The sequence below is a fragment of the Myripristis murdjan genome, chromosome 18 (assembly GCF_902150065.1).
Source record: "Myripristis murdjan chromosome 18, fMyrMur1.1, whole genome shotgun sequence".
NCBI classification, from domain to species: Eukaryota; Metazoa; Chordata; class Actinopteri; order Holocentriformes; family Holocentridae; genus Myripristis; species Myripristis murdjan.
Genome location: NC_043997.1, coordinates 29,079,472 through 29,151,560, shown reverse-complemented (window position 1 = coordinate 29,151,560; position 72,089 = coordinate 29,079,472). Strand labels below are relative to the sequence as shown.

Below are 72,089 nucleotides of genomic sequence, written 5' to 3'. Positions count from 1 at the left end.
GGTATCCGACTGGCTAATGGTGGCAGGCTAACCGTAGCCTGGCCTGAAGACGAGGATGGTGCGGTGAAGAGTGATGTGGCGTGGACACGGTGGTGGCGTGCCAAAGAGCGGTGTGACGGACGGCCAGGGGGAAATCTTTCTCCCACGTTGCCAGAGGAGCTACCGGGCTTTCTCCTGGTCACCCGGAGCGCTATCTGGGCCGCTACGTCCCACGCGGGCAGTTAGCTGGGCTTGCTAACAAGCAGGCTAATACACAATATCGGCTACAGCGTAGCTACCAAACTTATCACAGTGCACGCGCCGACTCACACACTGGAACTTTACTGATGTGCCGTGTTAGGCTATATATTCTGAACAGCACTACAACTCACAAACACCCTTTTCACCTTACTTGTTACTATATTTCTCAGTCCTTTCTTCTCTGGTTTTCGCCACTGCTTTTGGCGTCTCCGTCACCGCTCCCTCACTCCCTCTTCCTCGACCACTCACTCCCGCACCTCCCGCCCCACAGCCAATCACAAACAAGAACAAGTGACATGAACCATAAACAACCAATTAAATGTGAGAAAACGAAACAACAGAGGTCTTCATGTCAATAACATACAGGCTTACTATATACCTGCCAATAATGTATACTGAGACAGTTTTAAACTCGAATTGGACATAATAATATCAACAAAAACATTAACCTTTACGTAACCCCAGGCAAATTAAATTGCCTGGGGTTACGAGAGAGAGAGAGAGAGAGAGAGAGAGAGAGTTTGTTACAAACAGCAGAGTTTCAGTTATGATACAGGATGCTGTCACACATTAAAAATACGTACTTTCATGCTGAAAGACGTTGTATTATAACAAAAACATATGGTATGGCATATAGATACATGTATAAATGAATTAATTTTATAATTTAAAAAAGAAACAAGTTTGATTGTTCATTTGAATTTATTTCTCTCTCTCTCTCTCACTCACACACACAGAGGACATCACTGACAGTCTGACCCGTCCTGTCAAAATCATCAGGCTTGAAGTGCTCAGTACAGAGCTTTGACAACTCGGTCGCAACAAAACCCTCCCGTCTTATAGCACTGCCACCCACTGCCTCCTCAAGCACGTATCACTGGGAAACCTTTAAAAAGAAAAAGAAAAAAAAAACAGCAAGAGTCAAAGAGAGAGAGAGAGAGAGAGAGAGAGAGAGAGAGAGAGAGAGGATGCTGATATTCATTTATACTCTATTACACAGGAATTTCCCACACAACATATATCTTATGTGAAAGGTGTTATGCTACACATTATTTTCTTGATGCAGTAACACGAGCGGCGCTTCTCCAGCAGATGGCGCCATCGGCTAGCCTTAACCGACTGTACAGCCTATACTCAGAGCCGGTCCTGTGCACAGACAAGGTAGACTCGACGCCTCATGGTGGAATCCCAGTAGACTGACATCCGACGGCGGCGGCCATCTTGCCGCGGTCAACCCCGCGATTCACTGTGCATTATTGTATAACCAATACAAGCTTTCAGAAATAAATATCTATTCCCCTTGAATATTTTGAAGTTGTAGTGGTATAGTTATCACACAAGACTTATTATTTATAGACCCGGGTTAAATTCTCGCCAGAAGCATGTTTTTTTCCCCTCAGATGCCCAGGCCTATGGAAGAAATATACACTACTCACAAAAAGTTAGGGATATTTGGGTTTCGGGTGAAATTTCAGGATGAACCTAAAATGCATTATAACCTTTACAGGTGAACTTAATGTGACCCTTTGTAAACTTTTGAATGCACATGTCCAACTGTTCAGTGTTTCAGTATTTTTTGCACAAGTTGCTGTTCTCTAACAAGGAGCTTAACGGCAAAATTCACAACAGGTGTTTGATCCATGAATCGACCAATAAATTTCCTGGTTCAATTAAAATTGGTATTTAAACAGTCCTCCTCATCATGCTGTTCACATTTTGACATCATGAGACCAAGACGACACCTAACAACTGATCAAAAGTACCTCGCCATTGCGAGGCTTCAAACAGGATGTTCTCAGACGGAAGTGGCCACTGAGCTTAGAGTGTCACAGAGTGTCATCAGCAGATTGCAACAGAGATAGAGAGAGACTGGAAGAGTCACAGAAAGGCATAGAAGTGGACGTCCTTTGGCCACATCCCACACTGATGACCGCTTCATTGTAAACAGTGCCCTGTGGAACCGGATGATGAATGCCATTCAACTCCAGGCACTTTTAAGGGAGGTGAGAGTCACCCAAGTGTCACGTCAGACCATTCAAAACCGTTTACATCAGCATGGTCTGCGTGCTAGACGACCTGCAAGGGTACCTGACCACACCACCAGGCACAGGTGTCATCGTCTTGCATGGGCCAGGGAGCATTTACGCTGGACGAGGGACCAGTGGGCCTCAGTGCTGTTCTCTGATGAAAACCGATTCATGTTGAGCAGAAATGATGGCCGCCAGCGATGTTGGGGACGTCAAGGAGAGCGCTATGCATCAGTCACTGTTGTCACCAGATGAGCCTTTGGTGGTGGTGGTGTTACTGTGTGGGCAGTTGTGTCTAGTCAGTACAGAACTGCCCTACACTTTGTGAATGGTACAGTGACAAGCCCATACTACCTGAATAACATCATTAATCCAGTCATTGTGCCCCTGCATGACCAACACAGGCCTAATTTCATCTTAATGGACGACAATGCTCCAGCTCATCGACGTCGCATCATTAGGGAACGGCTGCTGGAGACTGGGTTACCTCAGATGGAGTGGCCTGAACTTGCTTCAGACCTGAATCCCATAGAAAACCTATGGGATCAGCTGAGTCGCCATGTAGAGGCTCGTAACTCTGTACCCCGGAACCTCAATGTCCTGAGGGCCGCCCTTCAAGAAGAGTGGGATGCCATGCCTCAGCAGACAATAAGTCGACTTGTGAACAGCATGAGACGTTGCTGTCAAGCTGTAATTGATGCAGAAGGGCACATGACAAGTTATTGACACTGACATTTTTTGTTGTGGTATACCCACCACTGTTGTTGGCTTTTGTTTCAAGAAATTGCTTGAGATGAGGAAATCACCAGTGCATGCGTCTACTTAAATGCCCTACTTTCATGATATAATATCACTGTAGCGTGAACTTTTTCCATTTTCCATAAATTTCACCCGAAACCCAAATATCCCTAACTTTTTGTGAGTAGTGTATTTTGTCAGCAGAATAAGGACACGTTATCAATTTTCAAGGTAAATATATGCACATTAATGTGACAGGCATATTAGTCTAAATAGTGTAATGTTGATGATTATCTAAAATGTGAAAACATGCATATATGGTTCTTTGTCAGAGGGCCTCATTTCATCATTTTCTTTCTGATATAATCAAATTCTCAAGGTAAATATATACACATTAATGTGATAGTCTAAATAGTGTAATAGTGATGATTATCTAAAATGTGAAAAAATATGGTTCTTCATCTGAGGTTCTCATGTAGTTATTGTACCTGTGAACACTCTGCCAGACCACCAAGGATCACACACACATTCATTCATTCATTCATCTTCTAAACCGCTTATCCTCACAAGGGTCGCGTGGGGTTCCTGGAGCCTATCCCAGCGCACATAGGGCGGAAGGCAGTGAAACACCCTGGACAGGTCGCCAGTCCATCGCAGGGCAGACAGACAAACACTGACATCCACACACACAATCACACCTAGGGGCAATTTAGCTTCTCCAATTCACCTGACCTGCATGTCTTTGGACAGTGGGAGGAAACCAGAGTGCCCAGCGGAAACCCACGCAGACACAGGGACAACATGCAAACTCCACACACAAAGGACCCTGGGTGGGACACACACACATTAGTATTCAAATAGACTTACTTTCTTTATTGTCATTGCACAGAAAAAAGAAAAAAAAAAAAACACACAGCAGTGACTTTTTTGCAACAAAATGTAGTTGCTTGGCTTCCGGATTACAACAGAGATGGAATTGTGGGGCAGTTTAAATAATTAAAATATAATCTATATAACTAGTCTGTAAAAAAAACAAGAGCTAAATAATAATGAGTGCAATGGCTCAGTAGAAAGTCAAGCATTAACATTAGACCCAAAATATACATTAAACAGTCTATGCTGTGGGAATGGCTTGAGGGAATTTGTTTAAAATGCACACTGAGTAAAAGGTTTTCCCTGGCTTTTGGGGGGGGGCTCAGGTGGTCTCTGGTAGGCTAAGTAATAATGGGTAAGTTATAATGACCAAATTAAACTAAACATGTGTCTCACATGTGGAAGGCCATGAAAAAAGGGGGAGTGGCTAATCTAGCCTCTTTCTATGTCTATGATCCTGTGTGTGTGTGTGTGGGTGTGAGTGAGTGAGAGAGAGAGAGAGGCTGCTGATATTCATTTATTCTCTATTACACATGAATTTCCCACACAACATATATCTTACGTGAAAGGAGATATACTACACATTTTTTTCTTGATGCAGTAACACAAGCAGCGCTCCTCCAACAGATGGCGCCATTGTCTAGTCTTAACCGACTGTACAGCCTATGCCCAGAGCTGGTCCTGTGTGTCTGTGAGAGAGAGAGAGAGAGAGAGAGAGAGAGAGAGAGAGAGAGAGAGAGAGAGAGAGAGAGAGAGAGAGAGAGACTGCTGATATTCATTTATTCTCTATTACACAGGAACTTCTCACACAACAAACATCTTATGTGAAAGGAGTTCTACTACACATTTTCTTCTTGATGCAGTAACACCAGTGGCGCTCCTACTTCAGATGGTGCCGTAGGATAGCCTCTACAGCCTATTACAGTTTTTTTTCAATTGTTTACACACAATTTTGAAAACAGGGCCTCTTTTTTTCTAAACACCTCACACAATTAACCAAACACCACACCCAATTTGCACAACACCCCAGTTTGTTTGCAAAATGAAACATATCAGCCAAAACCATAAACAAATTGATAAAAAATCTTATTTTGTTCTCATGTCGCTAACACAGACTTTCACTGATCGTACACTGTTTCAGTCTATTACATACTACCGTAATGAATTCAAAACACATTTGTAAAAACCCTTTTTAAGAAATAGTGATGGAATTTATTCAGAAATATTTTTTGAGAGCATGGTTAGGGGATAATTTAGATGACAAACATACACTGACAAACCCAATACATTCTTCATGATTACTTAGTACACAAATACTATAAACATACCAAGCACCGCACAACACTGATGCTGCAGACTGAAAATATTTATTTCTTACCATATTCTCAGTTACAGTAACATGTCAATCAACAAGGAAAATCAGAACAAAATAGTAGTTTTCTTATCTGTAGACAAACAGGACACTGAGGGAAGCTGGACAGAGTTCTGCCAAATCTCAGCAGAAATACAGCAGCGACAGTAATTCTTCTTTGTTCAGGTGCTATCACTTCTTCAGGTCCCTCTCTACCTCTTCCGGCCCCTGGTTGATGCTGGGGCACGTTGAAGCAATAAACAGTAGGAGCCGCTTCACTCTGCACGAATATAATAAACGTAAGAGTACTCACAGTAGCAGAGTTCAAGTCCTGAGTCCCAATTCACCTCCCAACAGTGGTATCCGACAGGCTAATGGTGGCAGGCTAACCGTAGCCTGGCCTGAAGACGAGGATGGTGCGGTGAAGAGTGATGTGGCGTGGACACGGTGGTAGCGTGCCAAAGAGCGGTGTGACGGACGGCCAGGGGGAAATCTTTCTCCCACGTTGCCAGAGGAGCTACAGGGCTTTCTCCTGGTCACCCGGAGCGCTATATGGGCCGCTACGTCCCACGCGGGCAGTTAGCTGGGCTTGCTAACAAGCAGGCTAATACACAATATCGGCTACAGCGTAGCTACCAAACTTATCACAGTGCACTCGTCGACTCACACACTGGAACTTTACTGATGTGCCGTGTTAGGCTATATATTCTGAACAGCACTACAACTCACAAACACCCTTTTCACCTTACTTGTTACTATATTTCTCAGTCCTTTCTTCTCTGGTTTTCGACCTTGCTTTTGGCATCTCCGTCGCCGCTCCCTCACTCCCTCTTGTCTTGCTCGACCACTCACTCCCGCAGCTCCCGCCCCACAGCCCTATGCCACCATAGACATAATATACGTAGACGCCTCATATGCCCCTTTTCCACCAGAAAAAACCTGGTGCTAGTTCGGAGCTGGTGCTAGAGCCGGTGCTTAACTGGTGCCAACGAAGAACCGGTTTGCTTTTCCACCAGCCAAGAGCCAAGTGGAGCCAAGTCAGAACCACGTCATGACGTCTTCGGAAAACGTAATGACGGGTGCGCGAGACGCCCGCTCAGAATCACAATAACCATCATGAATGAATGAATGAATGATACTTTATTAATCCTTTGCAGGAAATTACATTGTCACGGCAGCTTCATCACTTCAACACACATAAAACTGCACACTCATACAATCCAGCGGCTGCAGCGTCTCTGTCTCTGTCCGCCCGTCCTGTCCTGAAGCCGGTGAGACTGATCAGTGAGTCGGGGATGATGTTCGTGAGCCGCGTCTCAGTCAAGCATATAACGCTGCTTTCCCGATACAGTTTCTGGCCCCGGGTGGAGCAGGATCTGGATTTATTAGCGATGCAAATACTGCTTGTGTCTTTACAAGCCTACATTTCAATACAGAGGCGAAAAACACAATTATTGCCGGCTACCTGTCGGATTCGTGGTCGGAACGAATGACAGCTATGTTTAGTTATAAAACGGGTGCTTCTCATCCTTAAATGTAATTTGCTGAGCCGCGTTCCATGCCACTGTAAAATCAGTATAACCCACGGCTTCTAGGGGATTATTGTTTATGTTTATAGCGTTCGCAGTTCCTGTTTTGTTTTGTAACCCCGCCCACCAATGACGCGGTGGGCCGCGTCATCGGTTCTTTCTCTGGCTCCTGTTTAGCCCCTGCTCGGAGTCGGTGCTTGCCTAGCACCAGTTTGGAACCAGTTTGGCACCAGTTTGGCCCCTGCTTGGGCGGTGGAAAACCAAAAAACTGGTGCTAAGTCAGGCACCGGCTCCGAACCAGCCCTGGTGGAAAAGGGGTAATAGGCTGCCGCTGCCTATTGGAGCTGACGTAGCAGCCGGCCGCCATCTTGGATGGGTCTCTAATGCGCTCCCAGTGCATTTATTTCTACTGTATCCCCAACTTTAATAATCCATAACTCCCCGAATTTTTACCCAATTTTCCCACGGTTTGGTTTGTTACAAACAGCAGAGTTTCAGTTATGATACAGGATGCTGTCACACATTAAAAATACGTACTTTCATGCTGAAAGACGTTGTATTATAACAAAAACATATGGTATGGCATATAGATACATGTATAAATGAATTAATTTTATAATTTAAAAAAGAAACAAGTTTGATTGTTCATTTGAATTTATTTCTCTCTCTTTCTCTCTCTCTCTCACTCACACACACACACAGAGGACATCACTGACAGTCTGACCCGTCCTGTCAAAATCATCAGGCTTGAAGTGCTCAGTACAGAGCTTTGACAACTCGGTCGCAACAAAACCCTCCCGTCTTATAGCAACTTCCCACTGCCTCCTCAAGCACGTATCACTGGGAAACCTTTAAAAAGAAAAAGAAAAAAAAAACAGCAAGAGTCAAAGAGAGAGAGAGAGAGAGAGAGAGAGAGAGAGAGAGAGAGAGAGAGAACCAGTTCCTGCTGTAATAACGTTACACGTAAGTAATGATGATATATTATAAATGGTAAAATAACCAAAATTATTGTTCAGTCTTACTTCTGAAAGGTAATCCCACGCGTTCTGGTTTAAATCCTGTGCCGGTTATTGCAATTATAAGCTGCACAAAATACCGGCATTTTTGCTAGCTCTCCATTGACTCTGGTGCTAGCCTAGAGTGAAGAGACCCATCCAATATGGCGGCGACGCTGCTCACGTTCCAGCACGTCATGAGGCGTCTATGTATGCCACAGCCAATCACTTCTTCTTCTTCTTCTTCTTCTTCTTCTTCTTCTTCTTCTTCTTCTTCTTCTTCTTCTTCTTCTTCTTCTTCTTCGGTTTTATTGGCGGTTGGCAAACATTGAATAGCAGCATTACCGCCACCTACTGGTTTGGAGTGTGGATCAGTATGACTACCTCCCCATACAATTAAATAAAAATAAATAAATAAATAAAATAAAGTAAATAAAGTTATATCCTCCTAATTAAATCACTTCTTCTCAAAAACTCAAACATAAACTCATAACTCTTATTCCCTGACTGTTGTTGTAATATTGTCCTGATGTCAAATGGCATTTTATTGTCTTTAAGCTGTTTAATCCATTTTTGCCTGTTTACTTCATAACCCTGACAATGTATCATTACATGTTCTATGGTTTCTTGTTGCCCACATTTCCCACATTCCCCTGTATTGTGTTTTCCCATTTTTGCTAATGTGTTATTAAGTGCAGTATGTCCAAACCTAAGTCTTGATATTATTGTTTCCTCTCTTCGGTTCCGTCTTGTAGCTCTCATTCCTCCCACTTCCCTTTGTATTGTGTAACACCAACGCCCTGTCCTGTCTTCCTCCCATTGCTTTTGCCATCTACTCCTCAATCTTTGTTTAATTATATTCTTGATTTCTGATTTACTAATATTAATTTCCAATTCAATATTTCTGCTTTTTGTTGCTTCTTTCGCAGCCTTATCTGCCTCCTCATTCCCTTTCACCCCAATGTGCGCCGGTACCCACAAAAATACCACTGTAATCCCCATCATTTGTATTCTGTATAGTGTTTGTTGTATCTCGATCAAAATGTCTGACCTGCTGTGTGACTGACTGTTTTGTAAACTGGTTAGTGCTGAACTTGAATCTGAACAAATCACTGTTCTCAGTGGCCTTATTTCTTCCACCCACTGCATTGCTAATAATATTGCCAACATTTCCCCTGTGTACACAGACACTTCCCCACTGATCCTTTTCCCTACTGTGACGTGAAACTCTGGGACAATAAACGCTACTCCTGTCTTGACTGAATTCTTTGATGCATCTGTGTATACCTTAACGTAATTACTATAACCTTCTATGTATATCTGAATGGTCTGAAAATTATAAACACCCTTTCTGTCCTTGCTTTGTGTTAGTAGAGTGAAATCCACTGTGGCATTTGGCAATATCCAAGGTGGTATAGCTGGCAATGGTACTGTCTGACTCACGTTTAAATGTGCTATTTCAATTTCTTTTGTTTTCTGATTCATTACCCAACCAAAGCTTTTACTGTCCCTTTTTTCCTTTTCCCAGCATGGTTCTAGAGTGAGTTTTGTCGGATGTTCTTTACTGTGACCCTTTAAGTTGACCCAATACACCAATGATATCTGCAACCTCCTCATATCTAATGGTAATTCTCCCATTTCTACCTGTAATGCTGCTGTTGGAGTTGTTTTAATTGCACCTGTACATAGTCTCAATGCTTGGTATTGAATATTATCCAGCTTTTTTAATGTTGTATTTGCTGCTGATCCATACACAACACATCCATAATCTAAAACAGATCTAATCAATCCACAATAAATGGCCTTTAGTGCGCTTCTATCTGCCCCCCATTCAGTTCCTACCAAGCACCTCATCACATTTAACACTTTTTTACATTTATCCACCACCTTTTGAATATGTACTGCCCATGTGATTCTCTCATCAAACCATATTCCTAAAAACTTAAATTGCTTCACTCTCTCCAGTTCTTGATTGTACAATTTTAGTTTTATTGCTTTATCAATTCTTTTCCTTGTAAAAAACATCGTCTTTGTTTTATCCACTGAAAATTTAAATCCCCATTTATATGACCACTCCTCTATTTTTGATTGCATTTTGCATATTTTTAACAATGAATTCTAAATTTCTTCCCCTTTTCCAAATTGCCCCATCATCCGCAAAAAGAGATACCCCCATTTCATTTTCTAAACTCATAAATACATCATTTATCATTATAGAAAACAATAATGGACTTATTATACTCCCTTGAGGCGTTCCGTTTTCAATATACATTTTCCCTGAGTACCTTTTCCCTATTCTTACTTGTATACATCTTTCAAATAAGAAATTCTTAATCCATCTATATATACGCCCTTTGATACCTAATTTCCACAGTTTTATTAATAATCCCTCTCCCCACATCATGTCATATGCCTTCTCTACATCGAAGAACACAGCCACTACACTTTCTCTATTTATCTGTGCCTTTCTCACCTCATATTCTAAACTTACAGCTGGATCCATAGTGTTTCTTCCTTTTCTAAAACCACTCTGATATTTGGTTATATACCCTTTACTTTCTACATAATATGTTAACCTGTCATTTATCATTTTCTCCATTACTTTACAGATGTTAGATGTTAAAGCAATAGGTCGATAATTCCCTGGATTTGTGCAGTCTTTCCCTGGTTTGCGTATTGGAACTACCACCGCCTCTTTCCAACTTTTTGGCAATTTCCCACCCTCCCACACTTTATTATATAATTCCAATAAAATTTCCTTGGATGATTCACTGAGATGTTCCAACATTATAAAACCAATCTGGTCTTTTCCTGGTGCTGACATCTTGGTTTTGTTGAGAGCGCGGTTTAGTTCTGTCTTTGAAAATGTCTCATTTAATAAATCATTGGGATCTTCTTCAAACTGTATCAACTCTTCATTCTCTACTATTGTGGTTTCCCTCCCTCTTCTCCCTTCCCCACTGATATTTTCTGAGCTATGAATTTTTGCAAACACCTTTACCAGCATCTCTGCTTTATCTTCATCTTTCACTGCTATTGTTTCACCTTCCTTTAATACTGGATATCCATATTCTCTTTTAATCCCATTCATTCTTTTTATCATTCCCCAAATTTTCCCAATTTCTGTCTCTCTTCCTACTGTGTTACAAAATGCCCTCCAATATTTCTTCTTTGCGTTCTTTATGACTCGCCTTACATTTGCCACCATTCTTTTGTATTCAATGAGATTCTGAAAACTGTGATTTCTTTTCAACATTTTAAAAGCTTTATTTCGCTGTTTAATTGCTTTGTCACACTCATTTGTCCACCACGGAACAATCTTTTTTATGTGCTTACCTCCCTTCTTCTGAATGGTTTTCCTTGCTGCCTCTAAAATAGCTTCACAAACAGAAAGATTCAATTTATCAACATCTTCATTAATATCAATCATTTCCATTTTTTTTGCACAAATATATTCAAATTTCTCCCAATCAGCCCTCCCAAAAGCCCACATCTCCACTCCTTCACTATCATATTTTTCTAATTCCACACCTAATACAGTGTTAATAGGATAGTGATCACTGCCAACAGTCGTTTCTTTTATCACTTTCCATGTACAAACACCTGCCAATGAATGTGACACAATTGTAAGATCTATCGCCGATTCCAAACCTGTTCTCATATTAATTCTTGTCCCACTCCCATCATTTAAACATACTAGATTTTTACTCTCCATTAACTCCTCTATCACCATACCATTCTCATCATTACAGCTACCCCATAATGTACTGTGGGCATTAAAATCCCCACACCATATCACTTTCCCCTCTAAATGCCCAGCTAGTTCATCCAATAACTCCACTGATAACCTTTTACATGGGTTGTAAAAGTTTACTATTTTAATATTACCTTCCTTTGTCCAAATTTAAACTATTATGTATTCTAACAGTGTTCCTTTCCTCAAAACTTGGTATTGTATTCCTTGTTTCACAAATATTGCACATCCTCCTCCACTGCCCTCTCCTCTATCTCTGCGAATATTATCATATCCTTTAATTACAAATTCTAATGATGGTTTAAGCCAGGTTTCCTGAACACATATTATTTCTGGTTTCTTTTCCAAATCTTTAATGAATCCTTTAAATTCTTGACCGTTTGCTAGGAGACTTCTTGCGTTCCACTGTATAATAATCAGTTTGCTTTCTCACTTGAGCCTCCTGGTTTTCCTTCTGTTTCAAGTCTTTTGTTAATTTGTTCCCAAGACATCCCTTTCATACCCAAAAACTTTTCAGCACCCCTCACAATTATTTTAACCTTCTCTGTTTTGTGTTTAACTTGATCTGTGCAATTAATAACATAGGCCATGAACAGAATTAATTTGTCGACTGGCAGTTCTATATTGGTCTTCTCTGTTCGATCTTCCTCTACTCTAGGACCTGGGTTCATTGTGTCACCCCTTCCCTTTTGTCCTTGTACCCTCTTCACTGCTTCTGCATAGCTTATGTTGTTAGTCACTTTGACTTGCTCAACTTCAACAGCCCTTTTCCTCACTTCACAGCCACCAAACGTAGCCCTGTGTTGCCCACCACAATTGCAACATTTATTTTGTGCATCCTCTTTGCACTCCTCCATTCTATGCTCACCTCCACATTTGGGACACCTCTGCTTCCCTCTACACACCACTGCAATATGTCCATATCTCTGGCATTTGTAGCATCGAAGTGGCGGCGGAACATATGGCCTAACTGGAAAGCTCATACACCCTATTTTGACTTTTCCTGGAAGCACTGATCCCTGAAACTCCAGAAGAACAGACAAACTGTCCACCCTTTCCCCATCAAGTGTTTTCTGCAGTCTCTTTGCTCTACTTACCTCGCCCCCCACAATACTCCTTTTAATCCTATCCAAATCTTCATCCACCGGAATCCCTGTTATTACTCCTCTTACCACTTTATTCTCTCCCAGAATCCTTCTTTCACTAATTACCTTCTTGCAAACACTTTCCATTGCCAAGGCCCTTTTCTTCTGATCCTCCGATCCACAAATAATCAACAGGTTTCCATCCCTGAGAGTCTTAGCCGTCTCCACCTCTCCTAATTTCTTTCTCAATTCCCTAGACAGCACTACCGGACTCAGATTAACACGCTTATCTTCCTCTCTGAATTTAAGGATTATTTTGAATTCCTCCCTTACCAGTTTTTTCCGAGCACCTCTCCTGTCTTCCTCTGAACTATTCCCGTCCCGGTTTCTTTTACTATTTTGGTTAATTCCCTCACGCCTGCCTCTTCCTCGCCTTCCTCCACTAGAAACTAGAGACCATTCATCAAACTCCATTTCATCATCATCATCATCCACTTCCACCCCCTGATTCGCCATCCTGATCCAGTCACAAACCAGTTTATGTCAACCGCCTCGTCCAGAATCCAGAAATCGTCGTCAGCAAAACAGTCCGTGTCCTTACAATCCGTACCAAACAATTTTTCGCAGTCTCACCAAACAATCTTCTTCTTCTTCTTCTTCTTCTTCTTCTTCTTCTTCTTCTTCTTCTGGTTTCCGGCAGACTAGACGCGTCAAAGGCGTATTGCTGCCCTCTACTGGTCGTTAATGCTGGTTAAACAGCGTCTCAAATTCTTTTATACATTCCAGTCATGTGAAGAAATTTTAAAACAGCTTTAGCCGTTTCGTGATGATCCCAGCTGAGAAGTGCCGCAGTTGAAGTGTCCTTGATTCCAGATGCAGTCAGGTCTGCTTGCATAATAATTCTCTCCTTGTTATATTTGGTGCATACTGTAAGGACATGATTTACACTCTCTTCCTCTCCACAGGAGCATTTTCCATCGGGATGTTTACCTACCATTGCCAGCCCATGATTTAGTGCACAATGCCCCAGCCTCAATCTTGTGATCACCACAGTGTCCCTCCTCCCCATTTTTAAACTCTGTGTTATTTTGATATTTGGTTGTATTGCAAAATAAAATCTGCCTTTGCTCCCCTGTTCCCACTCTTTCTGCCAAGTTCTTGCTATTTCTTGTTGGATTAAGCTCTTATACTCAGTTCTTCCATATTGTACTTGTATTGCTACTTTCTTTCTGCTGAGTGCTCTTCTTGCTGCCTCGTCGGCCTCCTCATTACCCTGAACTCCAACATGGGCTGGTACCCAGACAAATCCAACTGTGCAACCTAATTTTTCTATTTTGTTAAGAATAATCTTTATTTCAGTTATTAAGTCAGGCCTGGCCCCACTTTCCCCCTTCATTGCCATTAGTGCTGCTGCTGAGTCTGAACATATAACTGCATGCTCTGGTCTGATTTCCTCCACCCACCCAAGTGCCCATAATATTGCCACAAGCTCTGTAGTGAAAACTGAAACCCAGTCTGATACCCGCTTTCCATATTGTAATTGTAAATGTGGAATGCTCACTCCTATTGCTGCCCTTCCGTGGATCTGATTTCTGGAGCCATCAGTGTAGATCTGCATATACCCTGCCCATTTTTCCTTCAGATGTTTGCTTGTTAGAGCCACTGGGTTGCCTGCATTCTTACTCTTTATTTTATCTAAAATCAAGAGATCTACGTCTGGCTCTGGTAGGAGCCACGGTGGGACAGGTGGCCTAAATACCACAGGGCCAAAGGGTAAATTTGGTATTCCTAGCTCCACTGCTTTTCCTCTCAAGGAGTGCATTAGATTCCCTTTCCTCCCTTTTGCACTATTCCCTTGCAATTCCCAATGCTCTCCCAAGATTCTTGTGGCAGGATTGAGGGACCCCCAGCTCTGTAATTTTGCCCAGAAGTTCAGTGCTAGTTTGCGCCTTCTCAACTCTAATGGGGTTTCCCCCATTTCCACCAGAAGTGCTTGAATGGGGGTAGTTCTAAAAGCTCCTCCGCATATCCGTAGTGCCTTGGCCTGTATTACATCCAACTGCTTGAACACAGAAGGAGCTGCTGCCCCGTATACCAAACAACCATAATCTATGCTGGATCTTATAACTGCTCTGTATATTGTCATTAGGGTTTCTCTACTTCCTCCCCAGTCAGTTCCCACCAGGCATCTCAAAACATTGATAATCTTTTCACATTTGGTAACTGTTTTCTTTACATGCTCCTTCCATGTCATTCTTTCCTCAAACCAAACACCAAGGAATTTAAATGTTTTAACCCTTTCAATAGGGCTTTTATACAGTTTGAGGTCCAGTTTTGACATTTTCCTTTTATATCCAAAAACAACATACTTGGATTTTGTAGCTGAGATTTTAAAACCCCATTCCTCTGCCCAAGCCTCCACTCGCTCTAGCGCTTGCTGCAGTTCTCTATAGATATAGTCCAGATTTCGTCCTCTCTTCCATATGGCCCCGTCATCTGCGAACAGCGACAAGCCAAATCCATGGCCCACTCCACAAAAAATATTATTGATCATGATATTAAACAAGACTGGGCTGATCACACTTCCCTGTGGGGTTCCATTAGTTACAGCTTCTACAGATGATAAAGCCCCACCTACCCTTACTTGGATGGTGCGCTCCCTCAGAAAATTATTTATCCAGTTTAGCATTCTTCCTCTGATTCCAGCGTCGTATAGCTTTAAACCTAATCCCTCCTTCCACAGCATGTCGTACGCCTTCTCTATATCCAAAAACACCCCCACTACACATTCTTTATTTGCTAGAGCCTTCCTGATTTCTAAATCTAACATCAAGATTGAATCCATGGTGGATCGGCCTGCCCTAAAACCACTCTGATAAGGAACAAAATATCCCCACTTCTCAAGAATGTATACTAGTCTATCTGTAACCATACGTTCCATAATTTTACTCAACACTGCTGTCAATGCAATTGGACGATATGATGTAGGGTCATTAGCTGGTTTATCAGGTTTCCGAATGGGAACAATAATTGAGTGTTTCCATTCCATTGGCAACGTGCCATTTTGCCATATTGTATTGATTAATGCAAGAACTTCCTCTAGCACTATATCTTCCAGGTGACTAAAAATCTGATACCCCAGTCCATCCCTCCCAGGAGTTGTGTCCTTACCTCTCTGAATAGCTAGTTTTAATTCTTGCATTGAGAAAAAATTGTTTATCACATTCGTATTATCATGATTGTGCTCTAGCTTGAAGCTTTCATTTCTGAGTTTCTCTTCTCTTTTATTTTTGCTCATAGCACTTAAGTTTTCTGAGCTGTGTATCACTTGAAATGTCTTAACTAGCATATCTGCCTTGGTATTATTATCAACTGCTTCCTTCCCTTCCTTCAGCAGGACTGGCACTGCTGACACCCTGTACACTCCTGCCATTTTATGTACAACTGTCCATAATTTCCTTATTTCTGTATGCGGTCCTAGAGTATTACAGAATTTCTGCCAGCTCTCTTTTTTTGTATCTTTTATGACCCTTCTAGCTCTAGCTCTGAGCCTCTTATACTCTATTGCATTTCTTTCAGTAGGGCTTTTTTTAAATTTCCTATAGGCTTTATTTCGGGCACGAATGGCACAATTACAAGAATCATTCCACCATGGTACTACCTGACGCTCTTTTGGGCCTTTTGTTCTTGGGATACACTCATCAGCCACCTTTGTCAACATTTTGCATAAAGATCTATTCCAACTATCTATGTTAATATCACACACATTCCCAACCTCCTCCTGAGTCCTTCCTCTGAAATCCTCCCACCTAGCTCTAGAGTAGCTAAACCTCTCTGGCCTATTCTTTTGTTCCTTTATTAACTCCTTACCAAACCTGCTAATAATTGGAGCATGATCGCTTCCCATTGTGTTCCTATCCATTACTTCCCATTCTCCTACTAAGGCAAGCTCAGCTGATGCTAAGGTTAGATCTATACATGATTTTGCTCCCCGACTTACCTGAAACCATGTCGGTCTCCCATCATTTAGGACTACTAATCCTTGATTATCTATAAAATCCTCCAATACAGCACCATTTTTATCTTGTTTGTCACTCCCCCAGACCACACTATGTGCATTGAAATCACCCACCCAGATTACAGGTTTCTCTACTGTACCCATTAGATTTTCAAGTAGTCCACTTTCCAATTGTGCTCCAGGGTTATAGAAATTAATTACACTGATTCTCCCTTTGGTTGACCATATTTTTACAACTACACATTCAATCTCTGTATTAGTTTCTACTTTACTGAACTGTATGCCTTTCTTTATGAATGTGGCACACCCACCCCCCGGTCTGTTTGCTCTATCTGCTCTTACACTTTCATATCCAGGAATTACAAAATCTAAACATGGCTTCAGCCAGGTCTCCTGTACACAAACTAAATCCGGTTTATCTTTAACCATATCAACAAAGTGTTTTAACTCCTGCCCATTAGCTACCAGACTCCTGGCATTCCATTGTAGGATATAAAACATAAACCAGTATTTAATTATCCATTTCATTTCCATCTGAGAATATGTACTCCTCATCTGATATATCTCTGTCCTGACTCCTAGTTGATTTCTGACTTCCAGTCAGTCCTGAGTGAATGTACTTATAAAGGGTTTCAGGAGAAATGTCACCAACATCAAGAAATTTGTTTGCCGCTGATACTACTTCCCTTGCAACATCTGACCTATTTTTTGCCACCTCTTTAATGCGCCACACTGCCTCAGAGAAGAACGCAAGGAATGCACTCTTTTTGATCACTATAGAATCTTCTGGCTCTGCCACCGGGGGCGCTTGCTGTGTCAGAGGCCTTGCTGCCTGGCTGCAATGATTTGTTCCCTCAATTCTCTTCAGAGCCTCCGCATAAGAAATATTGTTCTCATCCCTAACTTTCTGTACCAATTCAGCCCTTTCACGATGCGGGCATCCCCGATATCCCACCATGTGACTTCCACCACAGTTACAACACTTGACAGGACCTTTACACTCTTTAATGTCGTGATCCTCCCCACACTTCCCACATCTGCGTTTTCCCCTGCACACTGCTGCTACATGACCAAAACGCTGACATTTGAAACATCTTAGTGGTGGTCTTTCATACACTTTAACTGTGAAGCACAGATAGCCCAGCATAACCTTCTCTGGTAATTCTTTCCCCTGAAACGTCAGCAACACAGGGGAGCTTCCTCGTCCTTCCCTGATACTTTTCCCCATGCGATTTGCTTTTATCACTTTTCCTCCCTTTAAATTGGCCTTAAGTTCTTCTTCTGAGATGTCTTTTGCCACATTGTAAATCACTCCTTTTACACCTCTGACTCCGGGTATAAAGCTCTCCACATTCTTCCCACCGATGATGTTCATTTTACTTGCTTTAGCTTGCTGCTCAGCAGATTTACAAATCACAAGCAACATCCCATTTGCTAACGTTTTAGCATGACGGACCTCCCCAAGCTCCCGTTTTATCACACTGGTTAGTTTTAGGGGGTTTACAGCTCCAAATCCAGCTCCTGCATCTTTGATCTTAAACATCACTTTAAATCCCTCCTCGTCGTTACCGACGTCAACCTTTCTGCTCTTTGCCTGCATGTCTATGTCACTATCAGCTGATACTTCAGCCTCTTGAGTTGCTTTACGCTCTCTCTTTTTCCTTCTGCTTTCCACCACTTTCCACTCCCCTCCACCCTTCCATTTCCCTTCACCCTCCCCAGTCATGGGCTGGCTTCTGGTGAAACAACCAAAGGGTACCTGTGTGCACCGACCGATTGACAAAAGATCTCAGTTTGTCTCTCGTTTAATTTGTTGATACAAACAATTGAAATCTGCCGCCGCGTGTCTCCGTCATCCACTCCGTCCGTCTCCAAGCTCCTTCCCCCTCTTCTTCTTCTTCTTCTTCTTCTTCTTCTTCTTTGATGTTTATTGGCGGTTAGCAAACCAGCTTAAGTGCATTACCGCCACCAACTGGACTGGAGTGTGGACGAGAGATTATGCAGTAAAAAAAAAAAAAAACAACAACAACAACAACAACTAGATTCTGCTGTCTAACTTTGTGTCCTTAGTGAATTTGACAATGTCGTAATGTATTTTCCTTGCTGAATTTCCCAAAAGCCCTGCTATTGTAAAAGTGTAATGTTTCCTTTTCTTTAATTCCTATCTAAGAGTCCTCCTCTGTATTTCATATTTCTTGCAGTGAATTATTACATGTTCAACTGTTTCCGGTTGGTTACAGTGTGTGCACTTTCCGGTAGAGTGTTTTCCTTTTTTGTATAATGTATGATTGAGACCTGTATGACGTGTGATGATGTTTTCTTCCCTGCGTTTGTAGCTCACTTTCCTCCCATCACCCACGTGTCTTTGTATGCTATATAAGTGTCTTCCAGTTTCACTGTTGTCCCGATATTCCTGCCATGTAGATTGTGTATATTTCCTAATAACTGATTTAACTTCTGCTTTACTTAGTAGAATGTGAATGTTTATCTGTGTATTTTGAAGTGTTTGCTTGGCCAGAATGTCTACCTGCTCATTTCCTTCCACACCCACATGAGCAGGGACCCAGATGAATTGTGTGAATATGCCCTTAACATGCATTCTGTACATGACTAGGAATATTTCATTGATTATATCCATTCTGAATGTTGATCTGCCTGACAGCTGAAAAACTGTCTGATGCAATAACTGTTGTTTGCATTTCCTTCTCCTCTATCCACTGCAATGCCAATAGTATAGCCAACAGCTCTGTGGTGTATACTGAGAGATGATCTGTTACCCTTTTCTTAATGTATGTGTCACTCACCGGGATATACACTGCTGCACCTGCACATCCAGTATCTGGATCTTTGGATCCATCTGTAAAAATAAACACTGATTCTGGGAAATGCCGATCAAAATAATTCTGAACTGAACGCCAAACCGGAAGTTTTCCTGACTTTTCCTTCAATTCTTGTTTGATTTGGTGAAGGGAATAACCAAGCAGGAATGGAAGATATTGAGACTGTGGGGCTGTACTGTAAATTTCCTAATCCTACATTTTGTGCTTTTGTGTCACCAATCCAACCAAAACTCCTGAAATTTGTCTCATTGTGTTCCCAGCAATCTGCTACAATCTTCTTGGCAGGATGTTCATCACAGTGCCCCTGGAGATTGACCCAGTATGCCAACATGAGTTTAATTCTCCTGATTCGCAGAGGCAACTCTCCCATTTCCACCTGCATTGCTGTCACTGGAGATGTTTTAAATGCCCCGCTACAGATTCTAAGGGCCTGAGCTTGCAAAACATCCAGCTTCTTAAGGTTTGTTTCTGCTGCTGACATATAAGCTATACACCCATAATCCAATACTGATCTCATGAGTGCCCAGTATATATTTTGTAGAGATGATCTACTTGCTCCCCACTCTTGTCCTGCCAAACACCTCATTACATTCAACACCTTTTTACTTTTACTTATTACTTTACCTAAGTGAGTGCTCCATGTAAGTTTCTCATCAAAGCAGACCCCAAGAAATTTGATGACTTTAACCTGTTCAAGATGCTGTCCACAAAGTTTCAATGATACTGGTGTAATTTTCCGTCGCCTTGAGAAGCAAATCACTTGAGTTTTTGCCACCGACAATCTAAACCCCCACTTATTTGCCCACTCCTCCACCTCAAGTATTGCGTCTTGCATTTTCTTACTCACATGAACTACATTACGGCCCCTTGCCCACAGAGCTCCGTCATCCGCATACAAAGACTTCCCTACATTTCGCTCTACCTTGTATGTCATTAATCATTATACTGAATAATAACGGACTACACACACTTCCTTGTGGGGTACCATTCTCTACCTCATATATACTGGAGCATTCTGCCCAAACTCACTTGGATTTTCCTATTGATTAAAAAATCCAACACCCAGTTATATGCCCTTCCACCAATTCCCAGTGATTTTAATTTAATGAGTAGACCTTCTTTCCAGAGCATGTCATATGCTTTTTCAACATCAAAGAAGACAGCTATCACCACTTCTTTATCGGTCTGTGCTTTTCTAATGTCTGACTCTAAACACAATATAGAGTCCATTGTGTTCCGACCCCTACGGAAACCACTTTGATATGGAGTCAAAAGATTTTTACTCTCTAGGAAATATACTAACCTTTCTGTGACCATTCTCTCCATGATTTTACATAGGTGTGACGTTAAAGCAATAGGTCTGTAGCTAGATGGATCTGATGGGTCCTTTCCTGGTTTTTGCACAGGTATTATTATTGCTTGTTTCCACACTGAGGGAAGTTGGCCACCCTCCCAAACCCTATTAAACAATCTTAACACTATGGCTAGCGCCTCCTCTGTTAGATGTTCCAACATTTTATAACACACACCATCTTTCCCAGGGGTAGTTTGCCGTGCATTAATGATTGCTCTCCTCAGTTCAAACATACTAAAAGGCAGGTCTAACTGATCTCCTGTCATCTCCATTTTCTCCAGTATATTGGGGTTCCTTACTAAGGTTCTACTTCTATTCTGCCTGGCGGCCTCTGTGAGATTATCTGAACTGTGCACTTTCCTAAATGTTTGAGTTTATAGTTCAGCCTTTTCTAAATTGTTGACAGCCATTTTGTCTCCGCTATTTAATACTGGTAATTCATAATTTCTTCTGATCCCCCCCATTCTCCTAATCATGCCCCAGATATCTGAAAGCTGTACCTCACTACCAATACTACTGCAATATTGCCTCCATAATGAGCGTTTTTGAGTTCTTATAGTTCTCCTTACTATTGCCTGGGCCCTTTTATACTGCAACAGAGCATCCTGAGAATGAAATTTTTTGAGTTGCCTAAATGCTTTATTTCTGACTTTAATTGCTTTGTCACAATCACTATTCCACCAGGGTACATTCTTGGTACGTCCACCTCCTGTACTTTTCGGGATTGCTTCCTCAGCAGATTGAATTATTTCATGAACTAAGTCCTCATTAAATATGTTAAGATCCACCTGGTTTTCCTCTTTAAATTTTTCAAACCTGTCTGTACTGATCTTTTGGAAAGCATCCCAAATAGCCTTTTCCAATTTCCATCTAGGAATCTGCTTTTCCTTTTCAAAGCTTATCATCATGCCTACAATAGTCCTCACAGGATAGTGATCGCTACCCACTGTTGTATTATTTAGCACTTCCCATGTGCTTATTCCTGCTATTGCACTGGTTCCAAACGTCAGGTCAATTGCTGATTCTGTATTTTGTGTGCTATTATATCTTGTTCCTTTTCCTGTGTTAAGACACACCAGACCATTATCCTCTAAAAATTCCTCTACAACTACACCATTAGCATCTGTGTTATTGCTTCCCCATAAAGAATTATGTGAGTTGAAATCCCCACACCACATTACATTTCCTTGCACTGATCCCCCAACATTACTTAATATATCTAGACTTAATTTCTCACATGGATTATAGTAATTAACTATATCTATATAACATTTATCTGTCCATATCCTACTCATAACTGCTTCATGATCTGTGTTTATTTGTATAATTTTGTATCTCATTCCATTCTGTATGAATGTTGCAACTCCTCCCCCTCTACCAGATTCTCGATCTCTTCTAATTGCAGTATATCCCTTTATAACAAAATCCAACTGTGGTTTCAGCCATGTCTCCTGAATACAAATTACATTAGGTCTTTTTCTCAAATTATTAATATATTTTTTAAACTCTTGACCATTTGCAATTAAGCTTCTTGCATTCCACTGCAGTAATATCAAGACCATTAAGATGATCCAGTCCATGCCTGAGATGGTTGGGCATCTTCATTAAGAATATCTCTAACATCATCACAACTCATCCCCTTCACTTCAAGGTACTTTTCAGCTGATTTGACAATTATTTTGATCCTTTCAGTCTTGCTCTTTGTCTGTGCTGAACAGTTAATTATATCTGCCATAAACAGTACAAAGTCATTTTTATTCACTAACAGAGTTTCCTCCTTTAACTTATCACATCTTTTGCAATTTCCTACACCTTTGTTCTTAGTGTCATTTTGTTTTGTTACCTGTATGTTTCCTGACACCACTTTTGCTGCTTCTGCATAGCTCATTCCCTGGGAAACCCTGATTCTCTGCACCTCTGCTGCTTTTTTGCTAACCTCGCATCCACGGTACGCGGAGCTATGTTCCCCTCCACAGTTGCAACATTTCAGTTTTGCCCCTTCATCACATCTGCCATATTCATGTTCTCCTCCACACCCGCCACATCTTTACTTTCCCTTGCAAACCGCCGCTACATGCCCAAATCTCTGACACTTAAAGCATCTTAAGGGTGGGGGAACATATGGTCTCACATCATAGCACATATACCCAATAAATATCTTTTCTGGGAGTTTTTCTTCATCAAAAATGATCAGAACCGATAGACTGTCACTTTTAATGCCATTTCTACTTGTTTTCAGATGTTTGACCTCACTCACTTTTGCATTTGATATATTTTCTTTCACATCATCATTAGATACTCTTACTGGAATCCCTGTCACAACTCCCCTGACTAGTTTCCTGCTTCTTGCCAATGTACATTGCACTTCCTTGCCATTTATTTTATACATTTTAAGTGCTCTCCTTTGTTGTCCACCATCCCGACATACAATCAGCAACAAGCCATTTCTCAATATCTTAGCACTCCTTACCTCCCCGATCTCTCTGTTTATGCTTTTAGTAAGCCGAATTGGATTCCAGTCCCTGAGCGAAGCTCCCTCTTGTGCAAGATTAGCGATTACCTTAAACTCCTCTCTCCTTTCCTCTGTAACCGCTGCTCTCTCTTCAAAATCACTTTCCTCCGACCGATTTCCATTTTTTCCTCTTTTAATTCCTGACTATATTCCATTCTCCTTCATACCTCCCGCCACCTTCTTCCATCTCACTTCCCGCACCGTCACTTCCTTCTGCCATCTCTCTCATCCAGTCACAGCCCAGTGTTGCCACCGCCAATCCAACCAACCACCATCAGCTGATCCTCTCAACAGCCACAGCCAATCACAAACAAGAACAAGTGACATGAACCATAAACAACCAATTAAATGTGATAAAACGAAACAACAGAGGTCTTCACGCCAATAACATACAGGCTTACTATATACGTGCCAATAATGTATATCGAATAAAAGATAGTTTTAAACTCGAATTGGACATATTAATATCAACAAAAACATTTACTTTTAACAAAACATATGTATGTCGAGCACTATAACCATCACATTAATGATAATGATTATTAAAGGCAAATTAAATTGCCTGGGGTTACGTGTGAGAGAGAGAGAGACAGAGAGAGAGACACAGAGAGAGAGGGAGAGAGAGAGAGAGAGAGAGAGAGAGAGACACAGAGAGAGAGAGAGAGAGAGAGAGAGAGAGAGAGAGAGAGAGAGAGAGAGGATGCTGATATTCATTTATTCTTTATTACACAGGAATTTCCCACACAACATATATCTTATGTGAAAGGTGTTATGCTACACATTATTTTCTTGATGTAGTAACACGAGCGGCGCTCCTCCAGCAGATGGCGCCATCGGCTAGCCTTAACCGACTGTACAGCCTATACTCAGAGCCGGTCCTGTGCACAGACAAGGTAGACTGGACGCCTCATGGTGGAATCCCAGTAGACTGACGTCCGACGGCGGCGGCCATCTTGCCGCGGTCAACCCCGCGATTCACTGTGCATTATTGTATAACCAATACAAGCTTTCAGAAATAAATATCTATTCCCCTTGATTATTTTGAAGTTGTTTTGGTATAGTTATCACACAAGACTTATTATTTATAGACCCGGGTTAAATTCTCGCTAGAAGCATGTTTTTTTCCCCTCAGATGCCCAGGCCTATGGAAGAAATATATTTTGGCAGCAGAATAAGGACACGTTATCAATTTTCAAGGTAAATATATGCACATTAATGTGACAGGCATATTAGTCTAAATAGTGTAATGTTGATGATTATCTAAAATGTGAAAACATATGGTTCTTTGTCAGAGGGCCTCATTTGATCATTTTCTTTCTGATATAATCAAATTCTCAAGGTAAATATATACATATTAATGTGATAGTCTAAATAGTGTAATAGTGATGATTATCTAAAATGTGAAAAAATATGGTTCTTCATCTGAGGTTCTCGTGTAGTTATTGTACCTGTGAACACTCTGCCAGACCACCAAGGATCACACACACATTCATTCATTCATTCATTCATTCATCTTCTAAACTGCTTATCCTCACAAGGGTTGCGTGGGGTTCCTGGAGCCTATCCCAGCACACATAGGGCGGAAGGCAGTGAAACACCCTGGACAGGTCGCCAGTCCATCGCAGGGCAGACAGACAATCACTGATATCCACACATACAATCACACCTGGAGGCAATTTAGCTTCTCCAATTCACCTGACCTGCATGTCTTTGGACGGTGGGAGGAAACCGGAGTGCCTGGCGGAAACCCACGCAGACACGGGGACAACATGCAAACTCCACACACAAAGGACCCTGGGTGGGACACACACATTAGTATTCAAATAGACTTAGACTTTCTTTATTATCATTGCACAAAAAAAAAAAAAAAAAAAACACAGCAGTGAGTTTTTTGCAACAAAATGTAGTTGCTTGGCTTCCGGATTACAACAGAGATGGAATTGTGGGGCAGTTTAAATAATTAAAATATAATCTATATAACTGGTCCGTAAAAAAAAAACAAGAGCTAAATAATAGTGAGTGCAATGGCTCAGTAGAAAGTCAAGCATTAACATTAGACCCAAAATATACATTAAACAGTCTATGCTGTGGGAATGGCTTGAGGGAATTTGTTTAAAATGCACACTGAGTACAGGGTTTTCCCTGGCTTTTGGGGGGGCTCAGGTGGTCCCTGGTAAGTAATAATGGGTAAGTTATAATGACCAAATTAAACTAAACATGTGTCTTACATGTGGAAGGTGATTGCCTGTTGTCTGCATTGTGCAGTACGTCAGTTTTTACAATCGTAGGCTGCACAATGTTGAGGCATTTTCCATCCATTTTCCATTTTCCATATTCATTTATTCTCTATTACACAGGAATTTCCCACACAACATATATCTTATGTGAAAGGAGTTATACTACACATTTTTTTCTTGATGCAGTAACACCAGCGGCGCTCCTCCAGCAGATGGCGCCATTGGCTAGCCTTAACCAACTGTACAGCCTATGCCCACAGCTGGTCCAGTGTGTGTGTGTGTGTGTGTGTGTGTGTGTGTGAGAGAGAGAGAGAGAGAGAGAGAGAGAGAGAGAGAGAGAGGCTGCTGATATTCATTTATTCTCTATTACACATGAATTTCCCACACAACATATATCTTACGTGAAAGGAGATATACTACACATTTTTTTCTTGATGTAGTAACACAAGCGGCGCTCCTCCAGCAGATGGTGCCGTAGGATAGCCTCTACAGCCTATTACAGTTTTTTTCAATTGTTTACACACAATTTTGAAAACAGGGCCTCTTTTTTCTAAACACCTCACACAATTAACCAAACACCACACCCAATTTGCACAACACCCCAGTTTGTTTGCAAAATGAAACATATCAGCCAAAACCATAAACAAATTGATAAAAATCTTATTTTGTTCTCATGTCACTAACACAGACTTTCACCGATCGTGCACTGTTTCAGTCTATTACATACTACCGTAATGAATTCAAAACACATTTGTAAAAACCCTTTTTAAGAAATAGTGATGGAATTTATTCAGAAATATTTTTTGAGAGCATGGTTAGGGGATAATTTAGATGACAAAAACATATTGACAAACCCAATACATTCTTCATGATTACTTAGTATAAGTACACAAATACTATAAACATACCAAGCACTGCACAACACTGATGCTGCAGACTGAAAATATTTATTTCTTACCATATTCTCAGTTATAGTAACATGTCAATCAACAAGGAAAATCAGAACCAAATAGTAGTTTTCTTAACTGTAGACAAACAGGACACTGAGGGAAGCTGAACTGAGAGTTCTGCCAAATCTCAGCAGAAATACAGCAGCAACAGTAATTCTTCTTCTTTGTTCAGGTGCTATCACTTCAGGTCCCTCTCTACCTCTTCCTCTACCTCGGCCTCTTCCTCTACCTCCTTCTTCTCCTCTTTGAGCTCCTCCTCTCATTCTCACTCTTCTTCTTCTAACTTCTTCCATTTTTGTTGAATACAGGTGAACTTACCTGCTGGCTATTATACCTACCTGAGTGCTGTATTTTCAATTTAGCACGTGTGTTTCCACACCAGGTCGATGTGCTTATCCAGTTTGTTCATTAGTGTGGTCACTGGCAAGCCAGGGCTTTGTAATGAGAAGGAAATAGCCTCACAATCCTTATCTGTGTCTAAGGTGTGAAAATGCATGTAGAGTTTTGCAAATCACTTTCTGTAATGTTTTGCAAAAAGTGTGAAGCTGAGTCTGTGCTTATTGTTGTGCAACTCTGCACAGGTGTTTTGCTTCTTGTGTGTAAAGATTTGTTAATTGTGTGAAAATGTTCATTTTCACACAATTAACAGACACACTGTAACAAATCCAGTGTGTCTTTCCTCCATGGTTAATTTTACAATGACTTTTATCAACTTGTGTAGTGCCCTGCTTAAAATGTTAATGTTATCTTGATCTAAATATGTGTTCACTTAACAAATATGCAGTACATTTTGAATTATTGTTGGTTAAAGTACTGTTGTTGTGAAATAAGATATCTTTAATGTAGAGAAATTTATATTTGTTACTCTATTTTGGGGAGATACTGATATGTCCTATGCTCTCAATGGTTCTTGAATGTCTCATGTTGTTTCCTTTGTTTATTTGGGTTACGAGATGTCAATCTTCCATTAGCCAATTAGTTTCAGTCAGAGGTGAGCGTCAACTACCTACCGGATTCTGAGAAGGGGGTGGGACTAAAAGAGTTGGAGACGAAGCTCAGACTGATGTCGGAAGAGAAAACCGAGGGAAAGAAAAACGGCAAATATAAGAGCTAGTTGTAATCTGTTAAAACTGTTAAAAGTTGATATTTTTACTGAAACTGAAAGCCGGAGGGTTTTATCTGTTTGTTATTGTGTACCACATGTAAGAGTGAGCCGTGTTGGAGCTATTTTCAGACGGGAATTATCCCAAGTGTCGTCGACGCCATTTTCTGTTGCGCAGTAGTGCTAGTTAGCCTCGTCCGCGCTAGCCGGGATAAAAAGGACACCGTGCGTGTGTGGGAGAGAATATTTTGCGCCGGAATTCCTGAGTGAGTATGGACATTATGAACTGGTGACAATACGAACATTTATGGAAATGAACAGTGGATTTATTAGTTTTGTGAATTTCTGCTTAGTGTGCCTACTTCGATGCCGCCTGCCTCGAGGCCTACATGCTAGTCTGCTGTTGCTGTAGAGGGTGCTCAGGACTTCACGCTAGCGCCAGGAAACCTGCTGTGCACACGGACATGTCTCCAGGATCCGGTTCTCCATCTCATCTCATCTTTTGCCACTGAATGGAAGGTTTGGCTGCTGCAAACCATTTCTGAATTTCCAAGGATCAGTGAGTACTGATAATATACGTTTCTTGTGGATTCTCATGAGCTCCAACATGCGCGCCAACGACATGGTACCATAACTAGGTTTTGAAAACCCCGGGTATTATTTTATTTCTTTTAAATGGTGAATGCTCACATTTTTTGTGTGTGTGGGTGTCAATAAATATTTCATGTGTTGCAAAGTATATCTTGAGCTGAAATGTGTCTGAATACTGTGGTTAATGTTGGGCTATGATGTGGAAAGTGAATGCATGGGAGTGTATAAGCTCATAAACAATATAGCTATGATATCAGCTAACCAGGCCTCTCTGCACCCTAGGCAGAGTCATATGCTCTAGTTAAGGTAAAGATACTAAGGTTTATATATTTTTGTAGACTCCCTTCAACTCGTCTCCCATGCAGGGGTTATTAGGTGTACAGGGGCAGTACAGGATAACTCTTTAACAAATTAGAGTTGAGCGGGAGGGGCTACACTTGTTTATTAATTTGTTTTAATATATAAACCTTTTTTTAAAAGGGTTTTTAGGGATTGATGATGGTTACGAGTGGGTTCATGTTTTTCTATTTAAATGTTGCATGTTTATTTATTCTATTTATGGCTTGTTCCTGCTTTTATGTATTTTACGTGTGTGAATGTTTTTTACTGCTTGTTTTAGCACTTATATTTTACAGCACTTACTATTCTTTTAACTGGAGCCAGCCCTCTCTCTCTCCATGTACCCCCTCTTTTTAAACAATTTTATAAATACAGGAATTACACGCCAACCACAAATGTGTCTTTGGAGACCCTGTGGAGCTGGAGTTCCTTGTTAAAAATAAATACCCCCGCCTTCTTATCTATCCGTTGGTCCAATTTACTTTACACCATTTTACATTATTTTATGGGGCTTTTAAGGACCCTTTTGGTCTTTTAAAAGGAGACTTTTAAAATTCATGGAATTCTTTTAGGACCCCTGAGAGCCTGTGCCTCCCGGAGTGCCCTCCTTTGGGACACTGCGACCCTAACCTAACCTAACCTCATAGAGTTGGAGTGGAATTTCATATAGGTCAGTGAAAGCTCTCTACATCAACACAGCCACGATTATTTCACACTGTTTGTCTTAAGTTATGTGTTCTTGTTTGCCTGTCTACTAAATTTGCTATATTTCACTTCAAAAATGTATGCTGTAGAACTACTATTTATGTTAACAAGAAAGGATCCTGTTCACTTGTCAGGAAAGGAGTACTCTTGTATAAGTTCATTTTGGTCAGTCAGCAGAATCTTGTCAGGCTCTCGGTTGTATTCTAAGAGCACTAAAAGCCTTCTCTTTATGTTTTAAGATACCTGTTTAAGTTACAGTTTTGTTTTGTTTTGTTTTCACATTAAAAACATATGCTTAAACCAATGTGGCAAAACTTTAACTCATTGTAACTAAACCTTATACACAGCGTGGCCATACCTTAGACACATGTGCTGCTTTGAACAGTGTTTGCTATTCTGCAGCACATTTCCTCCGGAACACCAAATGCTATTTCATACAGTGTTACAATTGGCCGTATAGTTCAATGTTTCTTGCATTATCCAATGTATTACATAGTTCAGGGCAGCTTGGCTGCTAAGCAGAGAATAGACACAGCAGGAGCCAGATGTACTTTCTCTATCTTGTTATTTAGGTCTGTTGCATTAGATACACGCCCAGTCAACATCCACACACTAGCATCACACATTCCGGGAACAAGGCATGGACAGTGGTTGGTCTGTCCATGTCCGGGTAACTGGCCAATTATTCTCGGTTGCGTTTAAGTCCAACCTATGTACGGGGCAGGCCCAGCCCAAGAACATAAATGTGCATCATTTCCTGATATCGGGGCTCATTCTGACTGAGATCCTGCGGGAGCTCTGTCACACTGAGACCAGCGTTGCCTTGCTTTATATGTGACCATAATAAATATTGCATCAGAAAATTGAAGACTGACTCCGGTCTGCTCTTGGGCTTTCAACAAAAGAATCGGGAGCTAACACAGAAGACACCTCGCTCAAACATGAAATCATGTGGTTACCATGGGAAAAACACTTATGTTCAAAATATAAAACACATCGGGTAATTACAAAACCTGAGACACACACCTGAAAGCTCTTACTTAGAAAACTGAACACCAGTCAGTCAGGGCCTCAGCACTGCAAACAGGCCCCAGGTCAGCCATATTGAGTACCATGCAGGCATGGAGGCGCTGAGAGAAAGAGGCAGAGGAAGACATCGTCTGCGATGTGGACGAGATTTTGTGGCCGGACCCTAACAGACGACAGGATCCGCAGCAGAACCTTCTGCTACTTACTGTGCATAGTTTGATTTTATTGTATTGTTTTATTTTTGCTTTACATACTATGTTTTATATTGTTTTTTTGCTATTGTTTTATGTTTCGTTTACTGTACCATAAAGTACAGTATATTGTATACAATTTTGAGTTGACACCTTATATATTTTTATTTTTTGTTATTTTGGAAACAGTTGTTACTATGAAAAAGATGCTTAATTTCTACTTTGAGCTTTGCAAAATTCTTTTTGAAGAAATATATGAAAAGCAGTGAAATGCAGTGTTTTGTGTTCAGTGTGTTATTGTGTTGCTGCTGATGTGAAAGTGTGTTCATATGGTGGAAATGTGTTTCCTTTTGTCATCAGAGTTACTTTTTGATAGAGGATTTTGAAGTTTTGATGACAGAGTTTCAGTTTGCCATAAATGTGAATGGTTTACAGTTTTTTTTTTTCCATTGCTTACACACTAAGAACATATGCTTAAACCACAGGTGTCAAACTCGTGCCATGGAAGGCCAAAAGGCTGCAGGTTTTCATTCCAACCAGCAACTCCACCAGGTGATTTCACTGATTAGTCCCGCCTCTCTGTTTGGAGGTAGGGTGATCAGTGAAATCACCTGGTGGAGTTTTTGGTTGGAATGAAAACCTGCAGCCTCTTGGCCCTCCATGGCACGAGTTTGACACCCCTGGCTTGAACCAATGTGACAAAACTTGAACTCCAGTTTGTTCCTGGATTTTAGCCAGCCTGTACCCCCCCCCCCCTCTAGAGAGGTCTACTGAAATTAAACTGTTTCTGTGCCTGTAGCTTTAAATGCTAATGAGCTGGTCTGTCCACGCCTGGTTCATGCCCCTCTCTGGAAGGGGCTGTGGCTTGCGCTCCGGTACCATGCGCTACTGTTTACAGAAAGTAGGTATGGCTCGTAGAAGCGATGTGATACAGTCATACCAATGTGATCCAGAATCTGACCCAGAAGGAGAGGCTCCTGAAGAAATTCAAACTCTGCGGCTGCAGCAGGACGTTTCTGAATGGTTAGTTACAAATATTATGTGTCTTTATATTTTACCTTTTACTTTGTTCGTGTGTGTTGTTACACTGTTACTTACATGGAGCTAGGTAACGTTAGCTCCTGCTAACGGTTACGTCTCCGCTGTCTCGTCGGAGTTCTTTTGGTGAATGTGCGATATTGTGAAAAGCGGAATAACGTTATAGTTATCTATATTCTTGCAGTCTACGGAAAAGGTTTTGTCGTCAGAGGACTGTTACTAGCCTCAACATATGCTCAGTTAGACTGCTTCAAGCATGTCATTTCAAGACTAGTAACATGTAATCGATGCTGACAAAGTAGGCCTAAGGTTTTGTGATGTTTTGCGCAGAGATGTTTATCATAACAGCGCCCTGTCATTTATTTTTCACAATATAATGTACTTACCTCGCTATAATTCAGCATAAATATGTCTGTCTGTATCAATAATGTTTTAGTCAGTTTAGTCAAAATTTGGGGCAGTGTTGTGTAAATGATACTGTTCTCCAGCTCCACATTAATCACATGACACAAATGACTTATGCACTTGAAAGGGTTAGGCCAAGCTTACTTCTTATCCACCTCTGCTTGTCCACTTACATTTTGGTGAAATGTTCACTTTTTTCCTTGGATAGGTGCTCCTGTGGAAACTGTGCTACCATGCCCACAGAAGCTGAGAATATCTGCTGTTTGGAGATACTACAGGTAGTATCGCCATACCCAACGAGAAAACTGGAACGGGGATGGCCAATACTGCATCTGTGTATGGTGCTGGGTCCACAAAGACTTTACGGCTGAGAGGAATACACCAGTATGTTATGCTTTGCAAAATGCTATAGTTCGTATCTAAATCAAAGATATTATGTAGCCTTGCTTTGCTTCAGTGGGCATAATCTTACAACTGTAATAACGTGACAAATGTGAGTACTGTACAGTTAAATAAATTGATTTAGCTATTTTTTTTTATTTGTATAGTTTTTCCATAAGCAGGTGGTGTGTAAATTATTTATGTATTCACAGGAGTCATTTCTGTAGACACTTTCAAGCATTTATTGACATCAAATAATTTACATATAAGTAATACCAGTGATAATCATACCATGGGGCCAGCCTAGCAGGCAATGCACATAAGAAGAAGAGAAAAAAAAGTGTGACATACACCATAAAAAAAATATTTGCAAGACTAAATGTCCTGTCAAATTGTTTGGAGTTGTTACAGGTATCCAGCATATCGCAGCTTCGTAAGCTGGTGCTGGGGCTTCCTGGGGCGCAGAATCCGGGTCGTCATTCCAGCTTGTGTGGTCCTTCGCATCCGCACGGAGTTTCCTGATGCTGAAGGCCACTGCGTGGGACTTAAACTGGCCCTCGATTGAACCGGGACACATAGCTGGCAATGACCTCCTCCTTGTCAGGCCGCTCGAACTGTGCAGTTAGGTCCTCTGGAACGGGAATGGCCAATACTGCATCTGTGTATGGTGCTGGGTCCACAAAGACAACATACCCTGTTTTATAAAATACATGCACAAACACTTTGTTTACCTTTTTTTCACAATGACTGAAAGTGTTCCTCTAAATACCTCCTGACATTTGACACTTTATCTAATTTATTGTTTTTATAAGGTTGTTTTTTGTGTGTTTTAGTTTTTACTGTTATTTTATGTTGAAATTCGTGTAACATGTAAGAGCAATACCCGACACATATGTTTTGGTTGAAAAATTAAAAAAAAGAATTTAACACTTACGGAATGTCGGGTCTGTCTTTAGTGGTTTAGCTCTGCATTCTCCCTTCACGGCCTTTGGAAAGTGGACCTTGAAGAGGGGTACATCTTCAAGTGTAGTCTGGCATGTAACATCTCTTGATGCAGGGAACTGTATGGATGCACTTGATGTGCTGGCCTGTATAAAGGAAACAGGGTTACACCAACATTTTCTCAAATATGTAGTTATAACAGCTCCAAGCAGTGCAAAAATTATGACAACAAATGCACACAATTATAAAAAGTAATGTGTTATACAGACTATTTCACTTCCAGTGTAAACTGTATTGTAACATAACCAAAGCTTGTAAATCCAATAAATGTTGCATGTGCAAAATGTATATTCTATCCCCTTTCACATATTACCTACTGTAACTCTGCGCTTATCTATATGTGAGACATTAAGACAACAATGTAACATGATATACTGAGTGGGGGAAGGGAGCGGTGGTAGCGAAAAACCATTGAATCCGAGAAATAAAACTTTATTTATGACAAGCCCAAACACCTACCCTTATCTCTGCAAAGCCTTTTTGTCTGAATGCAGCCTTATCAGCTTGATTTTGCAGACACAAACACCTCTTTTAAGTTCCTGGGAATCAACATAACAGAGAACCTGACCTGGACTTCACATATCTCTGCGCTGGTTTAAAAAGCTCAGAAACGGCTGTATTTCTTAAGGAAACTTCAGAAAGCAAAATTCCCACGACAAGTTCTTGTCAGCTTCTACAAAGCATCCTGACTGGAAACATCACAAACTGGCATGGGATGTGCACGGCCCAGGACAGGAAGACTCTGCAACGAGTGATTAAAACTGCCCAAAACATCATTGGCACCCATCTACCAAGCATCAGTGATATTGGGGAGGTGAGGTGCCTGCACAGAGCCAAAAGGATCCTAAAAGACAACACCCACCCCAGCCACAGCCTGTTCACCCTGCTGCCGTCAGGCAAAAGATACAGAAGTATTCGCTGCCGTACCACCAGACTACAGAGCAGCTTCTTCCCTCAGGCTGTGAGACTACTAAATGCACCATCTGAACTCCTCCAGGCTTAATAGTTCTATTTTAGAATTACTAGATTTCTATATCTTGTTAACTCTTGTATTGTGTTAGAAAGCTGACACTTTTGGTGCTAGTGGGTCAAATTTGACCCATGACTTAACTCCCAAAATAGTAAAAAAAAAAAAAAAAAAAAAACGATTATCATCCAAAAAAAAAAAAAAAATTAAAATAATAATAATAATAATAATAATTCTATTTTCTACACAATCAATCAATCAATCAAGAGGGAACCACACTTTAATTTCATTATTCAACCTGTTGTATAATGACAAATAAACTTCCTTGTACTTCCATTCATTCATTCATCTTCTAAACCGCTTATCCTCACTAGGGTCACGGGGGGTTGCTGGAGCCAATCCCAGCGCTCATAGGGCGAAGGCAGTGAAACACCCTGGACACGTGGCCAGTCCATCGCAGGGCCGGCTAACATCAGGTTACTGAAATTTACGTTAGCAGCTTGGTACTAACCAAAGTTACACGATCATACCGAGCAGAAGAACTGCGTACAACCAGGGCCATTAGTTTTTCGGAAAAGTACCACAGGAGATATCTATCAAGCACTGACATTTAAGCAATAAGCCCCTCGAAGCCTCGAAGTGGGTTACAGTGATTTTACAACGGCTGAGGGGCGCTGTAAAATCACTGTAACCCACGGCTTCGAGGGGCTTATTGCTTAAGCAACACACACTTTAGTGACGACTGCGGTCGTAGCGTCCATAACAACAACAGCTGAGAGTACGTTAGCTCCCCTGTGATACAACATTAGCTACACAGAAAGCACCATGAAAAGTGGCCACATGCATCCAAATTACAAATAACGCTGTGTGTATAGAGCTAGCTTCAAATTACATATATGTTCACACAGCTTCTCTTCAACGTCCTCTGGTATTATTTACTGTTGCGTATTACCCTAACTAGTATAAGGAAGCTATGTTACCAACAGTAACTTACGTTAGCTGCCATGCTAAAACCACATTCAACAGGCTATCACGCTAAATAGGCTTATACAGTAAAGCAACATAAAGTGGTAAAACTTACAGCTCCCACGTTTGTAGTTGGGTCACGGACAGTTGGTACCGATCCATGCTTTATCTTCAGATTCTTAGCGAATCCTGATTTGTCCTGGCCCTCGTTGAGAAAGCAGTCCGCAGTGAAATGGTGAGCACATACAACATTTTAGGAATTGTTGTGGGTACATTTCCATCGAAAATAAAATGAATCCACTGGGTCTTCAAAACCTCTGACGAAGGAGGTAGAAATAGACTTTTGTGCTCGCTTGTGCAGCCAACAACAGAGCAGCTTCCGTGCTTTGCTCGTATCTTTGACATGATTGTTTTACCGGACCGGCGTTTGCGAGGGGAGTTCTTCTTCTTCTTCTTCTTCTTCTTGTTTTACGGCGGTTGGCATCCAGCTTATCGGTGCATTACCGCCACCTACTGTTCCGGAGTGTGGATCAGACAATAGACTTACAGACTAACAATATTATACACTTGTGCCAAAAAAAAAAAAGAAAGAAAGAAAGAAAGAAAATTATAAAATTATATATATATATATATATATATATATATATATATATATATATATATTGTACCCTTTCCCTTCCTTTTCACCTCTAACAGGTACCAGTCCACCTCAGGCCACACAAGCTTCCATGGAGCCATCACTGGAAAAACTACTGTTGGGCTTATCTTCATCTCAAATATCCCATATTCTTTTGCTATATCATTCCCTATTCTGGCAAAGTTGTCCCTGTGGATCCTCCCATTCTCCCAACACTCCTGCAATACTCCTTTCGTGGGGTGAAAATTGTTGTGCCCCTGCAAATTTGCCCAATAATTATTCATCAACTGCATCCTTCTTAATTCTAGAGGCAATTCTCCCAATTCTACCTGTAAAGCAGGCACTGGTGAAGACTTGATAGCCCCACTACAGACTCTCAAAGCCTGCGCTTGAATCACATCCAGTCTCCGTAGAACAGATTTAGCTGCTGACCCATATGCTATACTGCCGTAATCCAGCACCGATCTTATCATAGCTACATACAGCTTCTTCAACGCTGAACTTCCTGCCCCCCATTCCCTTCCAGTCAAACATCTCATCACATTTATTACTTTTTTGCATTTTATTTCTATTTTCCTGATATGATCTGCCCATGTCAGTCGAGAATCAAATAGAACTCCCAAAAATTTGAACGTTCCAACCCTTTCTAATGCTTTCCCATACATACTCAGCTTCATTCTTTCCTCAGTTCTTTTCCTGGTAAAAAACACTGTTTGAGTTTTTTCCACTGAGAACCTGCACCCCCAATCAAAACCCCATTCCACCACCTCATCAATTGCACTTTGGACTTTCCTGATTGCATGTTCTACATTCCTTCCTCGTTTCCACAGGGCTCCATCATCTGCAAAAAGTGATCTCCCTATATCCATCGGCACTTTTAAAAATACATCATTTATCATGATGATAAAGAGCAACGGACTTATCACGCTCCCTTGAGGTGTACCATTTTCAACTGTATACTGGTTAGATAAATCTGGCCCAATGCGTACCTGGATCTTCCTATCATATAAAAAATCCTTTATCCAGTTAAATACTCTCCCCCCACCACCCATCTTGTGTAGTTTTATTAGCAATCCCTCCTTCCACATCATGTCATAAGCCTTTTCAATATCAAAAAACACTGCTATAACTGATTCCTTATTTGCCTGAGCCTTTCTTATTTCAGTTTCTAACCTTATCACAGAGTCCATGGTATTCCTCCCCCTCCTAAATCCACTCTGGCAACTATCCAACAATCCCTTCCTCTCAAGTTCATATGACAATCTTTCTGTTACCATCCTCTCCATTATCTTACATATATTTGACGTTAGTGCTATTGGTCTATAGCTAGTAGGTTTAGATGGATCCTTTCCCGGTTTCCTAATTGGAATCACTACTGCTTCTTTCCAAGCTCCTGGTAACCTCCCCTCCTCCCACACTCTGTTATAAAGCTTCAGCAACTTCAATAGCGCTCCTTCCCTAGATGTTTTAACATAATGTAACAAACCTGATCTTTCCCTGGAGAAGTTGGTCGTGATCTCTTTATAGCTCTCACCATCTCTGCCAAAGTAAATGGCTCATCAATTATTTCATCTGTACTCTCCCTCCTCTCTAACACACCTGGATACTGATTCATAGTTCTGTCTCTTCTCTTTCTTCCTTCTTCCGACAAATTTCCTGAGCTATGTATATTTACAAAAGCCTTGACCATGATCTCTGCCTTATCCCTGTTGGATATTGCTGTTTCTCTCTCTGATATTATGACTGGATAATCCCATTCCCTTCTGTCTCCCCCCATCCTCTTTACCATTCCCCAAACCTCTCCAACTGGTGTCGTTCTTCCTATTTTGTTGCAGAAATTCCTCCAACTTGCCTTCTTAGCTTGACGTACTGTTCTTCTCACCACTGCCTGCGCCTTTTTGTACTCTATTAAATTCTGCATGTTATGGGTTCTTTTAACTAGCCTGAAAGCTCTATTCCTGTTTCTTACAGCCTGACGGCATTCCTCTGTCCACCATGGTACCAGTTTTCTGTTCTTCTTGTTTTTACTCCTGGGTATAGCTCTTTCTGCCGCCATTATGATTGCTGACGTTACCTGATTATTTAGTTCATCAATATCTCCAAACATATCTATCCCATTCATCATTTCCTTACTCAGGCTCTTGAACTTATCCCACTCTGCCTTTCCAAAAACCCACTTTCTGATTCCCTCACTTCCTCTCACTTCCACTCTTTCTCCCACCATACACAAAACTGGGTAATGATCACTGCCTATTGTTGATGCTGACCAAACTTCCCAGTTACCTATTCCAGCCAGGGTGTTAGATACTAGAGTTATATCCAATACTGACTCTGTACCAGTTGTTACATTTATCCTTGTTCCTCTGCCATCATTCATACATACCAACTCCCTTTCATCCATCAGATCTTCAATTACCTGTCCATTTAAGTCTGTTTGTGTCTGATTCTGATTTCTATCTTTCCTTATCGCTGTGTATCCAAGTATCACAAAGTCCAGATTTGGTTTTAGCCATGTTTCCTGCACACAAATTACATCTGGTTTCTCATCCATCTCTTTGATGAAATGCTTGAATTCCTGGCCATTACCCAGCAAGCATTTTTTAGTTTAAAAGAGGTCTAATAAACGTCTATACGTAGACCTGACGTCTGGGCTAAAACACGGCAAAATTTGGGCTGTCAGTGAAAATTTAGTAGACGTCTAGCCATTGCCCAAGTATAGCCTAGTCATCAATTAGACGTCCAATGAACGACTATATATGTACGTCTAATAGAGGCCAAAATAACATCTAGGCTAAAACACGGCAAAATTTGGGCTGTCAGTGAAAATTTAGTAGACGTCTAACCGTCGCCCAAATGCAGCTTAGCCATCAGTTAGATACAGCTACTGAACTACTACTATATACATCTAACAGACTGAAAAATAATGGATTGAGGATTCTATTTATTCAAATACAAGGAAAACCATCCAGACAGATTAAATGTAAAGAATTTATTAATGGAACTTGTAAAACATTAAACAAAAACAATGATAGAAGATATAAATTATAACATTTCAAATTAGGATAATTTTAAAATACAAAAAAAATATAAGGAAATAATACAATATTTAACACGAAAACAAGAACAATATTTACAATAATTAAAATTTTAAAAAATTAAAAACTTAAAGATACCTTAAATAACAACAGCAACAGCAACAACAAAAAACAAAATAAGGGGAAGCCACCCTATTTGTTTCTGTAACCCCCCCCCCCCCTGCTCTCCCTGGCGCCTGTTTGAAATGATGCCCAGCTGCATTTTTTATTTCCACCTCTGTTGAGGTGAAGCTGGTCATCACGGCATCTGGCAAGAAAGAAATTGCATGAGAAGAAAAGCAATTGTGATTTTTTTAAATGACAGTTATTGTGACTGGGAGTTATACACTTGTTATAGTCTGTGTGTGTCTCCCAGGAAAACATACCCTCCTACCTCTAATAACTGTGAATAATCTCGTTTTCTCGAAAGGCAGCTTCTCAACTGGTCCACCACCCTTCATGTTGAATTTGGCCATCAGGCCATTGGTTAAAACCCTAAAACAAGATACATATTAAGGAAGTTATTAATTGTGGACAAAGGTACATTTCAAAATGACAGGTAAAGTTTTTTTTAAAGACTCGTGGCCACATGAAAGACTTTTAGTGTATTGACATAGGGTTTCACCTGTCCAGCATCCTTTTTGTGCCGTCCTTAAAATCTCTTCCCCCAATTTTACACAGCTGTGACACCTGAATAACACAATACAATGTGAGCAGTTAGCAGCAAGTATTATGTGCTTCAGTGGGTCATCTCCAGAGCACAGAATATCATTGTGATACACTACCTAAAAAAAAAAGAAAAACTAATGCGCGGTTGTGCCACATTAAAAATAGCCCGTGCGAAACACCACGGATTTATATTTTTATTTATTTATTTATTTATTAAACGATTCTTCGAGGCAGGAAAAATTACCCAAGGCAAAAAAAGAATCGAGGTACTTGATTACTTCGAGTAATCGTTTCAGCTCTAATTGCAATTTTAAGTTATTTATTAGAATTATTTAAAGCCACTACAAGGAGCTTTCATGTGATGTTGATTTTGGCGGCACCTGTGGACAAAAATGGAAGTGCATCCTGTAATATACTATAGCAGTGGTGCTCAATCCTGGTCCTCAAGATCCCCTACCCTGCATGTTTTAGATGTTTCCCTGCCCCAACACACCTGATTCAAATGAATGGATCATTATCAGACTCCAGCATGAGCTTGATAACAAGCTGATCATTTGCTGATCAGGGGATCTTGAGGACCAAGATTGAGCACCACTGTACTATAGGATTTAATATAGGAAGCGTCCTCTCCAACCCAGTGGCAGGCGTTTAGAATGAAAAATAGCGGTAGTAGAAATAGCCAATCTTCTCGCTGATGGTCTTGTTTGTTTATGTAGATCATATAGAGGCATCAGTTCTAAATTGAGACTGTTTCATAACCGGTTAAATGTTCCTTGTAGTGGCTTTAAACAAACCTAACACACTTGAAGTAGTAAGGGTAAGGGTGGAGATGAGAATTCTGTATTACAGACTCTGATGACCTTGTCACCTGATAACTGGGTGACCAGTCTGGGCTGACAGTATCAGATGCTCAAACTAATGACCAAATTAGGTAACATGGAATTGGAGAAGGTAATATAAAGAAAAACTGATAATTGGTGATTAATAACACAGAGTCTTACCTAGTGGTTGATAAAGACAACTGAGGTACAATCCTACTATCTCAACTTAAAACTAATTTCTAACACAAATGGACAATGAACTAAAATGAATAAGTAAGGACTAATTTACTTCTTGAAAATAAACCTTTAACTTGTCACATACTATTTCACACGAGAGTCATACTCACTGCACTGTAAATCCAAGAACGTCGGGACTGTGAACACACACACACACACCAAAAAAATTAACAAATGTTAATGAAAAACTTATCATACTACAATTTCATGAATCTCCCTCTCTCTCTTGATATTTCCAACTGGATTATAATCATGTGGCCTAATATGTATTACTAGGTAAGTCTGTATTGATTTCAGAAACCTGGATAAGACCAGTTTTGAGAAAACTACCTGAGGGGTATTCCACAAAGCAGGATTTGTAAGTTAGCCAGATAACTTTAAAAAGTGTCACTGAATATCTTCTGAAATTTTGTCTGTTATTGGCAACATAACATTCAACCTTTGTTTAACAGATTCAAATCACTGTCACGAGGATATAGCATAATTTTTTCCTAATAATTTATCTGGATAACTTTCTAATCCTGGTTTGTGGAACACCCTCCTGGGGGGTATACTACAAAGCTGGTTTTGTGATTAAGCCTGACTTCAGCACAGTAAAACCAGGAAACTCTTCAAATCTGGAACATGGACTAATGTAAAAAGTGCTTTTCCAGGTTTTACTTAAGCTTAAAGTCAGGCTTAATCACAAAGCCAGCTTCGTAGTATACCCCCCTGGAGTACTCAGATATAAACCAGGATATTGTGGCATGTAAACACTTTATCCAGGTTTCTGGACCTTCTCAGAGTGGCTGAGATGGTGAGAAATCAGGCAGATGATCAGAAACCAGGATACTGTTATGATCATGTATACAGGAATATGAATAACAAGGCTCTTCATTATCCATATAAACAACGTATACTTAATTTTTTTAAAAAATGGATAAGGCTCAAAACCAGGATACTAATGCACATGTAAACACACTCACTCTCTTTGAGGAATTTCGTTTTTTTTCCCCTCCCCAAATCTAGGGCCGTAGAAAAAGTAGGCACGCAATAAAAACTTAACAGTTCAATCATATCTTACTGAGAACATCTTCCTCTTCCATCATTCAATGTTTACTGAAGTTAGAAACAATAGTTTCGCGGATATTACTGGCCAAACACGGCTTCCCAGATAAAGGCGGCATTTTTGAGAGTGTATAAATTTAAAAGACCAACCAATTCCCTTAATTGTGTAAGATTTTGTGCAGAGTCGCCCGTGTCGTTTTCGGGATGAGTGGTTGTCGAGAACCTATGGCGGAGGTAACCGTTCAGCCAAGAACAGGCACTGCAGTTACTTTGGGAAATACGGAAACATATGCAACTTGAATGACCATCATCTGCTTATGCGAAATGGGCGTGAATATTGCCAGCACATGCGCTTCTAACTGTTAGATAAGTTAGGTTTAAAAAAAAAAAGGAAAGGAAAAAAAGGAAAGTTAAAAAAAGCCACGTGTTGTTAAGGTAAGGTACACTGGCTTAGTCTAAACTGCGAACATTCCCGATATATAAGCACGGTTCCTGCATATATATCAAATAATGTACATAAATAATGAACACATGACGAGACAAAGACACACTTACTCGCAATAACGTCGCAGCAGCGTGTCGTGGCGTGGGCTGCTCCCAAAATGGCTCCCCTTCTTTGTCAACCGACACTTCCAGCCTATTATCGCGGTGTCTCGCGATGTCAGTCGTCCTGTCTCTGACGCAGTTCAACTACCCTCTAGCGGTTGAGAATCGTAATTTCATGATGTTACTTTTAAACTGAAAAAGTAAAATACTGAGAATGGTGTGTATTAATATGTGTGACAGCAAAAATATCAATTAATAAGTTAATATTAATTCGCAAAATGGGATTTGCTATGTTAAATTCAGAGCTAAATTGTGGCTAAAAGTAGACCACTTCATGGAAATTTGTTTTCATAGTTGCTGACATGAAATTATGGCATGCACATCGAGAAGGGTCCTGTGGCCAAAGCTAACGTTACATGTAACCAGTTTTAACAGTGCTTTGGCTGGAAGTGGGATACACAAAGCCGGTCTATCAGGGCCGTTGAAATCACAACAACTGCTTGCCTCGATTTCGCCAGATGGGCTAAGAACAGGCTACACGTAGCCAGTCAAATTCAAGGCTAAATCGTGGCTACACATAAACCATATGAAATAAATGGTACTGACCACTTTTATGTATTGTTGACACTGCAGACATGATGGGATATTATCAATCTCAAAAACTGTATAGTGAAAATTTTCACTATGCAGTAGTATACGTAGTATACAGCAGTTTAAACTACAACGAAACAGTACTGTCTAGAAGTCGGCTACAAATATCCAGTCTAATTGTGAGCTAAATTGGGGCTATGTATAGAACATGTGAAAAAATTAAACTAAACAGTGTTGCAATCACTGTTGACTTTGCTTACCTGATTGAATACTGTACATTTTGCAAGTTGCGTTGGCAAAAAACTATGTTTGACCAATTTCAAAATTATGTCGGCTAAATGTAGGTTACACTTAGCCGGGCTAAATTAAGGCTACATCTAGCCGAGGCGTTTACATGACGTCTATTGCTTGCTGGGTAGCCAGTAAGCTCCTCGCATTCCATTGTAAAATAATGACCATAACTATTATCAACAGGTTCATGGTGTCTCCAAACTTGACTGATTAGTGAGGTTATCCCTCACTTCTTCCCATGTCAGTCCCACTAGTCCCAGATGATGCACTGCTGCCCTAACAATCAGCTGGATTTTTTCACTCTTTGACTTCACTTCTGCTGTGCTGTTAACCACTCCTGCAATAAATGTTACTAAATCCCTTTTGTCCACATACATCCTGTCATTTATTTTTTGTTGCTGCTCTCTACCTCCCATTGCTCCTTGATCATTAGTTCCAACATGCTGCTCTCTTGATACTCTTACAGCTTCTGCATAAGATAGCCTTCTTTCCACTCTTATTTTCTGGATACCATTCTCCCTTTTCATAGCCTCACATCCCCCATATGCCACAGTATGAGCTCCTCCACAGCTAGCAGTAGTGGTATAGTTATCACACAAGACTTGTTATTTATAAACCCGGGTTAAATTCTCGCTAGAAGCATGTTTGTTTCCCCTCAGATGCCCAGGCCTATGGAAGAAATATATTTTGTCAGTAGAATAAGGACACATTATCAATTTTCAAGGTAAATATATGCACATTAATGTGACAGGCATATTAGTCTAAATAGTGTAATGTTGATGATTATCTAAAATGTGAAAACATGCATATATGGTTCTTTGTCAGAGGGCCTCATTTCATCATTTTCTTTCTGATATAATCAAATTCTCAAGGTAAATATATACACATTAATGTGATAGTCTAAATAGTGTAATATTGATGATTATCTAAAATGTGAAAAAATATGGTTCTTCATCTGAGGTTCTCATGTAGTTATTGTACCTGTGAACACTCTGCCAGACCACCAAGGATCACACACACACATTCATTCATTCATCTTCTAAACCGCTTATCCTCACAAGGGTCGCGGGGGGGTCCTGGAGCCTATCCCAGCGCACATACGGCAGTGAAACACCCTGGACAGGTCGCCAGTCCATCGCAGGGCAGACAGACAAACACTGACAACCACACACACAATCACACCTAGGGGCAATTTAGCTTCTCCAATTCACCTGACCTGCATGTCTTTGGACGGTGGGAGGAAATCGGAGTGCCCGGCGGAAACCCACGCAGACACGGGGAGAACATGCAAACTCCACACACAAAGGACCCTGGGTGGGACACACACACATTAGTATTCAAATAGACTTAGAGTTTCTTTACTGTCATTGCACAAAAAAAAAATAATAATAATAACACAGCAGTGAGTTTTTTGCAACAAAATGTAGTTGCTTGGTTTCCGGATTACAACAGAGATGGAATTGTGGGGCAGTTTAAATAATTAAAATATCTATATAACTAGTCCATAAAAAAACAAGAGCTAAATAATAATGAGTGCAATGGCTCAGTAGAAAGTCAAGCATTAACATTAGACCCAAAATATACATTAAACAGTCTATGCTGTGGGAATGGCTTGAGGGAATTTGTTTAAAATGCACACTGAGTACAGGGTTTTCCCTGGCTTTTGGGGGGGCTCAGGTGGTCCCTGGTCAGTAATAATGGGTAAGTTATAATGACCAAATTAAACTAAACATGTGTCTTACATGTGGAAGGTGATTGCCTGTTGTCTGGATTGTGCAGTACGTCGGTTTTTACAATCATAGGCTGCACAATGTTGAGGCATTTTCCATTTTCCATATTCATTATTCTCTATTACACAGCAATTTCCCACACAACAAATATCTTATGTGAAAGGAGTTCTACTACACATTTTCTTCTGGATGCAGTAACACCAGTGGCGCTCCTCCAGCAGATGGCGCCGTAGGATAGCCTCTACAGCCTATTACAGTTTTTTTCAATTGTTTACACACAATTTTGAAAACAGGGCCTCTTTTTTTCTAAACACCTCACACAATTAACCAAACACCACACCCAATTTGCAGAACACCCCAGTTTGTTTGCAAAATGAAACATATCAGCCAAAACCATAAACAAATTGATAAAACCATATGCTCAGTTATAGTAACATGTCAATCAACAAGGAAAATCAGAACAAAATAGTAGTTTTCTTATCTGTAGACAAACAGGACACTGAGGGAAGCTGGACTGAGAGTTCAGCCAAATCTCAGCAGAAATACAGCAGCGACAGTAATTCTTCTTCTTTGTTCAGGTGCTATCACTTCAGGTCCCTCTCTACCTCTTCCTCTACCTTGGCCTCTTCCTCTACCTCCTTCTTCTCCTCTTTGAGCTCCTCCTCTCATTCTCACTCTTCTTCTTTTAACTTCTTCCATTTTTGTTGAAGACAGGTGAACTTACCTGCTGGCTATTATACCTACCTGAGTGCTGTATTTTCAATTTAGCACATGTGTGTTTCCACACCAGGTCGATGTGCTTATCCAGTTCGTTCATTAGTGTGGTCACTGGCAAGCCAGGGCTTTGTAATGAGAAGGAAATAGCCTCACAATCCTTATCTGTGTCTAAGGTGTGAAAATGCGTGTAGAGTTTTGCAAATCACTTTCTGTAATGTTTTGCAAAAAGTGTGAAGCTGAGTCTGTGCTTATTGTTGTGCAACTCTGCACAGGTGTTTTGCTTCTTGTGTGTAAAGATTTGTTAATTGTGTGAAAATTTTAGTGTGTAAACAACTGTAAAAAACTGTAACAAATCCAGTGTGTCTTTCCTCCATGGTTAATTTTACAATGACTTTTATCAACTTATTTATTCATTTGTTTTAATATATAAACCTTTTTTTCAAAGGGTTTTTAGGGATTGATGATGGTTACGAGTGGGTTCATGTTTTTCTATTTAAATGTTACATGTTTATTTATTCCATTTATGCCTTATTCATGCTTTTATGTATTTTACGTGTGTGAATGTTTTTTACTGCTTGTTTTTAGCACTTATCTTTTACAGCACTTACTATTCTTTTAACTGGAGCCAGCCCTCTCTCTCCATGTACCCCCTCTTTTTAAACAATTTTATAAATACAGGAATTACACGCCAACCACAAATGTGTCTCTGGAGACCCTGTGGAGCTTGAGTTCCTTGTTAAAAATAAATACTCCTGTTAGGACCCGATTCTTTTGTTGAATGCCCAAGGACAGACCGGAGTCAATCTTCAGCTCTCAGATATAATATTTATTTGGTCACATGTAAAGCAAAGCAGCGCTGGTCTCAGTGTGACAGAGCTCTCGCAGGATCTCAGTCAGAATGAGTGTCGATATCAGGAAATGGTACGTATTTATGTTCTTGGGCTTGGGCCTGCCCCGTACATAGGTTGGACTTTAAACGCAACCGAGAGTAATTGGCCAGTTACCGGACATGGACAGGCCAACCACTGTCCATGCCTTGATCTCGGAATGTGTGATGCTATGTGTATGTATGTTGATTGGGCGTGTATCTAACGCAATAGACCTAACAAATAAGATAGAGAAAATATGTCTGGTTCCAGCTTTGTTTACCTTCTGCTAATAGCCAAGCTGTTCTGAATAATACAAGAAGCATTGAACTTTAACATGCATTGAATACTGCAAGAGACATGAACTATAAGGCCAATTATAACAATCCCCCTTTTGACATAATTTTATTATGTCAATCAAACTAGGTAAAAATGTTATTCTGTACTGTGGTACCGCTTTAGGCGGAAAACCAACCAGTCAGCCCCCCAAACTGCCAGTGATTCCCAGCCTAAATAAGCAACACAATCAACACAATTGAGGGTTTTAATGCCCCCTTTTGGTATATTCTTATCTCATCAACAAAAAAACCCATAATATAAATCTTAAGCAGAAGCATATGTATCTACCTTCCTAGCAACCTATATGTCAGCGGATATGTGTAAGCTGGCTATGTGCAAGTATGATTAGCATCTATCAGCAGTAATTCATCTTGCACAGTTTATGGAAAACACTAAACATTTCTATGAAAACCTATGAGTCTCACGCCCCTATATGTATGCGAGTAAATATATGGTTATGTATTAGCAGTAGCGTATATCATGTGACTATATGGGGTTCAGGGATACAAAAAACGGTCTTCTTGGGTGTCGTAGTCGAGTCCGTCCAGGTCCACTTCAGTCTCGTCCTCCCCGGGCTCAGGGAGGGAGACCATAGGAATCGTGTCGCCATGGTATTGAATTAATTGATAAGGAGGTGGTGCGGGAAATCTGTCATTAATTGCCCTAGTGATGCATTGCAGACAGAGATGTCTGATGCATGGTATGCAACAGCATCCGCATAGCGTGAGTACTGTAACGGCAAAGAGCAAAGATGTCAATACAGAAACGATCACAGTTTTCCACTTTCCAAATGAATGATCAAGCCAATTAGCCAAGGGATTTGTTATCCCTGAGTGTGCTACCAATTCGTCTGCCATGGTCTTTAAGCCAGAAAGAGCCCGAGTTACAGAGCCGTCCGGTGCTGTATTGTTTGGAATGAAGATGCAACAGTCATGAGAGAACATAGCGCACACACCTCCTTTTTCAGCTAAGAGAAAATCGAGGGCCAATCGGTTTTGGTAAGTCATTAATGAAGTAGCAGCCAATTGTTCATGCAGACCAAAGATAGCATCTCGTGTCATGTTGCTCAGCCGTTGCACATTGAAATGTATGAAATTTATCCTGTCAACATTCTTATTTATAGTGACCCACCAGAATAACGAGGATTCAAAGCCTGCTGCAACCTGGTCCACTAATTTGTATTCATCAGGCACACCCCGTGGGATCCCAATTGCGTCAGTGTATATGGGAGAATTGTGGTAAAGGTCGAATGCAGCTCGTTTGTGCAGGTGTGATTTGGCGACAGGCTGGAAATCATAGTGAAATTTGTCATAATGAGAAACAAGTTCAGCTGCTGTAATTTTTATCAATGTAATGGGTGCAATCAAGGATAGTATGGTGCATGTTCCTGTCCAGCTAGAAGGAAGTGTATTCCTTAGGCGATTCCCACCACAATACCAATAAACATCTGAACGAGAGTAAGTCAGTGTGGTTGCATTTGGCCAGTCGGTAACATTAATGGTAGTTGTGCACCAATCCTCTGGTATGTCGCCTACATTCAGACCAGATATGTCGAATTTAGTGAGACAGGTGTGATTGTTTCTGACAGGTGTAAATATTGGTGGGATCGCCTTTGGTGGGGACAACGGGTACGTTGTCTCCAGATGTTTGCATGCTTCTGTGGGATTTTCAGTGGTGTGTAAGTGCATCATGCAAAAGGTCTCATTTTCAGAAAATGGTGATGGAACAGTTAACAAAGTTGGTCTAGGAGTTGAGCACACTACACAGTCTTCTCTAGTGGCCATTCTGGCTGCGTTCTCTACCCAGTCCAGCCAATAATTTTTCTCAGTGAAACCCGTTTCAATTTCCAATACATCTGTTACAGAAAGGTTAGCAACGTCTTTGGCCATGATGCCGTCGGTAACCAATTTAGTAGTATTGCTCATTTCAGGAGGTTGTTGTGCTGTCACAGTTATCATGAAATAGCCTAAGGGATCAGTTCCAGTTTCGTAAGCCCCAAGGACGTAGTGGTTTGTGTCTGACAGTTGTGGTTTTTTCAGTGTGAGGATCAATGGGTTGCAAGATTCGTCATTACAGGGGTATCGTGGGGTACCCTTAATCAGTGCCAATCGTGATTTTAATGGGTTGTCCAGTTGGTAGCCCCAGTCTAGCGGGCCGGTATTCACCACGACAAGATCCCAACCAACACCACAGTAGGGGCGACCCAGATAATATTCACCATCATGATGGCCCTGGTTCCTGGTACCATCACTGCATATGTATTTTTCAGACAACCCATGTGCTTGTTCATTAGGGCCACACGTGATGACAGCACACAAATCAAAAGTTATGACCCCATCTTGGTTTTCAACAAATTGCAGGTTAATCAGGTGGCTTCTCCCGCTTACAGATCTCTTTGTCAGGTGGCGTGGTGTGGTGGTAGGATAGATCAATTCAGGGTCAGTGTGGTTTTGCTTAGCTGTGTGGGACTTGGAAGTTACGATTTCCCACACCAAAACAGGCAGAACTATCATCAACGTTAGTGTCACCAAAATAGCTACAGCTACCCTGGTGCCACAACCCAGTCTCCAGAGAGGAGTTCTCCTGGATATCTCCCTTGTCATGTGCCTGTCCACTCGACTGTATGGTCTCATTTCCAGTGTAGTCATTGTCAGTGCCTTACTATCTAAGTGTGCCCCAGTCGGGGTCACGGGTCAGTGTCAGTCGGCAAGGTTAGTAAGTCAGTCCGAACCTCAGTCAGTGTTCTGTCATTCGGGTCTTTTGTCAGTGCACAATGTGTCTTGTGGATCCAGTTACTCAGTCTGTCGTCTGTCAGCCAGACCTTCACACAGTGTGATGTGACCTCAGCCACCTTATACGGTCCCTTCCATCTCGGAGAGGACCAGTTCAGCTTGTTGACCTTTCTGAGCACCCAGTCTCCAACCTCCACTGGTGAGGTTTCCTGGTCCTGTTCCTTGGAGAGTATTGCGGTCACCTGTTGAGAGATACTCATCACAGTATTGTTCAGCTGTTTCACATATTCACCCAGATTCTCATATTGTAACAGCACAGGCGGTGTGTCGGTTGGTGCAGTGGTGAACGGACAGGGCATCTTTCTTCCTGTCAAAATCTCATGCGGGCTGACATTCAGGGTCGCATTTGGAGTCGACCTCAAGCTGAATAGCACAATGGGTAGGGCCTCAACCCATGTTAATTTGGTGTCTGCGCAGACCTTAGCCAATCCTTCTTTAATAGTTCTGTTTGCCCTTTCCACCAGCCCTTGAGAGGCCGCATGATAAACTGCACCAAACTTGTGTTTAATCCCAAACCGCCTTTCCACTTCTCTCAACTCTTCACCAGTGAAACAAGGACCATTGTCAGACCTGATCAGCTCAGGTACTCCAAATCTGGGTATTATCTCTCTCGTCAACCATTTAATCACTTCCTTCCCCTTCTCAGTTCTGGTGGGTGTGGCCTCAACCCACCTAGAGAAAGGATCAACACAGACAAGAAGATATCTCTTGCCCTCGGTCCTGTGCTCCGCTCCCATATCAGTAAAATCAATCACTATCTCTTTCCAGGGAGCATCAGGCACAGGAAAGGTCCCCAGACCTGCTTTCAGTGAAACCTTTGGATTGAAGTGATTGCATATCTCACATGACTGTACAAAATATTTGGCAATGTCCTTCAAGTGAGGATGCCACCAATGTTGCGAGATGAGGGCTGTTACTCTAGAACTAGCGCAGTGCGCTCTGCTGTGTGCCTCTTGGCATAACAAGTTCAGTAGTCCCGCTGGAGCTACTATTTTGCCCTCATGGTTTCTCCAGAGCCCTGTACAGTCTTTTGTGGCTCCCTTTTCCAGCCATGCTTGCTTCTCAGCTGGAGCAGCTGCCTGTTGCAGCTCCTTGATATTCTGTACACATAGGTCCCTATGTGGTTTATCATCAGTTTTCTTTTGAGACATCTGTTTATGCACATTGTACCCAGCTACATCTTTTGCTGCCATGTCTGCCGCATTGTTGCCTCTAGCCACTTTGCCATCCCCCTTTTGGTGTCCTCTGCACTTAACTATGGCAACCTGATTTGGTTCTAGCAGAGCATAATAAAGATCCATGAGCTGATTCAAATGTTTAACAGGGGTGCCGTCTGAAGTCACAAAACCTTTCCTTCTCCAATGACACATGTCCACGTGTACTGCTTGAACTGCATAGGCCGAATCAGTGTAAACAGTGGCAGTTTTCCCTTGTGCTAATTTACATGCTTCTGTTAGCGCAACCAATTCTGCCATTTGAGCTGATGCTGGTTGAGGAATTAAATGTGCCTGTCTCGTCTCTAAACCTGCTGCTGTTTCCTCCACAACAGCATACGACGTCACTAACCCGCCAGTGGGAGAGTGATGGCTGTGACCGTCGCAGTACAGTGTCATCTGAGCATCTTTAAGTGGTTCTTTGTGTAGGGTGGGATGTAACTGCATTTCCTTATCAGTCTCTGCTGCACAATCGTGATCTTGCTCAGTGTCCATATGTGTTGCCATATTAGCCCCTTCGCTGGTGAAGTGGATGTGAGGTTTGTTAAGAAGATGTTGCAAGCCGTGGATCCTGTGTGCTGACAATGTGAATGCATTGGAGTCAAGAAATGCTTTCACTCCATGTGCTGTGTGCACAATGGTGTGGTTGCTCATTGTGATGTGGGATGTTTTGTGCACTGCTTTGCCTATGGCGGCGACATGTCTGACGCAAGTGGGGTGTCCAATCTCAACATTGTCTAATTTTGAGCTATAGTACATCAGTATTTTTCTGTCTGTTGTACTCCTACTCTCCCCCTTTTGGTAAAGAACGGCATTGACAAACCCGTTCTTTTCATCAACATCCAAGTGAAATGGCTCAGAGTAATTAGGAGCATGGAGAGCACATGCCGATGACAGTGCTGTTTTGACGTCAACAAAAGGTTTTTCAGCTGCGGCAGTCCACTGCAATGGGGAGTTGTAGTTTTTGTATCCTGCTTGAGTCATCAATGCTCTGAGTGGTGCCAATTGCAACAACCCATTTTTGACAACCACTAATGGAGACACATCAGCAGTGGTAGTGTGAAGTGTGCAAGGTTTCTTAGAGCTAGTGGCATCACTCAGAGGCATCTGATGTTGGACAGCTTCCAACATGCTCCTCGCCTCGGCATAGGGAGAGGGGGAGGTCACGGGTGCTGGAGCAATTTCAGTTACCATGGGTGACAATGTTTTGGTTTTGATCACGGCCTGTTGTGCCTGAATTGTGTTCGCTTGGGACGTGTTATCTGTAAACTCGGCAGCTTCCGACTGAATTGTTTTTGTTATGAATGTCTTATCGGTACTCTCGGCACAGTGTGTCTCTGGAGAAGGCAAGGGTTTAGCTGGCACCTGTTGTTGTGGTTGTGCAGAGGACTTCTGAATGGAGAGCTTAACCTCTCCCAAAAAACAGTGGCAATTCGCAAGAAATGTTTCTGTGTGTTTTACCTCTTTCCCTGCTCTTCCTTTCCCTACTCTCCCTAATCCTCTCTGCCACACACCTGTTTCCTGCAACTTTTCTTTTGCCTGGGTCACACTTCTTGCTGCCTGTTGCCAAATGTAGGTAAATGCACTCAGTTCAGGTGGAGCGCTTTCGCACCCCCCAAACATTCCCCTCTCCTGCATTTCCCTCACCCAATACACAAACCTATCCATGGCTTTCTTTTCTTCCTCCTTTGGAACCTTTTTCTGCCATCTTGTCAAGGTTTCTAACAGCACCGAGCCCAGGGACCCGGGTTTGCAATCCTTCCATTTATCAACAACTTTTTGCGACATCTTTAAATGTAGACACGTGTCAACAGAGAGGGCAAATGGCTCAGCGCCCGAGTGGGGACCCGATTAAGAAGCTTCTACACGGAGCCTAGTGCTCTGTGCGCTTAATCGCTGGGGGTTCTCCCAGTCTATCCACTCGTTTTAATTCACCACCTCTGCAACACCTTAAGCTAGAAAATCCCCGTTCTAACCTGTTCCAATGCCCCCCTTGCAGAACTACTTGAGATCTGTATCAGGGCAGGAATTCTCGACCAGTCTCAACTGTTCGATACACTGCCACAGGCACAGTAAAATATCAATCAAGTAGGAAACCACCCCGCATTGGTATGAAAAACAACAGACCTTTCCCTGTGTCCTTATAGAGCTTTAGGCCTATTCTCTATAGCAATTGTGGGAGAAAAAAAAAATTCCCACTTCCAGTGGCCTCAGACGCAGCCTGGCAACGCCCCCAATGGTGTCGCACTCAGCAGCATCAAAATGTCTCCTGACACCAGACTATTTGGCAGTAATCCGGCCTCAGTTTATGTGGGACCTCTAGCGTCCTATAAAACTTCTCTTTTTTTCTTTTAGATTTACCAGTTTAATCTAGACTAGGACACTTATTCACTTTCCCTCACGTGAGTCTATGTGATTGATACTTTACATGTGACCATTCAGTTGATAAACACATACAGTTATGTATTTCCCCCCAAATTTATCACAATTTTTCGATCAGAGAGTAGCATTAATCAGACAATCTAATTTAGTATGACCAATGTGCAGAAATTTTTGATAGAAAAAGGTTTTCTGCTCACCTTTGTCTTAGGCGCCTGGAATTGTCTGAGAAAGGTTCTCCTCCCACCGTCTCCGGCGGTCCCCAATGGGACACGGCCTCAGAGTCAGTCAATCCGGGTCACCGGCACCAATTGTTAGGACCCGATTCTTTTGTTGAATGCCCAAGGACAGACCGGAGTCAATCTTCAGCTCTCAGATATAATATTTATTTGGTCACATGTAAAGCAAAGCAGCGCTGGTCTCAGTGTGACAGAGCTCTCGCAGGATCTCAGTCAGAATGAGTGTCGATATCAGGAAATGGTACATATTTATGTTCTTGGGCTTGGGCCTGCCCCGTACATAGGTTGGACTTTAAACGCAACCGAGAGTAATTGGCCAGTTACCGGACATGGACAGGCCAACCACTGTCCATGCCTTGATCTCGGAATGTGTGATGCTATGTGTATGTATGTTGATTGGGCGTGTATCTAACGCAATAGACCTAACAAATAAGATAGAGAAAATATGTCTGGTTCCAGCTTTGTTTACCTTCTGCTAATAGCCAAGCTGTTCTGAATAATACAAGAAGCATTGAACTTTAACATGCATTGAATACTGCAAGAGACATGAACTATAAGGCCAATTATAACACTCCCGCCTTCTTATCTATCCGTTGGTCCAATTTACTTTACACCATTTTACATTATTTTATGGGGCTTTTAAGGACCCTTTTGATCTTTTAACAAGAGACTTTTCAAATTCATGGAATTCTTTTAGGACCCCTGAGAGCCTGTGCCTCCCGGAGTGCCCTCCTTTGGGACACTGCGACCCTAACCTAACCTCATAGAGTTGGAGTGGAATTTCATATAGGTCAGTGAAAGCTCTCTACATCAACACAGCCACAATTATTTCACACTGTTTGTCTTAAGTTATGTGTTCTTGTTTGCCTGTCTACTAAATTTGCTATATTTCACTTCAAAATGTATGCTGTAGAACTACTATTTATGTTAACAAGAAGGGATCCTGTTCACTTGTCAGGAAAGGAGTACTCTTGTATAAGTTCATTTTGGTCAGTCAGCAGAATCTTGTCAGGCTCTTGGTTCTCGGTTGTATTCTAAGAGCACTAAAAGCCTTCTCTTTATGTTTTAAGATACCTGTTTAAGTTACAGTTTTGTTTTGTTTTGTTTTCACACTAAAAATATATGCTTAAACCAATGTGGCAACACTTTAACTCATTGTAACTAAACCTTAAACACAGCGTGGCCATACCTTAGACACATGTGCTGCTTTGAACAGTGTTTGCTATTCTGCAGCACATTTCCTCCGGAACACCAAACACTATTTCATACAGTGTTACAATTGGCCGTATAGTTCAATGTTTCTTGCATTATCCAATGTATTACATAGTTCAGGGCAGCTTGGCTGCTAAGCAGAGGATAGACACAGCAGGAGCCAGATGTACTTTCTCTATCTTGTTATTTAGGTCTGTTGCATTAGATACAGGCCCAGTCAACATCCACACACTAGCATCACACATTCCGGGAACAAGGCATGGACAGTCATTGGCCTGTCCATGTCCAGGTAACTGGCCAATTATTCTCGGTTGCGTTTAAGTCCAACCTATGTACGGGGCAGGCCCAGCCCAAGAACATAAATGTGTATCATTTCCTGATATCGGGGCTCATTCTGACTGAGATCCTGCGGGAGCTCTGTCACACTGAGACCAGTGCTGCCTTGCTTTATATGTGACCATAATAAATATTGCATCAGAAAATTGAAGACTGACTCCGGTCTGTTCTTGGGCTTTCAACAAAAGAATCGGGACCTAACACAGAAGACACCTCGCTCAAACATGAAATCATGTGGTTACCATGGGGAAAACACTTAGGTTCAAAATATAAAACACATCGGGTAATTAAAAAACCTGAGACACACACCTGAAAGCTCTTACTTAGAAAACTGAACACCAGTCAGTCAGGGCCTCAGCACTGCAAACAGGCCCCAGGTCAGCCATATTGAGTACTATGCAGGCATGGAGGCGCTGAGAGAAAGAGGCAGAGGAAGACATCGTCTGCGATGTGGACGAGATTTTGTGGCCAGACCCTAACAGACGACAGGATCCGCAGCAGAACCTTCTGCTACTTACTGTGCATAGTTTGATTTTATTGTATTGTTTTATTTTTGCTTTACATACTATGTTTTATATTGTTTTTTTGCTATTGTTTTATGTTTGCTTTACTGTACCGTAAAGTACAGTATATTGTATACAGTTTTGAGTTGACACCTTATATATTTTTATTTTTTGTTATTTTGGAAACAGTTGTTACTATGAAAAAGATGCTTAATTTCTACTTTGAGCTTTGCAAAATTCTTTTTGAAGAAATATATGAAAAGCAGTGAAATGCAGTGTTTTGTGTTCAATGTGTTATTGTGTTGCTGCTGATGTGAAAGTGTGTTCATATGGTGGAAATGTGTTTCCTTTTGTCATCAGAGTTACGTTTTGATAGAGGATTTTAAAGTTTTGATGACAGAGTTTCAGTTTGCCATAAATGTGAATGGTTTACAGTTTGTTTTTTTTTTCTTCGATTGCTTACACACTAAGAACATATGCTTAAACCACAGGTGTCAAACTCGTGCCATGGAGGGCCAAGAGGCTGCAGGTTTTCATTCCAACCAAAATGTGCGATATTGTGAAAAGCGGAATAATGTTATAGTTATCTATATTCTTGCAGTCTACGGAAAAAGTTTTGTCGTCAGAGGACTGTTACTAGCCTCAACATATGCTCAGTTAGACTGCTTCAAGCATGTAATGTCAAGACTGGTGTGAATAACGGTAAATCCCCTGTGCCCCTTCTGTGTTTGTTGGGACTCCTCTTTTTTGTGTGTAAAATGCAAATAAATTGTCTTTGACTGCCAACTAGTGGCCAGGGTTGGTAAGGGGAAGCTATATAAGGGAGGAGACTAACGCGCCCGGTAACCTGGCCTGTGCGCATATTCACCTGCGCATCCAGCATCTCATCCTTTTGTCTCCAGTGGGTTGGTGCGGCGTGTGCTGCTGGGTTTTCTTTGTATTGGCGATTTTTTTTGAGTAAGTTTCTCTTTTTCTTTTTTCTTCTCTTCCTTTTTGGATTATGTATTGTGCTTATGTATTGCTTTTGTGTCGATTGGGTTTTTGCAGTCTGTTTAAGTTTGTTTCATTGATTGTTAGGAGGTAGATGGGTTCACCGACTGGCGACTTCGGCCTTAAAGGAAATTAGCCCCCTTGGTAGAGTGGAATGAGGTAGGCTATGTTGATGTATTTCTAAGCTTTTACCCTTCAGCTCCATGTCTGGTTGTATTTTATTTTGAAGGATGCCGTGCACTCTATTTTTTATGCTTTGATTGAGTTTAAGAGTGACGAAATGTTTGTTTCATGTTTTTAACCTAAATTTCCTTTTTCTGTATTTCCCCTTTGTAGTTTTCACGGTGCCATGTCTATTAATAAAGTTAAGCACCCGTAAGGAATCTCGTCACGTCATTTATTGAACCAAGGGTCCGCTACAGTGAAAACTCAACCATTACGTCCGAGCCATCTTCCTTCATCACCTGATGTCAGCAGCCGACGCAGCCCATGCAGTCTACACCTTGGCACACATGCAAGATCAGTTAATGAACAGTAACCCTCTGCTAAAGGTACAGCCAAAAATGCAGTGAGAGACATTGGACTGAAATAATAAGGAAACGGGAGAAAGAAAATGGAGCAACGCACTGCATTTCTTCTCTGAGTTAAATGGCAAGAATAAACCTACAGTTTGTAATCAAAGGACTCAAGGGTTTAAGAGTTTTATTATATTTTCTGTCTTTAAATGATATATTTACAATGTCCTTTTAAATGAAAAGGTTGAAAGGGTAAAGTGCAATATAAGTTTTATAGTGTGTATGATATATTTGGTCAAAGAATTTGTGAATGTGTGAAGGCATCACCTTGTGAACTAAAAGAAGCATAACTCAGAATTTTGAATTTAAATCATTAATACATCAAGCCTCACAAATGTCACTCAAATCAGAAAGGATGGATAATGTTAAGGGTCAGTCATCCAGGTCTAGCTCCCGTGGAAGAGCTCTAACTGACAAGGGTAGGGAGCTGCGAGAGGAGAGGGCTAAACAACATGAGAAGGATTTCAGTAAGGCATACAACTCTTGGAAACAAATAGCAAGGGACTCTAGAATGAAACTGAAGGCATTTTGCACACTAGATGACCTCGACAGCATTCAGCAAAACATAAAAACCAAACATGACACAGTGCGTGATTTCTATGAGCCTATTAGACGCAACTGTACTTCCACCCCAGAAATTACTAAGAAAATGGATGCTTGCATCTCCCTCACAGCTGAGATCTGTGACCTTGCGTGTAGAAGAAAGGGAACTATTGAACATACATTTAATGATGAACTGGAAAAGGAGAGGGTGAGGGAGATACTAAGTAAAAAGAACTATGGCTCCATTTTTGGATATACCAACACAGAGACAGTAATCTCAGAGGCATCTTCAACACACTCCTCTGCCTCTAGTAAACAAGCCAAGACCAAAGCAGAGCCCTCAGTAAAGCTGGGAAAGGCGAAGGCAATGCAGAAAACAGACACATCCTCAGTTCACTCCTCTCTCTCCACAGTCTCTAGCAAACGAGCTGAGGCTGAAGCAGAGCTTTTAGTAAAGCTGGAAAAGGCAAAGGCAATGCAGAAAATACAAGCTCAACAAGCAAAATTGTGCCAAATGGAAAATGAATGGAAACAGAGTGAAGCAAAAATGTTGGCAGAAATAAAGCATAAGGAGGCTGAAATGCACTTAAAACGAGAAGAGGAGAAGTTGAGGTTAAAACAGCTAGAAGCTGAAAATGAGGTGAAAGTAGCAGCAGCCCGGGTGAGAGCCTATAAAAATCTTGAAGGCAGCATGAAGAATCATGAAGAAGAGAGTGAGCCTGCTGAGACTCACTCTATGCATCAAAGGGTGGAGTCCGGCTATCCTCTAAACCCACGGGCCATACCATTCCAACCTCTGACACCTCCTGAAATAACAAGTCAAGACACAGTCAGTCTTGCCCAAGCTATTGTAAGCTCTTTAAGTGTAAGCAGGCTGTCTCCCCCTGAACCGTCTGTGCAATATATCTTTATGGAGGTATGGTTTCTTCAGGCCCAGGGTGTGTAGCCCAGTCCGGGAAACACCCCTGGGATGAGGAGAATTAATTACCTCCTATTTGTGCAATAACCCCCCCCACCCCCACCCCCCCTCCGCCGCCCGCCCGCCCAGCAGCTACGTATGGACAATACATTTCTGTGCAATATCCCTTTATGGAGGTATGGTTTCTTCAGGCCCAGGGTGTGTAGCCCAGTCCGGGAAACACCCCTGGGATGAGGAGAATTAATTACCTCCTATTTGTGCAATAACCCCCCCACCCCCACCCCCCCTCCGCCGCCCGCCCGCCCAGCAGCTACGTATGGACAATACATTTCTGTGTAATATCCCTTTATGGAGGTATGGTTTCTTCAGGCCCAGGGTGTGTAGCCCAGTCCGGGAAACACCCCTGGGATGAGGAGAATTAATTACCTCCTATTTGTGCAATAACCCCCCCCCCCGCCCGCCCAGCAGCTACGTATGGACAATACATTTCTGTGCAATCTTCCACTGTTAACACTGTTTAGTCAGTTGTTTTCTTTTTCTGTTGTTTACATTCTGTTCTTATTGCACTCATTATTATTTACACTGGTTATTCAGTTGTTTACGCTGCTCAGTCCGTTGTTTACATTCTGTTTTTATCTAGTTATTCTCAATTGCACTCATTATTATTTATACTGGTTATTCAGTTGTTTACACTGTTTAGTCTGTTGTTGTACATTCTGTTTTATCTAGCTATTCTAAATTGCACTCATTACTATTTAGCTCCTGTTTTTTAGCACTAGTTATATAGACCATATCATACCAGTTATATAGACTATATTTATGTATAATATTTATATTTATATATACCTAAACGGTCCCACAATTCCATCTCTGCTGTAATCCGGAAGCCAAGCAACGACATTTCGTTGCCAAAATCTCACTGCTGTGTTTTTTTGTGCAATGACAATAAAAGAAGTCTAAGTCTAAGTCTAACCGATAACATTCTCTGGTGACCCTTTAAAATTTATTGACTGGAAGATTTCCTTTATGGCCCTTATTGACCAGAAGCCCCTCCCGGTTTGTGAAAAGATGCTGTATCTTAAACACTATCTTGCGGGAGAAGCACGTAAGGCTGTGGAGGGATTCTTTTACAGGAATTCTGAAGATGCCTATCACAGCGCTTTGGCATTGTTGCAGGAAAGATATGGAAATCCTTTCATCGTTCAAAAGGCCTTCCGTGACAAACTTTTGAAATGGCCCAAAATCAGTGGAAGTGACCCTACAGCCCTCAGAGAATTTGCAGATTTCTTAAAGGGCTGTGCTGAGGCTATGCCCCATGTTAAAGGGCTAACCATCTTAAATGACTGTGAGGAAAATCATAAACTACTCAAGAAATTACCAGACTGGATTGTGCACAGATGGAGCAGAATCGTTGTAGATGAGTTGGATGCATCTGGTGATTATCCAAGCTTTTCTCATTTTGCAGATTTTATGCAAAAGGAAGCCCGGATAGTATGCAATCCCATTGCCTCCCCATTTCTGATGAACTCCAAAGTAATGGACGACAGAATACCCAAAAGGGCAAATACTCTGAATACAACCACCCAATCTAATAACTCCTCTGTTGTGGTACATAAATCAACCTATTCTAAATCAAAACCACCTTGCCCAGTCTGTGAGGATGAAATGCATGGCATAGCTAAGTGCCCTACCTTTGCAGAAAGAACTACTGAAGATAAAAGGGCATTTATTCGGGAAAATCAACTTTGCTTTGGCTGCCTGTGGAAGGGACATGTCATGAAGGATTGCAAAAGGCGACACACATGTAGTTCATGTGGTCGACGTCATCCGACCTGCCTGCATGAAGAGAAGGGGGCTGCAGCTGTGGCAGCCTTGGAGCCAAATCCTACTTCCACAGAAGATGCCAGAGGTCAGGAAGCCCACAATGCATTGTCCCACGCTGTGACTCAAAGTTCTTCCTCCACTTCGAATATTGTACCTGTATTTTTGTCATCAGTGAAAGACCCAAATAGAGAGCTACTCACCTACGCGTTACTCGACACGCAGAGTGACACAACGTTTATTTTGGAAGATATGCTCAAAGAACTTAATGTGAACGCATCATCTGTTCAATTGAAGCTAAGCACAATGACGGCTGTCAACACTGTCATAGCAAGCAAGATTGTCCATGGTCTGCAAGTTAGAGGAATTCACTCTGAAACCCATGTTCAGCTACATAAGGCTTACTCTAGGGATTTCATCCCAGTGGACAGATCTCATATCCCGACCGCCAAGACAGCACTTCAGTGGCCACACTTGAGACATCTGGCAGACAAACTTTCACCACTGCAAGACTGTGAAGTGGGACTGCTGATTGGATATGATTGTCCATTAGCATTAGCACCGTTGGAGGTCATCAGAGGCGATGGGAATGAACCTTTTGCACAGAGAACCGAGCTTGGGTGGAGTATAACAGGATCCTCCAATCCCCATCTCGACAGACTGGGAAACCAGAGCTTTGTACATAGAGTTGCAGTGAAGGAAATGCCAACGCCATCAGCCGCTGACGTTCTTAAAATTCTTGAATCAGACTTTAATGAGAAGGGAGACGAAGACAGGTATGTGTCACAGGACGATGTCCGCTTCATTCAACTCCTTAGTGACAACATAAACCAGAGAGGAGATGGACATTATGAGCTCCCCCTCCCCTTTAAGAGCAGTACTCCTCCCTCACTACCAAATAACAAAAGGCTGGCTATTGTTCGCCTGCAACATTTAAGGAGAAAATTAAAGAACAATAAACAATATTATGATCATTATAAGGCCTTTATGGAGGAAATTATCAGCAGAGGGGATGCGGAGCCAGCCCCCCCCATGGCTGAGGGAGATGTTGTGTGGTACATACCTCATCATGGTGTATACCACCCGCAAAAACCAGACAAGTTAAGGGTAGTTTTTGATTGCTCAGCAAAGTTTCGTGGAGTCTCCCTCAATGACACACTCTTGACTGGTCCAGACCTAATTAACTCACTGGTGGGAGTCCTTTGTCGCTTCCGGAAAGAGGCTGTGGCTGTGGTATGTGATGTTGAAAGGATGTTTCACCAGTTTTTTGTTCCACCCAGAGTACGGAACTATCTGAGGTTTCTATGGTGGGAGCACGGAGATTTGGAAACAGAACCCCAAGAATACCAGATGGCTGTTCATCTTTTTGGGGCCGCCTCATCGCCTGGCTGTGCCAACTTCGGTCTTAAGTATTTAGCACAGCAACACAAATCCGCTCATCCTTCAGCCTCGGCCTTTGTCGAGAAGAACTTTTATGTAGACGACGGCTTGACCAGTGTCTCTTCGATCAAGGAAGCCAAGGACTTGATTGTTGAAGCACAAAGATTGTGCAAAAGGGGAGGTTTGCATTTGCATAAGTTCAACTCAAATATGCAGGAAGTTCTTGACTGTGTTGATCCTTCAGAAAGGGCAGCAACTGCTAAATCCTATGATCTCAGTCTAGATGTGACACCAGTTGGGTGTGCACTTGGCATTCAGTGGTCATTAGAAGATGACACCTTCAGTTTCAATGTCAACTTCAAGGACCAACCAGCTACTCGCCGGGGTGTTCTCTCCGTTATTGCCTCCCTGTACGACCCACTGGGCTTTGTCTCCCCTTTTGCCCTGCTTGGGAAGTGTATTTTACAGGAGCTGTGCCGTATGGGTAAGGGATGGGATGAGCCCCTTCCTGAGGATGTATACTTAAGGTGGGAGGAGTGGAAAAGTGGTCTCCAAAAACTGAGAGAAGTAAAGATTCCCAGATGCTATCACCCATACAACTTTGGTGACATCATGAGGATAGAACTGCACCACTTCTCGGATGCCAGTAATGTTGGTTATGGTGCATGTTCCTATGTTAGGTATATCAATGACAGGAATGAAATCTACTGTAGCCTTGTGATGGCTAAGGCAAGAGTAGCGCCCACAAAAATGATGAGCATTCCAAGACTGGAACTTTCTGCTGCTGTAGTCTCTGCCAGAACAAGTGCCATGTTGAAAACTGAACTGGAAATGAAAATTGATGAGGAGTTCTTTTGGACTGACTCCCAAGTCGTGCTGGCATACATCCATAATGACTCAAGAAGGTTTCATGTGTTTGTCGCAAATCGCCTTCAAGTGATAAAGGACAGAACAGATCCCTGTCAGTGGCATTATGTTGACACATTAGAGAATCCAGCTGACCATGCCTCCAGAGGCCTTCATGTCTCCGACCTCTCTTCGACAACCTGGATGTCAGGACCTAAATTCCTGTGGGAGCAAGAAGTGAAACCTAGATCTAACTTCTTCACTGAACTGCTGGTTGGGGACCCTGAAGTTAGAGCGGTTCAAGTGAATGTAGCCACTACCACCACCAATGACTTTAACAACATGCTCGGCAGTTTGAGTCGATTTTCATCTTGGATGAAACTCCTCAAGGTTGTTGCGAGAATTAAGAGGCTGGCATCCAAGCGAGGCCATCACAGTAATCATGTGACTATTGAAGAACGAGAAAGAGCGGCTGAGGCGGTCATTAAGCTCGCTCAGCACCAAGCATTCTCCCACGAGATGAAAACACTTGAAAGAGGAGGTAGTCTCCCTAGTTCCAGCCCTCTTTTCCGCCTTGACCCTATTGTGGATAAGGGCCTTCTTCGGATTGGTGGGAGGCTGAAGCAATCATCCCTCAGTCAAGAATTAAAACACCCAGTCATTCTTCCAAAAAACTCTCACATTACTAAGCTCATCATGTCATACTACCATGACAGAATTTGTCATCAAGGCCGAGGCCAAACCCAAATGGAGCTCAGAGCCAATGGGTTCTGGCTTATTGGTGGGAGTAAATCTGTCGCCAAGCTGATATACAATTGTGTGAAGTGTAGGAAACTTCGACGCCCAGTAGAGGAGCAACGTATGGCTGAGCTTCCGAAGGAACGAGTCGAGATGTCAGCTCCATTTACATATTGTGGCATGGATGTGTTTGGCCCATTCATCATCAAGAGAGCACGCAAGGAATACAAGAGGTATGGACTGATCCTAACTTGCCTCTCTTCCCGAGCTGTTCATATTGAAATGTTGGAGGATCTGTCTACAGACACATTTATCAATGCTTTGAGGTGTTTCATTAGCCTTAGAGGAGCTGTACGTCAACTCCATTGTGATCATGGCACAAACTTTGTAGGAGCCAGAAATGAGCTCAGAGAGGCACTTAAGCAGTGTGACATGACTCAACTTGAGGTTTACATGGCAGAGAAACAATGTGAGTTCATCTTCAACGCCCCTGCAGCAAGCCATGCGGGTGGTGTTTGGGAACGCCAAATCCGGACTGTTAGAAATGTATTGAATGCCACTCTTTCTCTCTGTCCTGGCAGACTTGATGATGCGTCACTTCGAACTTTGTTCTATGAGGCCATGGCCATTGTTAACAGCCGCCCACTAAATACAGATGGAATCAATGATCCCACATCACTGGAGCCCTTGACACCCAACCATCTCATTCTGATGAAATCTAAAGTCGCTCTCCCACCTCCTGGAAAGTTTGTAAGGGAAGACATGTATGCAACAAAGCGGTGGCGGCGGGTGCAATATTTGATTGAACAGTTTTGGAGTCGCTGGAGGAAGGAATACCTCTTGAATATTACTATACGACAGAAGTGGCATGTGCCTCGGCGCAACCTTAAAGTTAATGATGTCATCATTATCAAGGATGATTTTCTCCCCAGAAACCAGTGGCTGTTAGGACGAGTGGTTGAGCCTATTCAAGGAGAGGATGGCCTAGTGCGTAGGGTCAAAGTGCAAGTGGGAGATCGAAAATCATCAGGGAAACTTTTAATTGTTGAAAGACCTATCCAGAAGTTAGTGCTCCTTTTAGAGGGTGAGTGACTTGGTGTATTCTATTATCATGCTAACCTGTTGGTATTGGTGGTTTAATGCAAGAATGTTAAACTTATGAACTTGAGCCTTTCAAATTTTGCCACATAATATGTAAAAATCATGTATGATTCTTGTGGTGTTAAATTCATCATAACATGATTGGTGGGAGTGTGAATAACGGTAAATCCCCTGTGCCCCTTCTGTGTTTGTTGGGACTCCTCTTTTTTGTGTGTAAAATGCAAATAAATTGTCTTTGACTGCCAACTAGTGGCCAGGGTTGGTAAGGGGAAGCTATATAAGGGAGGAGACTAACGCGCCCGGTAACCTGGCCTGTGCGCATATTCACCTGCGCATCCAGCATCTCATCCTTTTGTCTCCAGTGGGTTGGTGCGGCGTGTGCTGCTGGGTTTTCTTTGTATTGGCGATTTTTTTTGAGTAAGTTTCTCTTTTTCTTTTTTCTTCTCTTCCTTTTTGGATTATGTATTGTGCTTATGTATTGCTTTTGTGTCGATTGGGTTTTTGCAGTCTGTTTAAGTTTGTTTCATTGATTGTTAGGAGGTAGATGGGTTCACCGACTGGCGACTTCGGCCTTAAAGGAAATTAGCCCCCTTGGTAGAGTGGAATGAGGTAGGCTACGTTGATGTATTTCTAAGCTTTTACCCTTCAGCTCCATGTCTGGTTGTATTTTATTTTGAAGGATGCCGTGCACTCTATTTTTTATGCTTTGATTGAGTTTAAGAGTGACGAAATGTTTGTTTCATGTTTTTAACCTAAATTTCCTTTTTCTGTATTTCCCCTTTGTAGTTTTCACGGTGCCATGTCTATTAATAAAGTTAAGCACCCGTAAGGAATCTCGTCACGTCATTTATTGAACCAAGGGTCCGCTACAACTGGTAACATGTAATCGATGCTGACAAAGTAGGCCTAAGGTTTTGTGATGTTTTGAGCAGAGGTGTTTATCATAACAGCGCCCTGTCATTTATTTTTCACAATATAATGTACTTACCTCGCTATAATTCAGCATAAATATGTCTGTCTATATCAATAATGTTTTAGTCAGTTTAGTCAAAATTTGGGGCAGTGTTGTGTAAATGATACTGTTCTCCAGCTCCACATTAGTCACATGATACAAATGACTTATGTTTTATGCACTTGAAAGGGTTAGGCCAAGCTTACTTCTTATCCACCTCTGCTTGTCCACTTACATTTTGGTGAAATGTTCACTTTTTTCCTTGGATAGGTGCTCCTGTGGAAACTGTGCTACCATGCCCACAGAAGCTGAGAATATCTGCTGTCTGGAGATACCACAGGTAGTATCGCCATACCCAACGAGAAAACTGGAACGGGGATGGCCAATACTGCATCTGTGTACGGTGCTGGGTCCACAAAGACTTTACGGCTGAGAGGAATACACCAGTATGTTATGCTTTGCAAAATGTTATAGTTTGTATCTAAATCAAAGATATTACGTAGCCTTGCTTTGCTTCAGTGGGCATAATCTTACAACTGTAATAACGTGACAAATATAAGTACCGTACAGTTAAATAAATTGATTTAGCTATTTTTTTTATTTGTATAGTTTTTCCATAAGCAGGTGGTGTGTAAATTATTTATGTATTCACAGGAGTCATTTCTGTAGACACTTTCAAGCATTTATTGACATCAAATAATTTACATATAAGTAATACCAGTGATAATCATACCACGGGGCCAGCCTAGCAGGCAATGCACATAAGAAGAAGAGAAAAAAAAGTGTGACACACAATAAAAAAATATTTGCAAGACTAAATATCCTGTCAAATTGTTTGGAGTTGTTACAGGTATCCAGCATATCGCAGCTTCGTGAGCTGGTGCTGGGGCTTCCTGGGGCGCAGAATCCGGGTCGTCATTCCAGCTTGTGTGGTCGATCGCATCCGCACGGAGTTTCCTGATGCTGAAGGCCACTGCGTGGGACTTAAACTGGCCCTCGATTGAACCGGGACACATAGCTGGCAATGACCTCCTCCTTGTCAGGCCGCTCGAACTGTGCAGTTAGGTCCTCTGGAACGGGGATGGCCAATACTGCATCTGTGTATGGTGCTGGGTCCGCAAAGACAACATACCCTGTTTTATAAAATACATGCACAAACACTTTACCTTTTTTTTCACAATGACTGAAAGTGTTCCTCTAAATACCTCCTGACATTTGACACTTTATCTAATTTATTGTTTTTATAAGGTTGTTTTTTTGTGTGTTTTAGTTTTTACTGTTATTTTATGTTGAAATTCGTATAACATGTAAGAGCAATACCTAATACAACAGGCCCAAAACATATGTTTTGGTTGAAAAATAAAAAAAAGAAACACTTACGGAATGTCGGGTCTGTCTTTAGTGGTTTAGCTCTGCATTCTCCCTTCATGGCCTTTGGAAAGTGGACCTTGAAGAGGGGTACATCTTCAAGTGTAGTCTGGCATGTAACATCTCTTGATGCAGGAAACTGTATGGATGCACTTGATGTGCTGGCCTGTATAGAGGAAACGGTTACACCAACATTTTCTCAAATATGTAGTTATAACAGCTCCAAGCAGTGCAAAAATTACGACAACAAATGCACACAATTATAAAAAGTAATGTTATACAGGACTATTTCACTTCCGGTGTAAATTGTATTGTAACATAACCAAAGCTTGTACATCCAATAAATGTTGCATGTGCAAAATGTATATTCTATTCCCTTTCACATATTCCCTACTGTAACTCCGCGCTTATCTATACGTGAGACATTAAGACAACAATGTAACATGATATACTGAGTCGGGGAAGGGAGCGGTGGTAGCGAAAAACCATTGAATCCGAGAAATAAAACTTTATTTATGACAAGTCCAAACACCTACCCTTATCTCTGCAAAGCCTTTTTGTCTAAATGCAGCCTTATCAGTTTGATTTTGCAGACACAAACACCTCTCAGGTTAGCCTCAACTGTAGCGGCTAACATCAGGTTACTGAAATTTACGTTAGCAGCTTGGTACTAACCAAAGTTACACGATCATACGGAGCAGAAGAACTGCGTACAACCAGGGCCATTAGCTTTTCGGAAAAGTACCACGGGAGATATCTATCAAGCACTAACATTTAAGCAATAAGCCCCTTGAAGCCGTGGGTTACAGTGATTTTACAACGCCCCTCAGCCGTTGTTATTGCTTAAGCAACACACAGTTTAGTGACGACTGCGGTCGTAGCGTCCATAACAACAACAGCTGAGAGTACGTTAGCTACACTGTGATACAACATTAGCCACACAGAAAGCACCATTAAAAGTGGCCACATGCATCCAAATTACAAATAACGCTGTGTGTATAGAGCTAGCTTCAAATTACATATACGTTCACAAAGCTTCTCCTCAACGTCCTCTGGTATTATTTACTGTTGCGTATTAACCTAACTAGTATAAGGAAGCTATGTTACCAACAGTAACTTACGTTAGCTGCCATGCTAAAACCACATTCAACAGGCTATCACGCTAAATAGGCTTATACAGTAAAGCAACATAAAGCGGTAAAACTTACAGCTCCCACGTTTGTAGTTGGGTCACGGACAGTTGGTACCGATCCATGCTTTATCTTCAGATTCTTAGCGAATCCTGATTTGTACTGGCCCTCGTTGACAAAGCAGTGCGCAGTGAAATGGTGAGCACATACAACAATTTAGGAATTGTTGTGAGTACATTTCCATCCACTGGGTCTTCAAAACCTCTGACGAAGGAGGTAGAAATAGACTTTTGTGCTCGCTTGTGCAGCCAACAACAGAGCAGCTTCCGTGCTTTGCTCGTATCTTCGACATGATTGTTTGCGATCGATTGACCGGCGTTTGCGAGGGGAGTTTCTGAGGGCAGGGCAAACATTTCTCTGGGGCGATGGCACCAAGGCCGGATTATGCTTACAGGGGCGAGTCGTATAGGTGCGGGTACTTGCGCACCTCCTCGGCCAGGCGTTCTTCCGCGAGATCCAGCATTCTCCAAAGTTTTCAAACACAATTTCAAAACGGCCTGCTTGAGCACACATTTTCTGAAAGGTGGAGCAAGCAAGAGAGAGAGAGACGATAAACTTTTTTTTTTTTTTATTTTGGGGGGGTTTGTAAACAGGCTAGGGGACACATATTATTGTTAGAAAACCACTCAAAAGTGAATTTTCTTAATATGGGACCTTTAAACACAGCATGGCCATACCTTAGACACATGTGCTGCTTTGAACTGTGTTTGCTATTCTACAACACACTTCCTCCATAACACTAGACACTATTTCATACAGAAGACACCTCGCTCAAAAATTAAATAATGTGGTGACATTGGGAAAACACTTAGGCCTATGTTCAAAATATAAAACACATCGGGTAACCTGAGACACACACATGAAAGCACTTACTTAGAAAAGTGAAAACCAGTCAGTCAGGGCCGAAGCACTACAAACAGGCCCCAGGTCAGCCATGTTGAGTACTTTGCAAGCATGGAGACGGTGAGAGAAAGAGGCACAGGAGGACATTGTATTCGATGAGGATGAGATGTGGCTGTGCGTAGTTTGATTTTGTTGTATTGTTTTATTTTTGCTTTACATACTATGTATGTATGTTTATTTATGTTTGTCAACCATGGTTTCAAAACAGTAAATACATAGGCCTAATGAGAGGTGCTCTGCCCAAAATAACACATTTTGTTTACAAAAGGCTCTTACCATGACAAAACCTTTCAAACATGCAGCAAAAGCATATTTTGTCACCACCCAACACAACTAATCCAGCCGCTCACTCACTTCATACTCAACACCAAAATGCAACATACCCTTTTCAGTCTGAGCAGGTTCAACCTTACTTTCTTCTGCGTGTATTGCAGTCATATTTTTTTTTTGACAATTTACATCGTTACATATTGTAAAGCAAGTACCAAAAGCCAATATTTCCCTCAAACAACTCAACTTATGCCCAAATGAGTAGATTCCTTCAATCAGCTCTACTGTACTGTAACACAGCTGACAGCAGAATACAAAGTACAGCTATCAGTTTGAACAAGGTTCTCCTGTGTGCTACACATTCAAATGTGAACTTACTGTAAAGAATTGCATCCAAACTCAGAAAGACTTTGAAGTGAAATTTTACTGTATTGATGGAAAAAACTGAAATACTGTAATTCACATACAGTATTACACAGAAAAACTCAAAGGAGTTGAAAAAAAAAATACAGAATACAATTTACAGGCCCTTTTTTTGTAGATGCATACTGATTGATTGGTGAATGGTGATTTGTGGAAAGGGTAGTGATGCAGGTGCACTAGTGATTTCATAGTAATGCAGGTGCAAAAGAGTGTGGAGAATGTGTGAATCCAATGAAAAGGTATGAACAGCCATTTACAAAAGAAAACTTCTGCTGTGGTTTGGAGGTGAAGTTGACAACAAAGTGGATCCCAGTTTCATTATACTGGAAAAAGTGATTGAAAAAACTGTACTGTAAAGTACAATATAATGTATACTGTATACAGTTGACAGAGTTGACACCTTTCGTATTTATTTTTAGTTTTTGGTTATTTTGGAAACAGTTGTTACTGTGAAAAAGATGCTTAATTTCTATTTTGAGCTTTGCAGAACTATTTTTGAAGAAATAAATGAAAAGCAGTAAAAAATGCAGTGTTTTGTGTTAAGTATATTATTGTGTTGCTTGCTGCTGTGAAAGTGTGTTCATATGATGGAAATGTGTATCCTTTTGTCATCAGAGTTACATTTTGACAGGATTGTTAAGTTTTGACTGAGTTTCAGTTTGCCATAAATGTGAATGGTTTATTTCCAGGTGTTGTGTCTTATTTGTGTTGTGCTTAGAGTTTTGGCACAATGAGCGAAGCATTTGCAAAATGAGTTCAAGCAATCAAAAAAAACAAAAAAAACAAAACTGTATTTCCAGGTGTTGTGCCTTATTTGCTTGTGTTTAGAATTTTGGCACAGTGAGCAAAGCATTTCCAAAATGAGTTCAAGCAATCGCAAAAAAACTGTAATTTAAAAACGCTTGCTTTTAAACACTGAAATTTGGATTATCAAACTGTTAAAATTTGAACATGGGTGTCTGAGCTGTTGTTTGTGAGGGACAGGCACTGGTGAGCCTGTGATTTCATAGCATGGTGGATTGCTGTTATTTTTCAATCTCACTGACAAATTGTGCATTTTGTATCAAAAATAAGATAAGATAAGAGATAAGATAAGATATTCCTTTATTAGTCCCACGGTGGGGAAATTTCACGCATCACAGCAGCAAAGTGGATAGCAAGATAAAAAATATAAAAATGCAGATAAATGCAGATAAAAATGCAGTGATGCTCACAATTTTTAGATTCATCATTCCACCAAGGTTATTAAAAAGTTTATTAGTGTTATCATATTTGATGAGTGAATAGACTGCCTTGCTCTGGTAGGCGTACTTTCTAATTTCTAACTGTACTGGAAAAAACGATTTGTTTTGTATCAAAAAATGAAGTATGTCAGTTGGTGCTGCCTTTTTAAATAAATCTTGGGTTGCGTCTTGTGTGTGAGTTTTTGTGTGTGTGTGTGTGCGTGTGTGTGTGTGTGTGTGTGTGAGAGAGAGAGAGAGAGGCGGTTGATATTCATTTAATTCTCTTAATATATATTTTTTTCTATATGCAGTAACACTAGCAGCGCCCCTCCAGAAGATGGCGCCATAGGCTAGCCTTAACCGCCTATGCACAGAGCCGGCCCTTTGTGTGTGTGTGTGTGTGTGTGTGTGAGAGAGAGAGAGGCAGTTGATATTCATTTTTTAACTAAATGCAGTAAGTGCATTATCATTAACTAGTATTCATTCTCAAACTTAGGTATTAAACCACAGACAGTGAATTCTTGTAGCATCTATTGATCCATTAACAAATTACTTCACAACCACTCCCAGTAAACATTAAAGTACAACTTCTGAAATACTGTGCTGGCGCATGTGGAGCTGAACAGAAGAGTCTTTCTTTGAATTTAGGCCTTAGTCAGAATATTGAAATCATGAGGTCAAAACACCTACACCATTAGTTGAGGTAATTTACCTATGAATCTGGAATTTTTACAATATGTAAACTTCTTACATTAGTTTAGACTAAGCTATTTGTTATTTATTTAAACCCAGCAGGGTTTGAAAGATCAACAACCTCTGAATTTCTATGTTTTGCCGATATTTTTTACATATATTATATTGGACTGAATGGGTTTAAAAGGTGTTTCCTAATATCTTGACAATTTATTTGACAATATACATTTTAATTTTAGGCTTTAACACAATCTTGGCTCTTCAGTAAGTAATGTTTGAGTGGCATCAATGAAGCCATGTTCAATTTTACAGCTATAAAAATCACCACATACCTTTTACCTCATGTGAACTACATTTGTGTAAGATTTTAGACCTGTGGCTTAACATTTATAGGAGCTTGTAAATTTTATTTTGTGGTGTTACTGGTATCCCTAAAACTTAACCCTGATCCACTGCACTGCCGGTTGGGTGGATTTTAACAGGTAAATCAAAATCACAGACATCATTTTCATCCTCTTCTTCATCACCATCATCATCATCCATATTTGCATGGATGTCATCTAATTGGTCATCCTTGTCTATCTTTTGTAACATAATAGTTGAAGTGTTAATAATTTAGTTAATTCATAGTTGATTGATTGATTTGAAAGCTGCTAAAAAGTATTATTATTATTTACAGTTTAAAAAGAGTAAAA

At 41.3% G+C, this 72,089-nt stretch overlaps 1 protein-coding gene across 9 annotated transcripts; it reads left to right on the top strand.

The window, feature by feature from the left end:
- The first annotated feature begins 27,474 nt into the window (after positions 1 to 27,474).
- LOC115376384 (uncharacterized) lies at positions 27,475 to 66,304 on the top strand. Of its 9 annotated transcripts, XR_003929798.1 has the most exons (6): positions 27,475 to 27,871; positions 27,959 to 29,205; positions 54,106 to 54,198; positions 55,951 to 56,008; positions 65,595 to 65,770; positions 66,166 to 66,304. XR_003929798.1 is itself a non-coding variant. In XM_030075929.1 (4 exons), exon 1 carries the CDS (start codon positions 60,008 to 60,010, stop codon positions 64,361 to 64,363), a length of 4,356 nt encoding a protein of 1,451 aa, XP_029931789.1. In that variant the 5' UTR covers positions 59,958 to 60,007; the 3' UTR covers positions 64,364 to 64,789; positions 64,910 to 64,981; positions 65,159 to 65,770; positions 66,166 to 66,304. The 9 variants fall into 9 exon arrangements, 6 of the variants coding, with proteins under 6 accessions (XP_029931789.1, XP_029931788.1, XP_029931787.1 ...); XR_003929797.1 differs by lacking the exon at positions 55,951 to 56,008; XR_003929799.1 differs by lacking the exons at positions 54,106 to 54,198; positions 55,951 to 56,008.
- Positions 66,305 to 72,089: the final 5,785 nt, after the last annotated feature.

What these genes read in the sequence shown, in the direction of transcription:
- LOC115376384 (XM_030075929.1), top strand. Translation starts at nt 60,008, where the DNA reads ATGAACTCCAAAGTAATGGACGACAGAATACCCAAAAGGGCAAATACT.